The 51,935-nt window shown below is 33.6% G+C and overlaps 1 protein-coding gene across 1 annotated transcript; it reads right to left on the bottom strand.

Moving 5' to 3' along the window:
* Window positions 1–8,181: 8,181 nt before the first annotated feature.
* LOC105338509 (adipokinetic hormone/corazonin-related peptide receptor variant I) lies at window positions 8,182–36,931 on the bottom strand. The gene is made up of 6 exons (XM_011443674.4): window positions 35,870–36,931; window positions 20,241–20,445; window positions 18,070–18,207; window positions 13,620–13,683; window positions 11,250–11,338; window positions 8,182–10,517 (listed from the first exon to the last, which is right to left on the bottom strand). Exons 1-6 carry the CDS (start codon window positions 36,419–36,421, stop codon window positions 10,390–10,392), a joined length of 1,176 nt encoding a protein of 391 aa, XP_011441976.1. The 5' UTR covers window positions 36,422–36,931; the 3' UTR covers window positions 8,182–10,389.
* Window positions 36,932–51,935: the final 15,004 nt, after the last annotated feature.

Raw genomic sequence — 51,935 nt, 5'->3', positions numbered from 1 at the left:
TAACAATGCATAAGATAGGCCAAACTAAATATGTAAAACGTTTTCCATGAAATTCTTATTTCGTAAAGATTCAAGGGCAATTGCGCAAGCTACTGTTTTATGCATTTTTGCGTAAACAGTAATAAAATGTTTGGCTGGGGGAAGATATTGAAGTTTCATCTGTTTTCAAGAGGTTTGAACAATTGTATAATGAGGAGCATGGGTTTACCACAAGAGAGTTACTTGACATGTTTGCTATCGGAATTTCATCATTATCCTTGATAATGAACGCATTAGTGTATATCGTTTTATTTTGGCTAATTGGTTGTGGAGATTGTTATATTTTTTTTCGAACTGACTGTATGTGAAGTTCAAAGAATTTGGTTGGTGTTCGAACATTTTTTAACCCTTTGAGGAATTTATGACTTAGTTTAATGTCTTAATGAAGGTTAACCAAAACCTTTCATTGATTATCTTCAGCAATTAAATACACAGGAAAAGTAGCAAACTATCGATCATCGTGCTGTTTTATTTCCTTTAATCTCATTACTTACACATATGATATCGGTAAGTGGAAAGTGGGGGAGTGTAATAGAGGCATTATCACCAATTTGTCTGTTACTAATCATTTCATTGGTATGACGATTCCAATAGGGATTTATGTGCGCCAATTGTAAGCGCTTGAAATAATTTAACATTACAAAGTCGCGCTTATAATAATTTAACATTACAAAGTCAGAACGACATGACACAGTAAAACTTGGTTATTGCGATCTTTTAGGGACATGTGAATTGATTTCGTTATATTCGTAATTCTTTATATCCATTTTACAAATTCGTGAAGTATTTACAGCGAATTCATAGTAAACGAATTTTTCTACCCCAATACCGGAAGTTTCCCAATATAAAAATAAAATTGTAGATTACTTTATGTCAAAATAGTAATAAGACCAAAAACAAAAACAAACAAATAAATTTAAATTGATTCTATTTCTGTGGAAATGCATCATAACATGTGATCAATTTTGGGAGTTTATTGTTTTTTTTTCAGTCGTGCTTTCAATCTGAATCTATAGCACCACCTTCTGCACAAACTGAACGACAGACGATCCCGTGTCGTGATATGAATCGGTCAAGCCAGCCCACGTTAGCTTTAAAGTTGGGGTCTCAAGGTTTGGTAGCGAAAGCATTGGCTTTTTGTAAAACAAATGGCCCACTGATATGAATATTTTTGGCACGTTTTTCATTGAACTTCTTATGTCGTGCATTGTCCACACTGTCATGTTTCCCGGACCGTTTCTTATTATGCCTCCCTTCGAAGAAGGGAGGGCATATTGCTTTGCTGCTGTCTGTCGGTCGGTCGGTCCACCAACAGTTTCCATTCATTTTCTTCGCAGAGGATGAACATATTGAAATGAAATGTGGTATACGGGTTTATAATGATAATATCTAGGTCAAGTTCGATTTTGGGCACGATCGAGTCATTTTCGACAGAGTTATGGCCCTTGGACGTAGAAAAATTCCAGTTATTTGCTGTTTCCGTTCATTTTCTTCTCAGAAGATGAATATATTGAAATGAAAATTGGTATAGAGGTTTATCATGATAATATCTAGTAGGCCAAATTCGATATTGGGTACGATTGAGCCATTTTCGACAGAGTTATGGTCCCTGGACGTTTGCAGTTTCCGCTCATTTTCTTTGCAAAGGATGAATATATTGAAATGAAATTTGGTATACAGGTTTATCATGAAAATATCTACTAGGTCAAGTTCGAAATTGGGTACGATCGAGCCATTTTCGACAGAGTTATGGCTCTTGGACGTAGAAAAATTCCAGTTATTTGCTGTTTCCGTACGCGTTCATTTTCTTCGGAGAAGATGAACATATTGAAATGAAAATTGGTATAGAGGTTTATCATGATAATATCTTAAGTAGGCCAAATTCGATATTGGGTACGATTGGGCCATTTTCGACAGTTATGGCCCTTGGACGTAGAAAATTCTAGTTATTTGCAGTTTTGCTCATTTTCTTCGTAGAGGATGAACATATTGAATTGAAATTTGGTATATAGGTTTATCATGATAATATCTAGGTCAAGTTTTATATTTTGTACTAATGAGCAATTTTCGACAGAGTTATGGCTCTTGAACGTGGATAAATTCCAAATATTTGCAGTTTCCGCTCATTTTCTTCGCAGAGGATGCTCATTTTGATATGAAATTTAGTATACATGCTTATCTAAATAATATCTAGGTCAAGTTTGATTTTTGGTATGAAAGAGCAATTTTCGACTAAGTTATGCCCCTTGGACTTAGAAAAATTCCAATTATTTGCAGTTTCCGCTCATTTTCTTTGTGGATGTTTCCAAGGGAGGGGGACATAAGTGTGTCACTTACATCTCTTGTTTATTTTTTTTCAGCCTTGTTTTTTGAAATCGTACTCAAAGTGTTTGGCAATATTTCGAATTTCGCTGCGACTATCTTTTTCAGAATTTTCGATTCCTCCACGTATCTTATAATATTAATTTTTGTTTCTAGTGATATATATTGATTGCTTTACGCGTCCGTGACGGGGAAGCCATTGTTCACACAAAGACTGGCATGGGGGAAGCGTACCGTGAATACTCATCATTGTGACGTTTGAGATTTAATCTCAACTGGAAGAAAAAAATACCTGCATAATTATGGAAGGATCCATTAATAGCCAATAGAATTGGAGAGTACAACAAGTTTTAGACAGGTGTTATTCAGGCATTCACTTCTAGCCGCCGCGCGTCAGGAGTTGGACAAAATTTAATAACAAATTATTGATAAGTATCTATATGTAAAATATATATCGTATATGTATATAGGTCTGTTCACAACCTCCCTAGGCCTGCATCCAGCGGCACCTGGCAACAGACACAGGTTTCTAGAGTTCTTATAATAATAAATACCTTTACGCTCAAACTACGCTCATCCACTAATATAAAAAATATCCAGATTATCTGTCTTAAAACGCCCCCTCTACCGCTTCAGGTGTCAATACACATCCCAAAATAGAAAGTCTATGGAGATTTTGCATTGCATCATCCATTAATAAGCCCGGATGATAACGTTGGAAAATAGCGCGAGGGGTCCCGAGTACTTCCGAATGGAGTAAAGGTGTCTTTTTACATTATAAATCTCCGTAAGAAATTGTTTTCGTTCCTGTAAACTTTAATGAGTGAAAAGGGATAATTTGTCAATGGAGTTATCTTGGATATTTTCCATTTCAACGATTTCGACTGCACTTCTTTCACAGGTGTGTGTATTTTTATCAAAAATCACCGAAAAGTGATGGAAGCAATAACTTAAGACAGACCATAGTTTTTTCCTGGCCGGCCCTGATGCATTGTGTAAAGGGAGATATTTTTTATGACTGATATTTATTTCTGATGTAAATCGGTACACTAGTAGTTTTCATATACAAGTATTTATATATGCTAGTTCATCGTGATGTTTTACTGTAAGTTTTTCTATATATATGGCAATATTTAATAAATCAAAGGCGTCCACCGACCACGGGTGGCTATCAGGCATTTTGATGTTAAATTTTGTGTTAGTTTTTTAATGTAAGTTAATATCTTATGTATCCCTTACTAGCCTAAAGTATGCGCTTTTGGAACGCATGTTCAATCAGAATAAGCTTACGGGCAATTTTTTTTTGGAAAGCGGTACCGGTTCAAGCTTACTGACAATTTAAACAGAAAAAATCGCTTTAAACATTGTAAAACTCCTCTTTTTCTTTTTACGTCCGCGGGACATAAACTTCGCTCGCTATATTCGTAAATTCGTTATGTCAGAATTCGTTATATCCGTAATATTTATTAAAGATTTGTTACCATCTTTGCAGGGGACACAAAAAATTCGTTATATCCGCAAATTCGTTATATGTATAAACGATTTACTGTAGTTATTCCTGCAAAACTTAGGTTGTTGCCTTCCATGAATGAATTGTTTATGCGAAACACTATGCATGTTCCCTGTTCAGTAAACAATGTATACTTGTTTACTTCTTAAAACTTTAACAAAATCCACGGTCTTAAAGCTTGTAATAAGTATTTATTTATTACGGGCAGCCAGAAGGCATACATTTAGATATTGTAACTGCGTTCCTGCGGGATAGTTGTCTTTTTTTATATAGCATATCATGCTTATTTTTATGAAGTAAAAGTAAATTTGCATGTAGAAATGTGTTTTATGCCTTTAAAACAATATATCACATATTTTTGTTTTACTTGTAAATATAAGTAGGTCATAGACTGTCGTGTTAGACGCGTTTTTATCGAAACTAGTATAATCTATTCGGAAAATTTCGGAGTTTTTCTTTCTTTTCAAAACAATGTATCGGGATCGGTATACGGGACATACTAAAGACATGAAACACTAAAGACCTGATTGACATGAACTATTATATAGATTATAAATGATATTTTGAATTTCTATGTTCTGCGTCAAATAAAATGACTTTTGTGTGTATTTATTATATTTTCATGTGAAATGTGGTAGAAAGATATCATAAAATGACATCCATATCAATTATTTACTAAAAAATATGAAAGATCTGAAAATTTGAATTGACCTGAAATTTCAGCTGATCTGATTTATTTTTAATTCTTTTGAGAAAGATTTGAAATTACATCTGGGAAAAAATGCTTATTTTGTACTTTAAATTGTGCAGTTTATAACGGATGAGCACGATCTTATATGTACCTTTAAAATAATCCATTTTTCTATTTTATTATGTGGTCCCTTAAAATCATATTAAATGATACATTAAGTTTTAATTCAATACAGTGCAACAAAAAATAAAAATGGTTTAAAATATATAATCTCCATGAAAATAATGATGAGTTGAACTTTGTATTTGAATAATGTACAAATCTATTAAAATTTACCATCAAAATTAGTACTGTATAACAACCAACTCGTTACTTTCTTTTTTGTGGCGTTTTAATGTAAACAACCAATGACAGTGGCGTAGCTAGACCAGAAACGAAGTGCATGCTTAAAATAGTAGTGGGTCTGGGGGCCGCCATGAGGCCCCCAGTGGGTCCAGGACGAAGGCCGCGGAAGCTCATGGATTCTGACGATCTTTAACACTAAAAAACATCGCAGAAATTGGAAGGAATGCTCACTATTTAAACATATTTTTAGGCAGTTAAAATTGTTTTGGTTATAGTTTAGGCATAAAATAAAATTACAAAACTTATTAAAAGCTAAAAGAAGAAAAAAACTTTTGACGTTTGTTTTAGACCCAATCAAAGCTTTTATTCTTAAGTTCATTTTCCCCTAGTTTATGGTAATGAAAATCTCAAAAAATGTGATATGCTATGGGGGAAATTTAAAGTGATGTGTAAAACTAAGTTCAAATGCAAAATAAATCTTTGCTTTATTATGTACATGCATTGTGTTCTGTTTCTTTAAAGCAATATGAGCTGTATTTTTTAGAATTTTATTTTGCTGCAAAAGCCTGCTAGTATGATAAGTCTGCTTGTAACTTAAACTTTTATGATAAATAAGATTTGAAAAAATCATTAGTTTTTGTCAGGAGAGAGATTTCACTTATAAGGAATATATAGCAGATCAATTTTTGTACGGGACGACAATAATTCTATCTTGCCCCAATTAAGGCTTCTTAATGGCTTTTCCCACAAAACAGAGCTAACAGAAATTTCGAAACCACGATATTTTTTGTCATTTTTGTAGAAAATAACATTTTCTTAAAAAAAAAAATTCAAAATGAAAATTGCAGCTCATATTGCTTTAATATAGTACTGTAAGACCACGTTGTGTGTCTATATTTGGTACTTTTATGTTTAGCATTGATTATTTTGTCGATGGAATAACTATAAGTATGGACCTTAATACTTGAATTCTTTGTTTAATTTTTTTCTTTCTTTATTTTTTTACTGAGTTTCTTCCTTTTTTCCCCAAATGATGTGCATGCTCAGGCATATAAGAATACATGGTAGCTATGCCACTGAATGATGATTCATACAACAATCATATTTTTTGCTGCCCATTTGACACTTGCGAAAATTTTGTGTTCTTGTTCTCATTGTGGCAGCAATTCATTAAGTCACACGGACCAGGTCGTGGCATTGTCACGGTATGGTTAATTTTCAGAAGCGAAGTCGTTGCAATTGAAGCAATCCTGTTATTGTTTCCTCAATAGTTATTAAATTTCTCTCCATGAAAATTCCTCATTAAGAAATTGCCTATAAAAGCTTTCAGCCAATCATAAATATACGGAATTGAAGACGGGATTGATTTTCAAATGTCAAAGCATCAAGATGGTGAGGACTTGTTTTAACAATCTGCTTTTTTTAGCATGGATATTTTTCATTAAACGATGTTAATGTGTTATTTTGCAACGCACTAACAATTAACAATATAATTCACCCTAAAGAGTTAACGTTGTACAGTAAAACGTTGAAATGTTTTATAAATTCAGAGGGCACATGATTCCAATCTGTTAATCTCTAAAATATACTGGATCAAAAATCAAGGCCATTATGTGATTCCTTGCTCTTTGATTGGTTGAATTCAAACTTTCTTAAAAAAAAAAGAAGTAAATGCATGTACATGTAGTTGTAAAAACCTGCACGTGACTTTAGAGGTGAATTAAACAGTTGATATTTTTCACTTTAGACCTAAAATACATTGGAAGTTTCCAATATACAGAGATTGGTAATCACCATTCCTGCAATCCAATGACATTTCCCGTTTTTCAATGTGCGTGGTTTTGACTTGCATCAAATTTAATGTCTGTATCAGTCTGTCTCTGAATCATATAATGAAACAATTAATGAACATTTTTTGGTCTATAACCTAGATATTCATGTGCATCAGTAGATATCAATATATATTGTTGTTCAAGCACTAAATATTGATAAAACATGGTTTAGAGCAGCAAAGGAAAAGGTAATGCATATAGTGGGATATGATTCCTTATGCATAAATGATGGTAGGAAAATCATATAAGCATTAAGATGTGCACAGTGATTCCATTTTGTTAGACTTGTGTATTTGTTATTCGTTTGCAAATGTTTTCTAAAAAAAATGTACAAATCACTTATATATTATATTGCTGCTAATGTTGTCGTCTAATGTAAAATTCATGCTAATCCAATAATCCATTTACAACAAAGGGCAGATTACTGTAACTTGAACAACAAACAAGTTCCGTGGCTCGGACCGGAACTCTTCAGTGTGCGATGCATCCTTTTAAGGAAAAGAGTACCAATTCATTTCCCATAGAGCTAAACGTTAGCCTAAACACACCCGGTTATTTTGTTTTTTTATAGACATGTCCTTGGTCTCATTTGAAAGTTCATTCCCAGTACTAGTACTAACAAAAAATCGCTAGAAATATATATGGTCTCATGGCGTTGATACGTTAAACTTAAGCTTGCTTATATAGAACTTGCAGCGATCCGCAGCAAATTCAAGTCTCAAAAATGACCCACCTTTTATTTTAACCCTTCTATTTCTTTATTTTCTGCAGTTCTTCATTTCATTATTGAATTTAAACAGTGATAAATTTACTTTGAAATAATCATTATTGCAGCAATTTATTCAGCCAATCACTTAAGCCATGCCCTTTTCTGTTCGGCTCAGAGGTAAAGGGGTTCGAGCTACCGATGCACCAGTACAATCTTTTTTTCTAATTTGATCTCAAATTGAATAGGCTTATACGTTATTTATTCCATTATATTTATCGTTGCCAAAATCGCAATAACTTCATTATTTCATTAATAAAGTTTGAAGAATAAATACCATTTTTTTTTATGAAAAAAATTTTGAGGTCAAGGATCGGAAAACGTTAAATCATATTTTTTTTTAGCAATATTCTTGGGGATTTCTCTATTATTAGTACTGAAATCAAAGATAAGCGTTACATGAGCTGTTGACAATTTAATAAAACCAGGAATAAATGTTTATTCTCTTTATCACATGTCTCCGCGTATCATTATGATATGATTATTTTGCCAATCATACAAACTGTCTGTACATGATTCTGTTATCGAAATTATACTGTTCATAAAAACACCTTTCCACCAAATATCTTTCTTTTTTAACCTTTTCTGTATTGTAGCTGTATTGTACAACTGTTATCATTGTAATTTCTACAATTAGAACAAACAGATAAAACTTGTGTAGAACTTTATTGTCCATTGCCAATCAACACAAAACATGAATAAACATTAATATTGAGAAAGTGAAGGAATATAAAAATGGAATGTTTTGTATACCGAATTAATTATTATTTAGAAAAGAAATAATGATTTTCAAAACTGACTATCATTATTACAATTTCATCAGATTTGAAGTTTTATATCTCCCTTTTCATATTTTCATAAACTAGTGTATTAAAATCTACAAAACAAAAGTAGCACCCTGTAATAGATGATGAGTCATTAAATTAAGGATGACGTTTAACCAAAACAAAAAAGTAAATAGTAAACAAATCATTCTAGCTAGGGCTATTTTCAGTTTTCAAAAGCTAAGCCATTTTTTCTTAGTAAGTAGCCTTTAAAAATTTCTTGAATTCCGTACCAATGTTACAATGTCAAATCAAGATTTTCGCAATTGTGAAAATTACACTAATGAAAAAACTTTTAAGAAATGTTTGATATTTGCTGTCCATGGATGCTTTTAGGTATTAATAGATTTTTGCATTGTCAGAAAATTATATAAAAAAATTAAAGTAAGCTCAAACCAAATAAATGCACTAATATGTAGATTACAGAAAAAACTGAAGTTTGTTTATTATAATAGAGCTGCCAAACAATATTATTGGGGGGAAATCTGAACAAATTAGTCCAATTAAATTTCTTACGTTTTGCCAAGTCTGATGAAAGAATATTATTAAATGTTATTTTTATATAATTTATTTCATTTATTTACTGTGTGTTTATAGTCTGTCCATATATATTTATGCAGCTATTTGGAGACTTTTTAATAAAAATGTACATATTTGTGATAAAAGTGTTCAATCAAAATCGATGAAAGGAAAATTTCCAAGAAAATATCGAGTGAAAATTCATACGAACTAAAATAGATATCTTACGGAGATTTATAATGGGGAATATTGACATTTTTTCTTCATTCGGAAGTCACACGGAATACCTCGCACAATTTTCCAAAGTTATCATCCGGGTAATTTCATTTCTTTTGTAATGCAAAATCCCCATTGTCTTTTTATTTTTAGCCGTGTTTTGAAATCTGACAAGCTAAAGGGGGTGTTTCAAAGGTGAAATATTGGGATTTTTTCGTATTATTGAATGATTCCAGAAATATATATAAATATCAAATAATTTAAGAAAATATGCAGCAAAAATATCTTGGGACGGACTAAAGAAAAAACTTTACTCATACCATAGTATGATCTCACATCCGGAGTCAACATCGTCTTATATTCTGTATTAGACTAGTTATGCCAAATTCACTTAACTTATAGCGAAATAAAAACATGTACATGTTCTATACGTCCGTGCCCGAAGTGCACTTGAAATTGTAATCCTGTGAAGATCGAATGGAAGAAAACAAAACAACAAAGTTAAGTACAACTTTGGAAAACATTTACGGACAAAAGTACAAAATAAACCAGTGTCAATGAAATCTTACTTTGAGTGTTAACAAATCCCATAAATTGTTATTTTCCTCGAATAAACAAGAATAAATAAAGCTGACGTTTCCCATCAGAGTTAAAGTTGTCATCTGATACGAAGACGGAAATGGGAAAAAGGTCTATTTTCATTACAAACCGCTTCGATATGAAATGGAACATTTCAGTTAATCCTTCTCTTATCAAATTCCATGCCAAAAGGACGTGTCCCTTCAATAAACCCATAACACCTCCCTAGCCTGTAAAGTTTATTGAGAAAACCAGCTCAATTTCTCTACACTTAAATCCGATCATCTTGTGCTGGAACTGCAATGAATGGGATTTTTATTTGCATTTATCTCTATTCTTGTTAAACGACAACACGTTATAGATGTAATCGGGTTTTTGTGACAGATGATTTCTCATTTACTTTCTCTGAAATTATTGTTATTCCAGCTATGAGCGTATTAATAAAAGGCTATCATTAAACATAAAAAATTCATTAATTACTAAGCAAAAGCATCTTATACAGTTATAATAATAAATGGATTATTCGCGATTTATATATATTTAAAAGGTATCATCGTATTTTTTTAAAGAAGCAAAACATTAAAATCACTTTGAATGCGCATCATTGTGAAAAGTAATTTCATATAGACACGTGGAATTGTCTCTTGAACTGACACACGTAGCAATAAAAATTCTCTGTGGTCAAAGGCTTCTTGTGAATATGCATGGGGCAGAGTTCATTCAGTCAATTCGTTTCTCCAGCCTTACTACTTGAAATTGTCTTGTTCACTCGCTGTATTCGGCGTCATTGTGTATATTCCCATTCTGTTCAACCTATCTTTGAACCAGCCTAACCACCTCCTGGCTTCCTTCCTGAACGCAGCCGTGAACATTCCTGTACAAAAATTAATTGCTTTTGAACATATATTTCATCACAGGAGTTATAAAGGATCAAAACTCGGGGACCAAAAGTATTAGCACCGCCCTCTTATTTAAAAAAACCCACCAGTCTGTTAAAACCTACAAATCAACCATATTAATATTTTGCCCCTATTTAGCTGTTGGAAAATGCTTGATATTTAGTAAATATATACTAGTAGTCACGTGTACGTCTTGCAATCATCACAATCGTTCAAATATTCGAAAAAGATTTCTGACATGAATGGTAGATATTTTATAGATAATTCAATAGGCTCAATTTAAAAGATAGGGAAATGTAGAGGGAAAATCGTATAGTAAAAAGAATTCAATGATTTTTCTTATTAAGAAGGAAAAGGAAATTAGATTAGCTAACAATTTTACGTAAGTCTGTTGTTTGCTTTGGTCAAAAATGACACTGACACAAAGAGGCCTGTATTTTATATAATGCATCAATATGATAAGAAAACCGAAAAAACAGAGACATAACAATAGCATTTATTTTTTTTCTGTTCTATTGTTGATCCATCGTACTAATTACAATAAAACTTGTGCATACTAAGTCAACTTACAATGTAACTTCAAAATTTTCTTTGCACTGATTATGTTTCCTTTTTTTACCAAGTTCCATTCACTGGCTTCATTTAATCCTTTTATTATCATTTTCGTGACAAGTGCTGTTCAAGAAATTCTTCCATCTACTACTTACCATAGACAATTGGATCGAGACACGCACTGGAAACAGCAAAAATAAAAAGGCCTCTTTGAACTTTAGTATCGATGTTTTTAGCTGATTCCCTGAAAGAAAGAAAGCAGAATAATTGAAAAAGTGGCACAAAAGTAACATATTTTATAAATATTGATCAAAGTTTTTTTTTTATCAGTATTTTTCTGTTTCTGAAGTTGATCATCATTTTTGATTTTGCAACAAATGTTGCAAAGAACTATATATGATTTGGCCCCTATAATTCGCCATTTTTAAAAGTGTTTCTGGTACAATAAAATTTACATTTTAAAAGAGTTGACGTAAAATGTATTTTTCACCAGATTATTTGATTTATTTGCACTCACTGGCAGTATATGACGTCAGAAGTGACGCTATTTCTAGAATTCAATCAAAATCAGTCAAAAATTGACATTTTTCTTATCTTTTTATGAATGGGAAATATACAGCGCATGCTTGAACAAGAAATTTTTTTGTCACTTATTAGCCTTGGCTAGATACATCTCTGATTACAATATTTTGTTTGTTTAAGCATGTGCTCTATGTTTTCTGAAAGAAAAATTGCTCGAAAACAAGCTGTTTTATGCTAAAAATGCAAAAATGGCGGGAAAAGGTTGTCTTTACGATGTCATATTTCTAAATTGTGGACAGTTGAATCAAAATGAACATTACATTAAGAACATTACATATATATCTGTACAAAGAAAACAAAGAATTACTGTAAAATTATGATGTTCATTTTAGGGGGCCATTATAGGCCCATATCATATATAGTCCGCAGTCAATGATTTGTGCTACAAAGAAAATTGCCTTTAGGATGTCTGGGTAATATGATCAGCATCTCACAGACACTGCTAAATGGCTATTAATGACATCAATTACATGATATTTAGGAAAAAACGTACAGTTTATTGAAAATGAATCAGATTCGGAAAGCCAGATTGTAGACTAATAAATAGACCATCCCTCAGAAAGTCATTCATAATACCGCCCAGGTCTTTCATGGCATATTTTTAAATATTAGGATTTCCGTTGATCAGATATTGAAAACACCTACTCTCTAGTGGCAAGCATTATATTACAATAAAACGACGTAGTTAATTGAAGAGTTAATTATCGATGCTCAGCTGTTTTGGTTTTCATTAATGGTCACATGCAATGATTCCTTTTTTTTTTTTTTTTTAAATTGTCTTTCTCGGAATAAAACTGCTCTCGGCACAATATTGGTCCCGTTGCCATTAATGTTAAGATTATTAAGTACACATTATATCTCATGTGAAAGAAAAGATAGATAACAAAGCTAGTTTCTTTTAAAACATTTTACTCTGCCAGGGCGATAGAAGATGGTGCCCAAAGGAATTGATAAATGTATGGTAATTCTAGACGTGCGCCCAATATGTCGGCCGCTATATAATAAAAGCCAACAGATAAATTGGATAATTACATCGTATATCAATATTGCGTGGACTAAGAATACTTATTGTCAAGAACATTCGGAAAAGTTGGGGAAGTATGTGCAATGCACCTTCATTAATGTTTTGAACAACATTCTTATATTATAAAATAGCTAGGCGCCTTCAAAGTATACTAGAAAGAAAAATTAGATAGTTTCACCTATATCATGTATATTGAGTGTTCTGTAGCCTCTTGTGGCTTTGTATTGGCTTACTGATCAAGTGGGTTTTCATCATTTATCAATCTCTCTGCAGAACAATGGTCGCTTTGTTTTGTATCTTTACTATTCTTTGAGAGTTGTAATCTTGTTTAATTTTTGCCCGTAATAGTTTATTACAGCTAACAATGTAAGTGATGTACTGTACATGTGTTATTTGAATGGTGGTATTTTTTAAGATTAAATACACAACAATGTAAAGATACTTGGTAATTATAATCAGGTGCGTAGCATCGTTTCTGAATGGTAAGGGGGAGGGGGGGGCGTATCCCGAATCTTTACAAGCAAAAAACAAAACAAACATAAGCAGTCTTACAAAATCCTAATCTGTTGAGGAATGCAAAGTTTCTGAAACTTCTATTTTAGTATTAAATTAAAATTCTCCTTTTCCCTTGAATTTTAAATGTCCCAAAACAATTGGGGGGGGGGGGGGGGGTCTTTTTAAAATTTAACTGACTATATGTAAATTCATAAGTAAGAAAAATGTTGGTTGCAATAACCCTTCCCCCATCCACTTCTGTCCCTACGTGCCGTGATATTTACATGTGTAATTAAGAGTGATTGTTTTTACTTTTAATCAAACAATGAGCATCATGTTGACGTGACTTTTTTCATCCTTGCGTTTGATCCAATTTATATTTTAGTAGACAGTGCTAAGTGAATAAAATGAAGATGACACTCACCGGTCTATCCAAAACCAGGACACCATTAAAAAGTATGGAGTCCAACACAAGACGAACACTGTCACTGAAAAAGGAAGTATTTTATTCATTAATAGGCCACGGAGTACGGAACAATTGTAACTACTTCTGTAAACAGGGTTACTTTCGCCCCGTGTTATTTTCGCCCTTCTATACTTTCAAACGGTTTCGCCCCGTATTAAATTCGCCTATACAATTTTTTAAATAGAGACATAATTTTACACTTCGGAATTCGGTGAGTCTTAAATTCGCATACTGACAACAAGGGCGAAAGGGGCGAAAATAAAACGAGGACGAATATTTCCCTGTATACAGTATTTAAAAGATTTGAAAATGAATCATCAATAAACTTCTCTTTAAAATACTTTTCAAAAGCATTTTGATATCTATCCCTAAGGTTAGAGATTAAGATGTTCCCCTTCTCTGTACATATAATGATAAAAATTATCTTCTTAAATTAGCGCCTTTTCTTCGTTTTGTTGAGATAGACAATACATTACTCAAGGACTATTTAGAGATCAACGACCAATTTGCGTTTAATCACAACAGAACATGAAATATTTAATCAAATCATTAAAATATCCAGACGGTTCTCCGTTGGTTTGGAAACATAAGTACAGAGTTACGTTAGAAACGGAGTTAATGTGCATTTAATGATTCTTCGCAATATCGTTCCATTTCATAGGGTATTAATGCACCAGAAGATAAGCCGCTGAGTATTAGTGGTTCGATTTAAACGATTTCTTTACCGAAAATGCCAATATTTTATGAAGTCTGCAGGATTTATGGTCACGTAAGAATTCGACATCAAAACTGATATTAACGACAGATGTCGGCAATCAGTAGAAGTCTACATTTTATTATAACGCTTTTATCTCTATTGCCACCAAGTCGGTGTAATCGACAAATCATTGCGATCAATTAGTAGAGCATCGCATCTGAACTCTTTTCATCATACTGTACTCGTACATCTTAATGATAAAAAATATAGTTTTTCACGAACAAAAAGATTGGCTTCAATTGTAAAACTAGTTGTTTTTTTAATAATGAAACAAAGTTTTAAAAATGGCAATATAGGATAAACTATCTAGCAAAGGAATCAAATACCCACCCCAGCAAACTTAAAATTAGTACGAAGGTCGATTTAATTACATGAAGCTAACAATGGCCATTTATTATTCATGCATTTTCACAGTTCAAGTAGATTGTTGCATGCACAACTTAGATTTCGGTGCTGCGGGAAGACTTTCACGTTATAATGTGAGTGGCCGTAAAGCCTAAACTAAAAGTTTGAGGGTATGAGGCATAAACAAAACATTTTTTTAAAAACTTAATAGATGCAACGAATTCAAGAAGAAAACAAAAAGAGTCTACTAAAACTAATACACTGTTAATTATTACAGATACTTTTAATCACTGGTGTGGAATTGGGACATATCAACATTCTACTAAAAGTGAAAAGAAGGGTTGAAACTCCTCTCCCCCTCCCTCCTCTCTCGCAACTATGACTATGATTTAAATTCATTGCTGCTTCTTTACAACTGACGGAAAATCGAGGTGTTGTAGCTGGATGGTAGAAAGTTACGGTCTGTAATTCTATCAGCAGCGGCGTGAACACGACGTCAGGATCTCTGCCAGGAAGACCTCAACTTGAAGACATCGATAAGCGCTCAAAGACGGCCCGCGGAGTGATCGATTAACGGCCTACGACAAAACGGCGCGGGTTTTTGTTAATAAATCTACTTATGGACAGTCAGTTTTTAGATACGTACGGAGAATGTTTTTATCTAAGGGGAGAAATTAGAATGGTAATACTATTTAAAGAACTAGCCATTTGTGTAATTGGCATCTTGATACGTTTTATTTCCATACTACTTCCTTTAAGGTATTCCACTACACCGAGACTTATACTTTTTAAGACACTACGTTATATCGTCATAGCTCAGTGGTTAAAGTATCAGGCTTGTGAACGCAGGTCATGAGTTCGAATCCACCTGGGGCTTTTGTTTATGTTTACTGAATGAAAGTTTTGAAAATATCATTTTTCAACTAAAATTGCACATTTTGTCGCCTGCATTGTATTTGACATATATACTTCTTATCCATCGTGCTTTCTATCATAATTAAGTAATTTTCTGCTGATTTGAGAAACTTTTTCAAGGTGTAGTGAGGCACCTTAAACCTAAATATAACATGTTGATAGATGTCAGTTTATATACATTTTTGATAGGTCGAGATAGTTTTTATTAGAATTTCACACCTATCGGATTTCATAGTTTAAATGTTTTTTCTTATTCTTAAGTTTTCCCTTCACTTTTCGAAAATTGTGTGCAATTTGATATTCGATGAAATGTCTACTGGCACATCAATTACTTTCATGAATCCGTAAATTCTGTGTTGGTTCATTTGTTGAAATACCGGAGGCTCTCTGAAACCTTTTTACACCCAAAGCACTTGCAGGTGAAAATTTTGCAAAGGTTTCTGACTGTCTACTTCGGTCAAGGTCATTGTAGCATCACATGTTTAAGATCGGTAGTATAATGTTCTTTTTTTTTAATTTCAAAAGTTCAGAGATACATTTTGTGAAGTATAATTTACTGTGTTATACATGTTCACGTACACAGATATGCTTACATGTATTATATTCAGTCAGCATTGAAACGTGTTTACATGTATAATAATATTACCATAAAAAGCATATAAATAAGCTAATAATATAAATAAGATCATATTAATAAAATAAACAAAGATTAAATATCAATTTGTTTAAAGAATTCATTTGACGATGAAACATGCCTCTGAGCGGACCTTACGAGGGAGCCTGCTGTTTTAGATTAATCAAATTGAATTCGTATCGGCTGGTCGACATATCGACAACATATTGGAGAGCAGCTAAAAAGCGTTGCCATAAAAACCACGGCATGCTGCTTGGTATGATCAGTGCCTGCTTTACGTACGAATAAAAGGTGATGGAGTCAGTCTTTGAAATGTCAGAATTGATCAGACTTTTTTTTACCGAACGCGAAACATATTCTCTATTTACCAGACGCAGTATTTATTATTTAATGGTAAGCGCCTTCAACAATGTGTCGGTATCTACATGTGATTTTGATGTACCTTTAATTGCGTGAAGTTCTATTCAAATCTACAAATGGGGTTAAAAGTTCACTCAAATTTAAAAATAAATTCGACATGTTGTAACAGAATTAACAAATATGTTGTCCAAGCATTCTTAAATCTTCTTTTTTATACATGCATGTAAATGTATCTCAGGAAGAATTAGAAATAAAAAGGCTTTATAGTAACCCCTCTTATAAATGATCTCTTACTAGGAGGAAGTATTATTGATATATTCATTTCTAGGTCATTTGCGTCAAAAAGCGACCAGCTGCGAACCATTACATGGCGCTCAGCGTGGTCTCCTGATATGAAAACAATATCAAATATAACTGATCGAGGCAAAATAGCTAATAAGTTAGGGGATAGGCAGGCATATCGGACTGTCCTAACATAATGTACGGTTAAAGATGGTGATCTGGGCGAAAGGATGTCACAGTTTTGAAATAACCACATTTTTGCAATGACGATTGTTTGAGATCATAATGCCAATATCCAATGTTTAAGACATTTATTAAAATATATTGATGTTTAAAAAATATCTAAGGCTTTTTAACCAATCCTCCAGTACTTTATACGTATAAATGTACTGCAACGTATTTGAAGATAAACAAGAAACTGTCTCGACGGAAATGGATTTAAAGTGTCTTGATTCTGGACACAGTATAATCTTTAGAAATTTGATAAAATGAAAGCTCTGTATAAGCAAGTCGGGATAAATTTTAAATTACTATAAATCATCATGACCCTAAAATATATATCGAAAGGGTTGAGGGATTACAAAACAATAAAATGTGTAACTATTTTTTTCCTCCTTTAATCTATTGTAATGTATGAATTCCTCATCCAATATCTTGAATGTTTACATTTTTTTCTTCATACTCCGATGACTTTTTTTTGTGTCTATTTGTCGGTCTATACTGTTAAATCATCCAATTACGTAATGGGTTTTTTTTATTAGTCATTGATTAAAATTTGTCGGTAAATGGTACAATATACCCGTAAAATCAATGAAAAAAACTAATCATCCTACAGTGCAATGTAACTACAGTGTATGATTTACCTATAACAATGTAACTACAGTGTATGATTTACCTATAACAATGTAAGTAGTGTACGATTTACCTATAACAATGTAACTACAGTGTATGATTTACCTATAACAATGTAACTAGTGTACGATTTACCTATAACAATGTAACTATACAGAGTATGATTTACCAATAACAATGTAACTAGTGTACGATTTACCTATAACAATGTAACTACAGTGCATGATTAACCTATAACAATGTAACTACAGTGTATGATTTACCTATAACAAGCGTCATTTTGAGTGTTCTTATGCGGGCCTTTCCGATGATTCCTGCTCTGGTACATGAGATGAGTCCACTTCTGGAGAGAGGATATGTGTGGGAGCGATGAGTATACAGGCCAAACTCACGGCGCTCTTCTGTAAAAAAAAAAACAAACAAAAAAACAACAATGATAGGTGATGAAATATACTTGGAACTGTCTGACGAAAACATTTCTGACCGATATGGCTATTATTGCAGTTATTGTTTCATCTAAAATTAATTTTACTGCAGTGTTTCTTCAGTTGTTCAGCTTCAAAGTACCTTGATTTTCTAGGCCCTTTCCCTTTATCAAACTATAAATGACATCAATGACCTTCCAAAGCTCTTGTATCAAATATAATTGATTTTTACAATATGTAAGGTCCATACTATTTATTTTAGCAGTCCCTAGTTCTTCTTAATTAAGACGGATAATGTATTTTTAGTTAGGTAGTAGAGTTTTAAAATAATTCATGCACATAGCATCAAGTTGGTGAGCGATGCAAATCATATCCACTAATTAATATAAAAGATATTAATATACTCGAAAATTTCTGGCACCATTTTTTTAAAGTCGCGGAACAGAATTAAATAAGTTAATATGGCTGTTCTATATCCCTGACTAAGAGCGGATATAATGGCTTTAAAGCGACGATACACACATACCTCATACAAAAAACCCCACATTAATGTGAATATAAATATTAGCATTCAATGCTAAAGGGTATCTGATATATATATACAATTATTTGTGGCTCACGCCAAATGAAACCAATAATCAAATTATTTATGGTAATTATTACCGGTTATTTCAATTCATGGTAATTATTACCGGCTATTTCAATTCAAATCAATTGTGCGATTAAATGATTTATTTGGAACATGAAAAAGTCTATTTCAAGTGGTAAATAACTGAATCTAGCAGACTGATGCCGATTCTGAGCCTCAACTTTAGATCTACAATAAGCAGCGTTAATGCAGATACATGTAACATATCGCGGCGATGAATTAAGCCCTTTTATGTACTTTGCCAAAAATATAAATCAGTATCCCAGTTAAATCTGTTGAAGTTCTGCGTTCTGCAGTATTAAAACACAGGCTTATTACTCATCAATTTATTACAACTTGCTGAAATGGCATATATACTTTGATGACACTTTCTTGAACATTTGATCGCTAGGTCTTCCCTCTAACCAGACAGAATTGTAACATCTAGATAAATGACCCGTATTCGTGTTTTAATCTAGACTGTTTTTAATAACACTAGAAGACCACACAGATTGAGAGATTTTAAGATTGTATTTGCCATTGGGTTCAATTTCCGCACGCTTGATATCTTTTGCAGGAAATGGTTTTTATGTCGTCTGTACTTTTATACGTACCAATGCATTATAATTTTCCTGCAGTTGACGAAAACACCAAGCTTAATAGTTTATGATAGTTTGTGTCTTTTTGCTCTAAGGCTACTCGAAATATGATTAAAAGTGTAATTTAAGCACATTATAATTATGAATGTAATATTATAGTCTATAATATGATTCTTATGTACTTTGGCCTTTTGTGGAGACGTACATTTGATTCAGCTTTAAAAGAGTTCGAATTGTCACAAGGGAATTTTTTTTTAAATGTCAAAGGAATTATGAATACTCCTATCCAGTGTTATTATTTATAAAACCAAAACCTTAAAAAAACTGCCGAAAATACATTGTATAGTTAAAAAATATTACACTTGCATTTGATTGAAATACAAATCAAATTCAAGCTCGCAATAAGAAATGGGGGTAGCGGGGGCTACCTCTCTGTCTGTCTGTCTGTCTGTCTGTCTCTCTCTCTTTCTCTCTCTCTCTCTCTCTCTCTCTCTCTCTCTCTCTCTCTCTCTCTCTCTCTCTCTCTCTCTCTCTCTCTCTCTCTCTCTCTCCAACACTTTTTTGAGTCACTAAAAGCTTGTTTTATATCTTTTTTACTCTATCTCAAGGGATTGGGAATTTATTGAGATAATTCAGGGGTAGGCCTGGCCTACATTGAAAAACAATGCTTTAGATAATAGTCGAGGGTGTCTTGTTTTGATATAATATACAATAAATAAAAATCACGTTTAAAAAGTGCACTTAGTCAACAAAGTAAACATTTTTACTAATTTGAATAGTACCTTCGTCCCTTCGCGCTGTTTTCGAAACCTTGTAAAGGATGAGAGAGTATGACGTGGTGATGATGACCAATGGCAACAGATAGACGGTGATGACATTGAAGAGATTATAGGCCAGCTCATGCTGCTCTGTGGGGAAGAAGTTGAACGTCACACACTGCTCAAACCACGTGAATAAGGGATGACGCTCAACATGAAAGATGATGCTCTGAAAATTAAATTCAAAAAGTTGTTTGTTTTTTTTTTGCTAATTTCTTCCGCAAAAAAGATAAACAAGATTGTATTGTCTCTTGGGCGCATTGATTAATTATAAATTATGAAGTAGTTTTATATGAAAGCGGAACATTTACACCCAGTCATTATATCTTATAAATTACTGAGCGAGGGTATGTAATCGTACAAACAATAGTAAATGGTCGCGTGACAAAAAAAAATCCATTAAACTTTAAAACAAATACTCTCTTAAACTCCTTTAGGATTTTTTTTTATTCAGAAAAAATTCAAAGGAGGATATTAATTGATGCTTTAAGAGATATTTTTGCATTTAACATTTTCCTTTAAATGTTTTTCGAGCTCCCTGGTAAGCTTATCAAGGCTAATCAAGGCCCAAAAGTTAGCAAAACGGTGAATATCACCAGGAAAATGTTTTTGTTTTACAAAATTAAGATAGAGGAATGAATCTTCAAAGAAACTTTCTATACATCGAGTTTGTTTTTCGTTTAAAAAGAAACCATACATATAAATTATCACAAACTTTTTTGATTACTTATCATAGTTATATGTTGTACATTTTCTCGCTTATCTGTGAACCAAACTGGTGTGATGGTGCAAGATTTTAACCAATATGCATAATAACTGAAGATATAAACAATGAAGCAATACCAACACCGTTTAAGAAATAAATGAACAAAAGACCCTCTCTCACATAAAATCTAAGGATTGACCCAAAAAAGAGACTTAAAATGAAGGGCAAATAAGGTAAAGTCATGGCAGCTCATAAAATTGTGTTAATAAGATTGCAATCCGCATTAAGTATCGCTACATCTGCTCTCAGTTAAAGAGTGGAATAGTTTGACGATATTATACTATCACTAATCACTACCAGAACCGTTGTGTTTCATTGCCAGACTTTAAATAAGACTAAATGAATAGTAATCAACCTCATGTAATTGTTCATTAATTCTTGCCATACATAGGTGTGTATTAACTACGCACGAGTAGGTAAATATTGAAACTATCTGCTTCTGAAAGCTTTTTGAGCTTTGCAGTTGGCAACCACTTCAAGATAAAAAAAAAAACAACCCACCATTAATCAAGAATTCACAAAATTCAGCAAACTTCTTAAAGCTTCACATAATTCTGAACATAGCAAAGAAATTTCCTAATCATATAGATCAATAAAAATTTGCTAGTGAAACCGTGTCGTTCTATCGTTTTTATTTCTAGACTACGGATCTCAAAGGAAGCCTCTTGCGTCGGACTAGCTGTCTGGTCAATCATTTCAATTAACCAAAAATCAGATGGGCTCGGTTCTACAAGTCTAATATGAATCCTTTTAAGATTTAATTATCAAAGATAGATTTTATAAAATACATCATAAAATCGTATCGCAGAGGAGTCGTTATCTTTACATGTAAGTCTGTTTATTAATGGACTGCATCCATTTCATCTTAAGAGGTGGATACTACAATATAAACGTTTTTATGGTTAAAGTGGAGGGATTTTAGTTGGTCTGATAATTTAAATAAAAATACCAGCAATACGTGTATGCCGATATATTACCAAGGCATTGCAGTGCAAGATAGTACTATTATATTTAGTTAAAATTGGTCACGACTGCCAGGAATTTATAAATACCTGTTATTAGTTATGTCTATTTTCAAACTTTGGATAAAGAATGCTAGAAAGAAAGGCTTTGAATAATTTTTATTAAAACACAGGACACAAAAGATATCAATTTGAAAGCTTTTCTATCATAGGAACCATGCGCGGATCTAGAGGGGGGGTCCCGACCCCCCCTGGAAAATGAAAATTTATTAAATTTACATAGTAAAATTATCGCGAATATATGCCTCGCACCCCCCTGGCAAACACAATTATCCTTCGGACCCCCCCCCCCCCCCCTGGAAAAATTTTCTGGATCCGCGCATGGGAACATAGGAAGCGACCGACGACATTTACGTATATACGGAGTATCAATCTTTTCATCCTACACAAGAGTTCTTACAGTTCACTGTCGAAGTTCATTATAATAACAATGGGTTTCATAAAGACAAGAATTAGTTCATTAAGGAACTATGTGTTATAAAGGCTCAATTTGCGACGTCGAAGTAGTTTTTATATCGACGAAAAGCTGTCAGCAAATCAAGTATTATAGTGACAGACGTAAACTTAACTTTATTTTGTTGTCTGTTTAGGATAATGTTTCAGCATATATCGTTAACAAAGTAAAACAAAATATTAACAAATCATACTTTAGAGTATCTTGAGTTTTGGACGATCTTTGCATTTCTGTTTGCATGACAGAGTGTTATATTTTTCTTAAAGAGTTCATTCACTCTGGCTTTTTTTCTAAGAGAACCGAATGTTTGCACGCAACTCGGCGTTTAACCTAGATTGTTGCGTATGCCACTTAGGAGGAAGAAAGAGGCAACATTACCAACAAATAGTAACTAATCAGAACTATTTGATTTTAAAATACAAACGTCTCCTTTAAAGCACTTGTCTGTTTTGCTAACATTGTATTATTGTGTATCTATAAATAGTGGTTATAGCACGCTAGCTACGTGCATCAAGGAGAGGTCAAACCGTGACCAGGGCAGATGTGGAGCTCCAATATGGTGAATTATTTTTCTATATGCCTATACAGAGAATATATATATATATATATAAAACACATTACTTCATTTACAGATAACAGATACATCACACGTAATTCCATTTCATATTTTAGTCCCAATCATATATATATATATATATATATAAAACACATTACTTCATTTACAGATAACAGATACATCACACGTAATTCCATTTCATATTTTAGTCCCAATCATAGCTTTACTTGAAAGATAGAGAAAATTCTACATGAAAAAATTATCTGTTTAAGCCTGGAACATTACAACGGTACTGACACCTGACTGGTTGTGATGATACTTTACAATATTGGATGAAACAGGTTTAATTAAGGCTGTTATGTATATTCTGCCAATGGTCAGAATCTGATTTGTAATATGATACAAGGATCGCGGGATTTTGACGTCTTCGCGGTTCCTCTCGTTAAATACCCGTAATTAGACGTATGTCTTGACATGTAAAGACCTCAATAATGTAAACTACACATACAGACAAGTTTGTTTAATCTGAGCAAGAGATCCGCAATTACCTTAGCATTAACTTGGTTCAAGGTCACTGCATGCAATTAACCAAAAAGCTGTGTTAAAGTTCATGTATAGTATTTGCAAAATATGGCTAAGTGGAGAGTATATAAATACATGCATGCTCTTGATTTTTTTGTGTGCGATCCAATATGTCCTTGACACTTGACCTACAAACATCATTCAAGGACACTGCACATCCATTAATCAAAGCATCATGTGGGTGAAGTATTAGCCAGGTTTGAGCAAAGAAAGAGATTATATGCTCCGGACAAGGAGTGTTCGTATTCTTCTGCTATGTCCTTTCACATTTGACCTTGTAAATTTGTTCAAGGTTACTACAAACCCTTATCTAGGCAAAGTGGAAAGTGTATATTCTCTGAGAAAAGGAATTTTGCCTGGTCCGATATGACCCTGACCCTTGACCTACAAACGTCATCTAAGGTCAGTGCACACCCTTTGTCCAAAGACACTCTGAGTGAAATATCAGCCAAATTAGACCAAGGTGAGAGAAGGACGGACAGATGGGCGGAAAGACGGAAGGACAGACTGATCAATACAGAACGCCTGCAGAGAGAGGCCCTAACGATCTTCATCATTTTTTTTTATAAGTGCCGGTAACCGTTTTCCAACGATCCAAATATATAAATAAAGGTTGTTATCGTCCCTATTTTACAAAAAGTAAGGCTGGGTTGGAGCTTCGATCAGGAAGAACAGAGATTTAAGAGACCAATTATTTTCTGTTATATGAGAATAAACCACAGTTTCACAACAAAATAGCGCATAAATGTATATAATACGACTAAAAATATTTTACTTGAGATGCCATTAAACGACAATAACATATTAATTAATTTTAGTGGAGAACGATAAACTTTGGATAACCAAACTTTCTCCTACATTATAAATAGATATATTAGCCATTCTTTGATAATTTATTATTCGAATGTACTTTTTAAAAACACCCAGATAATACCAGTTTTCATTAGATGTAAATTTCCATACGTTGAAGTACGCTATCATCGTGTAAATGATTACTAATAAAGAGTAAAAGAAACAGAGTGCGATCTATACGTGGACAGTACGCTATTATTGTTTACAATATTTATACTTTTAAATAGTAAAAGAAAGAGAGGGCGATATTTTTCGTATTTAATTTCTTATCGTTTTGCAAAAAGAACAATGCTTTAAACTATTAAGACATTTACTGATGCCGGTGCATCTTTGAGAGAGTTCTGCCGGGATGATAAAAAAATCAGATTTCTTCAAGAACCCAGGTGTATAGAATCATTTGCATATCCCATGGCGGAAAATACATGACTGTAACTAATGAATATTTATACCTTTGCTTAATAATATCACGGACATAGCAAGTTTTATCCCTCGGCATGAAGTAAACAAACCATTGTAGGATCGGTTTTAGGCATAAAAACGTAAAAATGGCGAAAACTTCATTGTTATCAAAACAGAAAAAAATGCAAATAACAAAACTCATTAGTATTGATCTGCCTTAAGAAGGAAATAAAGTTTTGTTGAAAGTCTCAGACCTTGTATTGTCTCCTGAAAATCCCATTTTAAACCCATTACCATTCAATTTCATGGCGATTAATAGAGCACTCCTCACACGTCATGATCACATTTCTTTCATCCACAACAATCGGAATAGTTTATTAGAGTTTAATAGAGACAGAGAAAAAAAAAAATAAATGTTATGAACAATAAATCATACCTTTAGAGTTTATTTGAACTTTTTTTTGTAAAAAAAAAAAAAGCAGTTGTTGAACATTCTGATTTCCTGTTTCGTTGTCGCATCTGGGTTATAACTATTATAGATGATTTAGTGCTCTGTGGCAACGCACTTTGAAAAAATTACGCACTTTGAAAAAATATTTCAAAGTGCGTCAAATTTAGGACCAAATCAACGCACTTTGAAAAAAATTTTCAAAGTGCGTTAAATTTTGGACTAAGTTAACCCACTTTGAAATTTTTTTTCAAAGTGCGTTAAGATGGTACACCAAAATTTTTTAGTATCGACACTCTTAACGCACTTTGAAAAAAATGTATAAATCACAAGTTCTGGAGTTGAATTTCTAATTTGTTGATAGTATGATGATTTGTTAACACTGGTAAATCTTTAATTTACCGTATTTGAGAACGGGGATGGGGTTGGGGTGGGGTGGGGTTATCCAAAGATACCGGTCAATCACCAGTGCATCATGCATTTACTTGATTACAGGAAGAAGGACCCCTACCCCTCATTTTTCCTTCCAAAACATATGATATTCAGCAACTAAAACGCTTTAAAGCGGAAAAAGAAATATGCTCTGTTGTAAATTAAGTACATGGAGTGATATTGAAAAAACGAGATGGCCAAACAATAATTTCTCCATTGGTATGTGAAAGAATCTAATATACGAGTTTTAACATTCTGATTTTGTTTTCTTATCAAATAAATCACTTCAAAATAAAAAGAAATTACATTAACAAACATTAAATTATTATAAACTTAAAATGAGCATTAGGATGTGGGGTTTTTTTTTCTCGCACTGATCTTCCAAAAGATCATATTGTTTTTGATAAACATAACTAATGTATCCTTTTATCATATTATGTTTGTTTACAAGCACATGCAGTAAGCCAGTTTAAATACGTTGTACATTGATCTCCATTATCAATATATCAATATATACAAATCACATTCGTTCTTGTAAGCTCAGTATAGCAAATAAGAAGTAAATTTGCTGCATACTCAAAATAGAAAAATGCAGTTGCTAAGCGATGAAGTTTATGTCATATTTGGATAATTCAAATCTCCCGAATTGTTCTTTGTGTGTAAATTGTCGATATTGTCTTATGAGAAAAAAAATTCTCATCTACAAATTGTTTATCAAGTTAGCTGAGAATGCAACGGGTTCTTTTTTCAAATTAAACTACACAAGGTTAAAACAATCATTTATTGTATATAAATGTATTAATTATTTTGACTAAACCCTGAACAATTTCTTTTTCAAAGTGCGTTAATATCGACGATATCAACGCACTTTGAAAAAAAATATTTTTTTTTCAAAGTGCGTTGACTTGGTCCCAAAATTAACGCACTTTGAAATTTTTTTTCAAAGTGCGTAATTTTTCAAAGTGCGTTGTAACAGTGCTCGGGGTGTTTGCCAGCTCATTTGATTTCCTGCAATCTTCATGCATTTATTTATCCATTTTCATCGGATCAGAATAGTTGACGATGCTTTTGATTTCTTTCTCATCGCTATCTTATCTTCAATTCTATTTTGATATGTAATTGTAGCAAATTGAATTTACGAGCGCAATGTCCAAATATAGTTTACATTGATGAGCCTTTTGCTTATTATCTTTGGACGCAACGTGCATGCAGTTGTTTTGTTCTTTATTGTTTAGATTTTTTAAAACATGACAGTCAAATTTCCCCAATAACAACAACACACATGTGACTAAATTTTAAAAAATTAATGGGGGCTCTCAGTGAATAGAATACCTTGCAACACGTCATTCAACATAAGGTGATGACTAAAATCAAAATGTACCTGAATGTACAGGTCTGTTAGGAAATTAACTCTACTGATATCTCTATTGTGAGTGTGTCCGTCTCTGACAACTCCCTGAAATTTTCCTGAAATATGATTTAATGCAATATTATCAAAACCGATTTGGTTTGACTTTTCCTATAGCGTCACGATCATTTCTGTCAGCTACGTCATGCATAAATTATACACGCCGCCGGTGTGAAAACTATATGATTGGTTAACTCCTATTTTTAGGCCGAATTATCAGTATACGCTTATGCAATGCCAGAGCTGAAGGATTTCTCAGAACAGTTTATTTATTCATTCAAAATCGACTATCCCGTATGTTTAAATTCTGTGCTAAACTCTCTCTCTCTCTCTCTCTCTCTCTCTCTCTCTCTCTCTCTCTGTGTAAACGGGCGTTAAACCATAGCCTCAAGCTACGGTCCAGAGTACGGCGTTATAAAAAATATAATATTTAAAAGTTGCATGTGCTAAGCGTTCATTTCATGTAAATACCGTAAATGTATAATGCACATGTATTACCTACTAACTTGCCAGTCAAAGTGATAGGTATGAATTCCTCGATTTCTACACCTTTCGATCGGCAATCGACAGGCAATAAAAGTATTGAACGATGGTGTGAAAGAACGAGACGGAAGTGGAGAGTGCAAGGGGGTTTGTACATGTGCGCGTCTTCATTAGGCAAGTGTCCGATTCGTTTCTCTGTTGCCCTATCACTTTCGGTGTAAATATATATATACTAAAATATCCACAAACCATTTACTGCAGATTTCTTTATTTTACCTGTCTCTGAACCCCCGATCACCCGCTCCATACATGAACACTGGTTTGTTTACATACATAAAAAATACAGTTCTTGATCCGCTTTCCGAGTACGGTTAAAGGTTGTTTAATAGGAGAAAGTTTGGGGCGGGTAAAGCTACAATTATTAACAGTAGTAAACTAAATGAAGAATTATTTAAATGGATTATTTGCACAAAATGTGGTATTGTATGATGTAAATATTTTAAAAAAATAGTGTTATTTTTACATGCGGCAAATTGCCGTAAAGTTTTTTTGTACATGTAAGTATTGTATGCACTGTAGCTTTATATTTTCTAACCCAAAATTTATACACAGAGCTACAGCTATATATGTTATGTACCGTATGTATTGTTTTATCACAAGTGTACACTTTCGAAAAATAGCCCAATTTCGACAGTCACGAGTACCCATGTGAATTTTTCATTCTCTGATATGTTGTTGTTCTGTCCGTGCATAATTTAGTCTTAGTTAACCAGCAGCCAATCAGCGGTAAGCTGAATCCACCAATAAAAAAACTGTGGTTAAGGTGCGGGTATTGTTTATGTATGACGTAGCTGAAAAAGTTGAACGCGACGCGATCGGAAAAGTCAAACCAAATCGGTTTTAGTAATACATATATGGATCATTATCTTTCCGTGTTGTATTTTTTTAAAAATCGTGCATTATTGTAACGTTTTTACTCGTAACGTCTATCGGTGTATTAGTATTGCTTTCATTCACAATCTGTTCTCGGTTGGAATATATGCAGACAATGTAAGGTTATCGCATGACAAACTTTTTTTTATAAGAACGACTGAAGGATGCCGGATTTCTCGACACAAGCAAAATGAAAAGTTACTTCATTGCCAATTCTTATCAGATTAGATGTTTTAAAATTGCCAAAGTCAGCAAATACTAATTGGAAGCATCACTCCTTAACATGATACGTAATTGCAGTGTTTGTTACATTATTTTCTATAACCCTTTTCGTTAAAGTGGGGGCAAATACAATTAATTGAATAAACGAACATAGCAAGCTAAGTTGCAAATGTTCTTTCCGATGCATTGTCAAACCTGTTAATATATTTTCCTTTTTTACCGATTAAACTACTAAGTTGTTCATAAAACTTTTCAAATTTACAACGACGGTTACGGTAGGCATTTGAGATAAAGTATCTCCTGAAATTTGGTATCTTTGATTTACCTTTTTATCAAGCTATTTTCTTTCTTACATTTCTTTTGCAATCATAAGCATTTGCAAAAATTTTACATGTAGAGATAGTTTGTTTAACATTGTTTTAAAAAGCACATATTTCAACTTCACGTAGATGCAAGCAAAATCTTAATTTTTAACACAATCATTAAATAATCACATTCATTTTATAATGATGATTTCGTGCAATTTTGAGAAGACCCAAACACTAAGTAAATAAATAAAATCTCAAAGACCTGAACAAACGTTAGATCAATCTGAATCAAAATGTTCTCTAGAGGAATTTTTCATTGCAATGTCACATAGATGTCTTCATTGCGTGGACACTGTAGACAGGACCTACGATGTGATAGACGGTATCTAGTAATCTATGGTAGGAAAACAACGAATCGTAGCACAAAAACCTTTTGAATCACGTTGCATGTATTTATTCTTTTAAAGTCAATTTGGATTAAGGCAGGTCTTCAAAAAAGACACACAGTAATTAGAATAAATGATTAACTTAGTCCAGTAGGAATCATGCTATTTATAGTAAAAAAATGTATACAATAATGGGCATCTTCCTTGCACTGCCGTCTATGAAAGCTTAGTAGATACAGTCTATACTCCCGAATTTTACGAATTTAAAACATTTTCAACAAATGATCAAAATTATTACTTTACCCTCGAGCTCTTTAAAGACTCTCTGATTCCGGTTTCATGAATTTGAAATCCTCCTCGCTTATCATAACGAAGTTAATCAACAAATGCATAAGAGAATATATCATTAGTTGTTTTGAGATTAATTGCAAGTGTTCGAAAGCAGACTGAGGATAACCAGTTATATCAACAAATCATTTGAATGAATACGAAGTAAGAAGAATATCAACAAATCATTTGAATGAATACGAAGTAAGAAGAATAAAGATGACCCCCCCCCTTTCACATCTAAAAATTATATTGGAGCTCGAGCTCTGCTGGCTCCCTCACCATTCCTCCTACCCCCGAATCGCCTTCAAACATTCGCATCTCTGTGATTAAGTATCGTTTTGCTATTGTTTTTATTGTTTACAATGCAACACAGGTCTGTTTTAAGTAAACAAAATATCTCCCCACCCCAGTTGTGTCTATCTTACTATGTTGTTCGTGCCCGTATAAAAGCACGTGGTGTTAAAAATAATCCTAATCGACGAAACATCGTTTCGGAAATACATGTATTAATGTGTATATGAAGACCATTTCTCTCTAATTAAAAACCGCGATAGAGGCAAGGTCAAATGCTGGTCAAGACCGAAACGAAATACTAGTAGATATTATACTCGCCGCTATCAAATCTGCCTTCGATATCTTGAATGGTGTGTCTTACTCAAATTTGCGCTAATGTGTCAACATGCTGTGATAACCCGCGTTAGCGGTTTATGTAAAAATTTTCTGCAGTGATTGCTACCTTCATTACCTGCATGAATCATTAAAGAAAGCATTTTATTCTTTATATTTACATCTCTTTTTTTAACAAATTAATAAATTGATCGTTAAAAGTAAAAAACAACAACAAAAAAACTAATGACTAAATTGTTGTTAATGTACATCAGAACGTTGGATAAAAGAAGAAGCCAAATTCTTCTATACGAATTTGATTCTGACATCAGCATGATTATCTCGTGCAGTCCGTGAACTATGAACGTACAATCAATCCCGTAAGAAATAGTAGCATCCAGACAAGGAACAGAAGTATGCCACCATAAAAACTACATAAACAAAATCGTTAAGCTAAATATAATTCTCATTAAAAGCGTGTAGGCCTTTCTCGTTAATTAAAACTGTATTAGTAATTATCGTCATATATGTGTCTTATGAAGATGAGTCTTCCCGCGAAACACAATCGCGTCACCCGGCGACAGAGATGAAAGGTCGCTTGATGATTATGCTCTGGCGCATAGGTAATGGATCGTAGGCAGGTTCGTCAAATTATCCTTGGCATGGCAAATTCCAGAGGAATACAATCTAACAACCCGATAATTGGATGTCTGATGGGTTTTTTCTGTATATGTAATAGAATTGGTGTATGAACTGTTTGGTGCATAACATCGAGCATCTTTTTTGTTAATGGCCACCATTCATTAATAATGATACAATCAAAGTTAAGTTAAATCGTTTAAAGATTATGAAGAATATTTTTTTAAAGAGAGGATAATTGGAATGCTCAATATCGCATAATTAATGTTTTAATACCAGTTTATTTGACCAAATGTGGCTTGAAATTGTTTAATTACTTTGATAATGTTAAAAAAAGTTGTCAATATAGAAAAACAATCTTTAAAATTTACCCTCAGGGATTTTATACCAGTAGAACTGTGAGTTGGCCGGTGTTTTATAGACAAGACTGTGGTCATGGGATTGTGAGCTGTTCTATAAACTAAAGTTCACTTTGAAAATAATATCAAATAATAAATACTATATAAATTGGATCTATGCAATAAGAAACCCTTCATAAGACCTTATTTTTACAAATTTTTTAATAAAAAAAAATCGCATTTGTTAAAATTGAAATCGGATATCGTCTCAAGATTTCTATACGTTTTATTTAACACATTCTTATGCTTTTTTTTTAAATATATGTCCAAGAAGTTGTTCTTACATGCTTACTTTCGCATCCTTAGCAGTGCTGAATGATTTTAAGCATCAATCTCTTGATGCTTAAAAGTATAAGTGTCTTAATAGAATGTTCACCTCCATTGTGAGGTCCCGTGTTGTGGTAGTCAGGTGGCATTGGTTTGTAATGCATCGATAAACAAAGTGGATAAGATCTGATAAGATATTTATTCTCTTGTTTTGAAAACATCTACTCTCCTGTTTTGAAAACACTTCAAGTATTCTTAGCCAACCAGAGTAAAAGAGTCTCGTAGAAATCAAAACAAATTTTCGTATTGTATGTGTTCATGTACACTGTATACAGAACGTCAAGGGGTGCCAAGCATCGAGATAAAACTAGAGATACCTGGAACATTAAGTCATGGAATAAATTGATATCAAGATACAATGATCTAAAACAGAATACAGCATATCTCATCAACAGGTGGCTTGGGGGAAATGAATAAAAAAAAGAGTTATTAAAACGCAAGGGATTACAGTGTATCGCAACTCTTGGCAGCTCCTGACATGACGTAAAGTTTTATTCAAAATAGAAATGTTTGTATTAACATCTTTCAATTTCATTGTCTTGTTTTTTTTCTAAAGCTATTACTCTCTTCATTCATCAGCTTAACTGCAATCTAAATCACTTAACCGGCCCCCATAGCTGCATTCATGTCATTCCATTTTACTTGCGATCCAGTGAGATTTCAACATATGTTGACCTGATGACAAGAAAAAACCCAACCAAACACTATAATAAAACAGCACCAACCCCCATAAAAACAAAATAACCCAACAAAATAAAAGATTACAGTTACTGATAAAACTAACCACCCACGCAAAATAAACATTGGTGTTGAAAGTAAGTGTGGGGAAAGACGTGCTCCTTTGCCTGACACACCTTTGAAACTATGTAATACTAGCTAGTTACAGTGGCTATTCCAAAGCAAAAGTCAGTTGCGACAAAATCAATGTTCTTTTAACGAATTAATTAGATTTAATGGAAGTTTAGCCTCTCAATTTTGGCATTTAAGATATCGTGTTGTCTTGCCTCCGTTTAAGTATCATCCATGTCTTCGGACTATGGGATGTTTGTTGAAAACAACCTGAACGTGTTACGGCTTTAGCAAGTTCGTCAGTTGTCTACAAAGGTTAACCCTCCCTCCCTCCAAATTTGTTAGTTGATTCACCTCTCAGTTGTAAACAATCTTCAGATGATGTCTCAAATGTAGTTAAAATTCGTGTCATGAAACGTCGACTAATTCTGTTGATTTTTCGTGTCAAACTGTCTGTTCTACTATTCACTACTTCGACTGTCACATCAGAAGTGCTCAGTAGTTTGTTAGTTTGTGGGTTTTTTTCTTCTTTATTTAAAACAATATGTAGAAAGTGATATAACAGACGAACCTATGTCGGTTAGTCCTGTACGGTCTGTATTGCAAATATAGCAAACCTGATGTCAAGTCGTAGAACTCTCAAAAATTCTACGCACTGATGTTAGAATGCGCAATTTAATACGTACAGTAAATGTCTTGTTTTGAATTGTGTTTATAATATGATTATGAACGCAAAAAAACCCCATGAAATTCTTCTGCGTTTTCAAAATATGGTGAGATGCGTGAATCCTATATCTTATATAAATGTCGCGGGTTGTGTTAAGGTTCTTTAAGTAAGTCTGTTTTGCAAAAGTTAACAGTGTGACTCTCCTGATTAAAATCCAGTCGGTAGGAACAATGTAATAGAAAACAGGCTGCATGACATATGTAGGCAAGAGAAACTCTGGTTTTACCATTTTTTTTCGCCTATTTTCAGAGTCATTGTGCTGTTCTGACATATGATTCGTAAAAGATTGGCAAAATATGTATTTAAAGTTGACAATTTCAAGTATCTTTAAGTAATTTTTAGCGAGCAATACAGTCAAAATGCCTACTGGCTCCATCATTGTAAAAGCAGCATCGACATTTATCGTCAATAAAGTTTATACGCCTTTGCTATTGGCATATTTGAAAATACATTAAATCAAAAAGTCAGTATGTTTCATGCTTGTTATTTATGATTTTAACATTTGTGCTCATAAAACAGTTGCATAAGTTACACAGAATATACTGGAAACTCACCAGGTTTATTTCTCAAATGCGCATACACGACCTGCTTTGTGGAATATCTCTTCTTTTAAAAATTTCAAGTGCACTTTCCAGCAGCGCGAAGTTATTGCAGAACCCAAAGTCTGACGCACCGAAATGTACTTTCAGGGTCGATACCAGAAACAGCTTTTTACAGAATATTAGTTTTTTCTGTAATTGCATCAACGGACTTCCAAAAGCATTTTGATTCGAAGTGAATTATATTATACTATAAAGGGGTATTCCATAGTATTAAAAGGATTAAAGTTATTGTTTAAAACAACATGAAAAAGCATCTAGCAAATAGTTTTTGAATATATAAAAGATTCTTAGAATGTTAATTTTTCCTTGCCAGTCTCAATACTAGTATCTCGAGTGTAGCATACTCAGTAATAATCGCTATCTTCAACTTGAATTAAGACTACGGTTTTTTTACCGTTTTCAAAAAGAAGCGTGTACTGTTTTAAAGCTAAGATGACTTAGCTCAGACCTTAAGGAAACTTAATAACAGAGCATACGACCTAAGGTCTCGTAATTGTGATCTCCAGTTCTCTATGTAATTGATTAATTTGTCGGAAACGCGTGACGGTTTAACGATAAGATGATGAAGGTCAGTTTATGTTGCTCGTTTCAATTAATGTTAATTACAGAATCCCATGATGATGACCATGGCCTCTTAACGATGTATGATTCAACAAACGATATTTTAATTGCTCTTGAAAAAAAAAACTATTCTGTTACCCGGATATTTTAGAACAATTATAGAATTTTCATAATAGCTCTAACCTTCTTCGACTAGTCATTGCACTGTATTGGATGATGCGTTTCCATTCACTTGACAGATAATTTTGTTTATAGAAAGAAATGTTTTTACCAGGCTATGCAGAACGCAAGCATACAGACTTCAATAACAAATGTAATTCTGGTACGATAGATTCAGAATTAAAATTGAATTAATTGAAGTACACGTAATCTAACCTTGCAAATAAAATGGAGGGGTTCGGCAATTTAATTTGTATTTCACATCAAATAACTATTAGATTATAAAAGTCTTACAATAAATGAAGTGCAGTAAACATGGAAATCATAAGTAAGTGGTTTTTCTCTCGTCTTTTAAAGCAAAAAGACAGGGTTTTTTTTTTTTTTAAAAAGTAATAATGTTTAATGCTTAATTAAATTAAAAAATCACTTTGGTCATTATGAAAAGGAAGTGTTTTAACGTTCTTTTACTATATAGTGATGAATTATGTATACACAAATATATGTACATGTTAACACGAAATTAAATGCAACAAAAAATGCAAATATTTCACTAAAAGATAAAAATCAATTAAAATATGCAAATATTGAAACACGAAAGGAAACTGTTCCATAATTTATCCTTCAATCATATGTATCGCTTATTTGACAAGACAAAAACGATTGCGTGCTTTCGAAAGTGTAAGTGTAGCATTGAATTGCAATATATCTATGTGATTTGAATCTTCAAACTAATTCAGATGCATGTATTCATAGCTGTCAAAAAAGTAGAATAGCGAAAGGCGATGTTTTACTGACACTTTTATTAACTCTTCACTTTGAAGTGTCTTAAAAAGTTTAAATATTTTTTGAAGGGATGTAAAACCCGTCAATCTAGCTATCAAAAACTTGTCCAGCCAGCACAACTAATATGACGCAATACATGTTAGGTGTACTTGGACTTAATAGATGCAGTAACTAATGTTTTCACTCTTTTAGCGTTCATATGCTTTAGACTTTCAATAGTTTACAGAAAAATATACATTTATCCAGTAATGGATAATCAGAATAGGAATGCGATCAAAATGCTAAGAATACATCTCATGTAAAAAGTAATGGAACGGATTAGCCCGAGAGTTCATTATTGGATCCTTTAGAACTGGTTCATTATTAATTAAAATGTCAGATTAAGACGTTGGAATGTAATTAACGAATTGGGCTGGCTTACCTGGGGCAGACTAGCAATGATACTCAGTAACCAGGCCATTGTGAGCATTATTTTTCCTCTTCTGTCTGCATCGTGTATGCTTAAGGGATGAACAATGGAAAAGTAACGGTCCAAGCTAATAGCCACCAACACAAATGAAGACAAATAAAATCCAAGGGCGCGAAAAAACATGAGAATACGGCACGCGGCGTCCCCTGCTTCCCATGCGACTGTAACATGCCATGCAGTCTCCAGTGGTAACATAATAAACGCCACAATCAAATCTGCAATGGACAGGTGCATTATAAAAGTATTCACTCTTGATTTGTACCGCCGACTTTTTAACAAAGTCACCAAAACGGTTAAATTTCCAGATGCTGCAAACAGAAAGAGACAGGCATATGCTATCACAGACATGACATTGTCGTCGTTAAATGTCATTTCCCGAGGAAGACCTTTGTCGGACATATTTCCGCTTCCGGTCCCCACTGTCGTGTTCATTATTTTCATGGTAGTTTCGACCTTCTCCACTTCGGATAAATCCGTGAATTGATAGCTATATGTTAAATTCATTGTAAATCCACAAACATAAAAATCCGGATTGTAACCCTTTGAATTTCACGTATGATTCTTGGAAAATGTAAATACCATCACTATCGTTAAAAATAACGATCAGTTTCTAACGAAACAGATTGAGAATGTTCCGCTTTTTTAGTCTAATTAAATGTTAAAAAAAGCACACTGATTCATCTTCAGATTTCCCTTAACAAATATGAGCCCCTGAAAACATTTTAATATCGCCCTGTGCGTAAAACATCCGATATTTAAAAATAACACTTCAATGAAGATCCACAGTTCTTAGCACAAACTTCGCAAGACCAAACGTCTGTTAGCCAGCTGTGCTAATACCTTCGGCATCTATCCTTTAGTAGTTTTCCCGATATTGATAGAAGTCGCGTGTAGAACTCAAGGCATTGATAGGCTGCTCCGGCGCAATGTTACCGCCTATAGCTGGTGTATACATTTAACTGGAAATGTCTACTGAGGACGGAATTATATATATGATTTCACGTTCTTTAAAAATATTTGTCAGCAAAGTTTTTTTTTGCATGCCTCAAACCGATTACGAATACATGGGTTTATACCTTATTCTTCCGATGAAGCTATAAACATGAGCGAAGACAAAGTTGCAGCATACTCTGAAACCTGGCTTGACGTTATCAATAGCATATGGTTGTATGCGTGGACTTAAAAAGCGGAGTCTAAAGTTCGGTGTGGTCTTAAATTGTCAACGAAGCTTTTGAAATCGTATGATTTTGTGGTTTTCTTTGGTCTTGTTGATTTTATGTGATTTCTGTTGATGTCATTTACAGTTAGAAGTTTTGCTGTCTCAGTGATGAGCTCAAGTCTAAAATTGTATTTGGTTGAGCTGGTGGCATTGATTTACAACAGACTTTGTTCCAGGTAGCTAGGTTTCATGAATATACAAACTTCATACAGCATGCGTGTATTCCGCTGATCCTTTCCTTGTAAGGAGTGATTTTTGCTAATTTGAGTTGAATGAAAAGACGATCCAAGAACATAGTCATAAATTTTCAATGTATTTTATTTCAGTATTTTTGCCATTTTGCGTAACCGCAGATTCTCCATTAATTTACAAACGCAGTAGGGTCCCAAATGCGTTTCCTTGTCCAGAATTGGGCAATGTAAATTAGAGTTGACCATGCGTTGGGGACAGCATTAAACCTCCAGCAGACTGGAGAGTAGGGTTCCGTGTATACAGAACTTCAGCCACAAGTTGTTTCACAAATATCCCCGAAAGGAATACGTGAGTTTGTGAATTCGTGTAGTATTTGTTTGAAAGTATTTCTTGTCTTTTGTGCTGGATCGTGCAATCACAAATTTAGTAAAAATTAAATCAGGCAATGGCAATTCTCGGGCTGTGTAGGTTGCTGATACATAGCGAAAATAGCTGTTTTTTAAAGCCAAAATGTGCAGACTTGTCCCTACGTCGAGACCAAACGAAGACTGACCAAGTTTTCAGGTATGCCCTACGGTGAATGTTTTTTCAATGATGGTTTAAAGATCGCCTCATTACAGATTTATCGCATAAGATTGAAACTTTCAAAGATGGTTTGAAGATCGCCTCGATACGGATTTATCGCATAAGATTGAACTAATACTCTTAAAAACATACATATTACCTGGTTACAGATTTATCGCATAAGATTGAAATAATACTCTTATACATACAAGACTCTCCCTTTTATATACATGTAATACAAAGAGATTAAGAGTGCTGTAAAGCTCCTAGAGAAAATAAAAAGCATTGTCCTTTATAGTACGCTCTCTCGTTGTAAAGAAAGGCCTCGACTCGATGGTCGGTGTAATGAGGCCGACAAAAATCGTTGTTTAGTTTAGTGTGTTCAACCAGTGAAATACGATGTTGATGTGCGTCAACAGTCTGTCCATGAATAAAAAATCTTACACGAAACAAAAAAATAAAAAATAAACAAACAATCAATCATTATTTCCTATTTATTGTTTTTTGGTTCGATAAATAAGATTTTTTCATTGGAAATAAATTTGATTTCGTCGACGACATGCCAGTTTCATAATATAAGAGCGTAAATTCATTCATGTCTTTTAATCAGACAATTTAACAACGTTAACACGCTACTAGTAGAATTTTTTCAGGGTTTTTTTTTGAAAAAAAATAGGAAGTTCGTTTGTCTTCATTACGGCAGTTATGCAACATCGATACAATTTCACACTCTTTACTAATTTAGAGACTAAATTGTCTAAACTTTAATTGCGTTACCGAAAATTTCCCACGAAAGACGTCAGTATCAACGAAATAAATCGACGGCTTAGCACCGATTGAGTTACCTATTCCGAAAAGACCTGCATCCTTCATTGAGTGTCACTATTAGTTGAAGCTGGCAGTGGAAAGTTTCCCTCTTTACTATTTGTGTCACGTCGGTCCCTGAAAGTACATCAGGGGGTTATTACGTTTCCAGAATAATGCTTATTTTTCTCATGAGCTGTAATGGTAAAACTCTCTTGTAGCTTTGGGTGACAGTTTAAAAACCATACAGCATATGTTAATCTTTTGCAAAAATGCGACTCAGAAAATTCCCCTACCGACAAGACCTAAGGAAATATAACTGAAAGAATCGTCTGATGAATGTAAGTAATGCTATTAGTTTCTTATACAAAAAAATCAGCAGGCCATGCTTATCCAGCGGTCCAATGTCAAGATATTCTAAATGCACAAATGATGTAATAAGGCACAACAGGAAATTGCACTCTCACCATATATCCCATATGCGTAGGGAGTACTGCACTAAAACATTCAGACAGCCCCCCCCCCCTCCTCAAAAGCATCCTTCATTTTATCTGTATTGTTTTAATTATTCTTGGAGATTTTTATTTTCCCTCTTATATTTCCCTTAAAATGGTATAAGTTAGGTGAAAAAATTATCAATTGTTAAGATGATCTATTTGTTCCCTTGTAAATGTTAGTATTTTAAAATAATGAAGATAAGTAAATAAATGTATGATTATGTGACAATGAAAAATTCAAAGAATGTACTTTATTCAATTTATGTCCTTGAAGCATCTAGGCACACTTACAGGCTCTTAACAAACTATTTTATCTGCCCAGCTTTAATAATAAGATTGGGTTTTATAAAACTTTTTTTGTTTGTTAGGATTTTTTGGTTTAATCGGCAACTGGTTAATACATACAAAATACTAAATGCAACTTTTTTTTCAATACTAGAATACAAAATTATTATTTAAAGCTGTTCTTCAATTAAAACTTACTCAAACTAACTTCAAAACGGAATTCAGAGTTTGATCTTAACAAATTAAATTAATGTTGATTTTTTTATCAAATAGTTTCATTTAACATGCTGGAAAAGCATGTGATTTTTTCATGTTTTCATATTTCAAATCCTGTTATCATAATCTAATATCATTTGGTGCGTCTCAACATTGATGAATTATTCATGCAATGGAGAATTTCAATAGATTTCAGCAGATTCAATCAATCATTTCCTATTTATCCCATGATAAATATTATGAAGACAATTCTTTATTTCCCCCTTTTCCCCTTCTCTATGCATATATATTAATATTTTTTCTTATAACCATGATCGGGAGTGCTTCTTGAACAACTTGTTTTATATTTATAACATAAAAACAGATTTCCGTTTGATATTTTTTACGTTTATTCCCGGCAGATTTTTTTATCTGTCAAATAGATAAGCTTCAACCTAAAGCTCTCATTCGATCAATGTTTCCTGCATCAAGATATTCAATAGTTTTAATATTTTACAATATTTGTAATGGGATATGTGTAATGGAACATAACCCTTTAATTAATTTCAAATTTCGATCCATAATATCCACAACTGTTCAGGTTAAAAAACGTTTTCGTTTGAAGAATTTTTTTTTTCATTTTACACATTATAATTTGGCACGAAATAATTTAAGATACATTGTAGTTATGTTTACAATAAGGGAGCCGGGCATCAATTTTTGCCTTGATGTGCACTCCAAAACAATACAAGCAGGAATGATGAGCCCTGCGAACAGATGCTTACCTGCTTGATCACCTAGTATAGATTAAAATGTTTAAATAAATACAAAATCAAATAGGACACAGTTGCGCACTATTGGTGAGCCAAATACACACCTGGACAGCTCCCATTCCTGGTAATCTTGTTTACAGCCGTGACGATTGGGATGATGGAATGTTGGATGGACAAATAAATATATCACTGAAATTATAACGAGAAAAAACTCGAGACAGCAGCGGAAACAGGTAAAGCAAAAGTTTAGTACAGTTTTACTACAAAAGAGATTTATACTGGTGTTTCATACTAACGCGGTACTTATTTTTTTCCATAAAAAAGATATACCAAGTAATAAAAGACAACAGCAGAACACCAATTGGCGATTTTTGGTCATGGCTTATTTATTTTACAAAATCTACCAATAGTTTAACAACCGACCTGCCACCCACTTGGTGAGCAGGTATATGGCTGTACAATAAACAAAATCAAGTGTTCAATCAATGTCAATCAATCATGATAATCAATGCAAACAATGTTCAAGCAATCTAATAATCACAATAATGCATGCAATCAATAGTTAATGTCAATTATTGAAAATAGTCAATGTTATCAAATGCATAAACAATAATGTATCATATATGTATATGATTAAAGTGGGTTAATGGCTAGGTTAGGTGGACCCTGGGAACAGTTGACCACCTAATCCCAAGCTTTCAGCAGGCCCTGGGAACAGTTGAGATCTTGAGTTATCAATGGGGAAATGGTCATTGGTGCTGGAACCATCTGTGGTGCTGAAGTGGCAGCCTCAAATTATGCGTTAGGCTGAGGACACTGGAGAATGTTGGGAACCCAGTGGCAGCGCTAGTCAGGATGCTAGTAGTGGCGTTGTCCAAACCCGTTTGAGTTGCGATCATGGGGTCATTGCGAGCCGTCTGAGTTGCGGTCATGGGGTCATTGAGCGATCTCCGTGCAGGCGTCCGTTTCCTTACACATGGAAGCCTGGCGAGAGTGCTACGGGATTTTATATTTGGTATCGTACTACAATGTTGTATAACACACTAAGTTGGCTTTTAATGATTAAGTACACACATATGCGTTTATTGTACTATAGTGCACCTTGTTTGATAAATTGTACTTTTATGAGTGAACCTCATTTAATGTTTATTAGTCCCCTACCGGTTTTCACCGGAGGGAACTATAGCTTTCTTCTGCGTCCGTCAGTCCGTCCGTCTGTCTGTCGGTCTGTCTGTCCCACTTCAGTTTTCCACACTTTTTTCTTTATGCGTTTGAGGAATAATATGAAATTTGCTGAAGAGCTTCCAAATATCAAACTACAGATCAAGTTTACATATTTGTAGCGTCTGGTTGACATATTTTCTGGAAAATTAATTTTTTATATTCCAATTTTTTAATGTTCGGGTTCGATATTCTGCATAACAGTGCATTGTTTTCACAATTTCCACAAACCGGTAGGGGACGTGTATTGCTTATGCAATACTCTCAGAATGCTTGTTTATTAAAGTAACATTCCTGATATTTAATTGTAAAAAGGAGGTATTATTATGCTCCGTCCTAAGATTCCGCCTCCATCGCTTTGCAATTATCTTGGTAATCAATGAATACCTTTGCACAAAACTACAACTATTCACATAATGAAAAGAAAAAAGAGAAAGGAAAATTATCCGGGTTAAAACAGATGAATTTTTGTTTTTTGGTTATTTTTTACTACTTGGTTGACGGGTATTTATTTGGATTAACTATTATCAAGAATAGATAGAAGCGACAACCCGGGACAGGCTATAAAATCCTTAATTTATATTGAGATTTTTAATCAAATATCAATAGTATGGTGCACGTGCACGACCCGCGTGGGAATGTACACATCGTGATTTGAAAATGTCCAAGAATTTGCTGAAATGTGGCTTAAATCGCAAAATAGGTATGAAATGATACGTACAGTAGTTTAACTCATACTTAGCCTGAATGGTATCCTTCGATGACTTAAGATTGTCGGTGATTAGTTGGATTTCTTCTTCAAAATTTTACAGTTGACGCTTATTGTTTCACCAATTGAAATAAAAAGGATGCTGAACCCGATTATATTTGAGTTTACAAACCCGGTTAGTAATAACCGACCAGGATTAAAAACAAAATGAAAGGGTTTAAGATTGGAGCTAATCAAGTCTGCTGCTTCTTGTATAAATGAATTTATCCTTAGGGATAAATTCCATTATCATTTTCACATGTCATAAGTGCTGTACAAAAAGCTTGTATTAGACTAGCTTTTCTGAGGAACATCAATTTCCCAACTTACGTGGTTTATTTTGTGTGTACTATTTTTAAATCAAGGATTTAAGGGTGCTGAACCCGAATACATTTGAGTTTACAAACCCGGTTAAAAATAACCGAACATGATTAAAAACAAAATGAATGGGTTTAAGATTGGAATCAAGCCGCTGCTTCTTGTATAAATGAATTTATCCTTAGGGATAAATTCCATTATCATTTTCACATGTCATTAGTGCTGTTCGAAAAAGTTTGTATTAGACTAGCATTTCTGAGGAACATCAATTTCCTAACTTACGTAGTTTATTTTCTGTGCTATTTTTAAATCACAAGTCTTATTCACCTTCAAAATTAGAGAGTTCCATTGTATCGCGGCATTAGAAATCTGGAAGCCTGGTTCAGTTATAACAAGCAGTTTTTTTTAAAACTGGGTTTTGGAAAAATCCGGTTATTAAAATGGCGGGCGGGCGGCTGCCATATGGTACCCTCATTGTACGGATAACTCCTCCTACGGTTTTCAGGACAAGAAGTTGTTCTTTTGCAGATCAATAGTACATATATTAGAGGTGTGCATATTGCTAGCTATAGGATTTTGATTTCTGATAATTAATGAAAAAAATTCCAGCTTTTGAACTTACTCATTTTTTGGCAAAATGTTGCATATAGGGAACCCTCATTGTACAGATAACTCCTCCTACAGTTTTCCAGATAGGAAATTGTCCTTTTGCAGATCAATTATACATATATCAGAGGTGTGCATATTGCTAGGATTTTGATTTCTGATAATTTATGAAAAAATACCAGATTCTGAACTTAGTCATTTTTAGGCAAATTATTGCATAATTATGGGTACTCCATTTCACGGGATACGGTAGGTAGTGTTTATCAATTCAGGGTTGACATGGATTATGGATACAGTTCACATAAAAGAAAACCAGGTTTGCTGTCACATTGACAGCTTTTCACTTGTTTAAAAATTAAATATGATTCTTCATAAAAGCAAAGTCACTTGAACTTGTTAGGGAATGAAATATACATTGATTTCTATTATGCTTTTCATTAAGTTTTTTTCATCAGATAAATTGTGGACTTTTGAACTTGCTTTCTCTCCGGAAAAAATATTATTTGTGAGAAAAATTTTATTTGCCGATAATATTTGACAACCTTCTTTGCACTGAACTCCTTGTGGAAAATCGCGGAAAAAAGGGAATCCTATTTTTTGGAACATACCGCAATACAACGGAACCCGCGATATAATGAGAAGAGAGTAATACATGGGTTTGGAAGGGAGGGGTGTTTTTTCTTCAAAAAGACAGACGAACTTGAGTATGACGTCACAGATTTGGTTGTGTTTAACTAATATCCGAAAGGCCAAGGCGCCTTATGACACTGATAATACTAAAATCAGGATAAGACCCATATGAAACTTGAAACAAGCTTACCGGCCCTTCGATTCATTGATTTAACCTTAAATGGTTAAATCCTATTATCAGAGATGCCTAAATCATAGGAATAATAAGAATAGCTATACAAACATTACCTCATAATGATTATTTATTGGCGATATATGCCACGGCTGCTTACAATTAGGGAGCCAGGCATTATTTTTTTCCTTCTTGGGCTTCCCCAAACAGTTCAAGTAGGAATGAGTCCTGGAAACAGATTCTTACCTGCTTAATTGCCTATATATAGTATAGATTAAAATGGGGGAAGGGGCTGGTTTTCACAAATATTCTTACGTTATGAGGCGTTTGTGTATCAATGCCGTTTAAGATATAACTATCATTTTTGTCAGTATTCGTAAGACGGACAGCACATTAATGTACATTTGATGTGAACATTACATGTACATACAAGTCAGGAGAATTGGAAGAATTATACTTTGAAACCTTTACAAGTTAGTTATACAAAGCCTGTTCCGTGCCATCTGGGCGGTTAATCTGCGATGGACTGGTGTCCCATCTAGAAAGAGTCAACAACTCTCATCCACTTAGCACCATGGAAACCTGGGATAAGCACCGGCCTTATATACATGTATATGCGTAAGCCGGTACCCAATTTCAGCCGGATGGACTGAGACATGGTAAATAAAGTGCGTTGTCTAAGTGCACAACATCAAGTGACCACAGTGGGGTTTGAAACAGTGACCTTTCGGTTACTGGCCTAACGCCTATGACATGACAAGAGCTTGGATTTTGGGTAGTTGTTTCAATCATCATTGTGACGTAGGCCTGTCTATTTCATTGGTGACCATTCAGTCATAGCTCTCTGAAATCAACACGATCTGTCTGGGTTTTGAGTTAAGACAACGCAATCGGTGTACATGTATACTTCGCTTGAAATCATTTTTAACTTGTTTGGAAGCAAGAAATAGATGATTACATTCTGAAAGTCCAAGGCCTTGTTAAAATGGTTGTAAAATAAAGGCTTCAATTTAACAATTCAATACTTAAATAAGAGCGACACTATTTATTTTTCATACTATTCGTGTAAAAAAAAAACTACCCGATAAAAAGCAAAACATTTGTACACCCACAAACATTCTAAACAAGTGAAAAGCTGTCAATGTGACAGCAAACCGGGTTTTCTTTTATGTGAACTGTATCTATAATCCATGTCAACCCGTATCCAGTGAAGTGGAGTACCCTATATGCAACATTTTGCCAAAAAATGACTAAGTTCAAAAGCTAGTATTTTTTTCATAAATAATCAGAAATCAAAATTCTAGCAATATTCACACCTCTGATATATGTACAATTACTCTGCAAAAGAACAACTTCCTATCTTGAAAACTGTAGGAGGAGTTATCCGTACAATGAGGGTACACTATATGCAATATTTTGCCAAAAAATGAGTTCAAAAGCTGGTATTTTTATGATTAATTATCGGAAATCAAAATCCTAGCAATATGCACACCTCTAATATAAGTACAATTGATCTGCAAAAGAACAACTTCCTATCTTGAAAACTGTAGGAGGAGTTATCCGTTCAATGAGGGTACCCTTTTGGCAGCCGCCCGCCATTTTCACCATTTTAATAACCGGATTTTTCCGTTGGAAAATCCGGTTAAAAATGGCAAACGCTCTTTAAAGTTCAGACAGAGGGCATATATATATATATATGGTCATAAAATCTAAACTAAGTTGATCACACTTATTTAAAATGGCTTGCAATTATACTAGAAGTCGATTGTGTATGATTCATTAACTACGTTTGCTTTATGACACAATTTTGAAATAAACACCTTCTATAATCGAGTTTCCTGAATATTGTCGGGGATGAACCAACAGAGACCGGAATCATATGTTTCGTACTTGTGTCGTTCTCTTCAGTAAATAGATAATCACCCTATCTGCTAATCGGGTCATAGTTCAAGATAGAACCATTTTAACAAAAGCTAAAACTTTGGGTAGTTTTGTCAAATAGCATTGTGACGTAGGCCTGTCTATTTCATTGCTGGACATTCGGCCAAGTCTCTTTGAATTGAACAATATTTGTCTGGCTTTTGAGCTATTACTATGTTTTCGGTGCATATTTCGCTTGAAACCGCGTCATTTTAACTTGTTTTGACGCAAGAAATAGATATGTACAGCCTACTAAATGTCTAAGCTCTTGTTAAAATGGTTCTATGTTAATATTCATTTTCGAAAAACTAAATAATCCTGTGGTCAAGTAATTTGTTATCCATATATTTATATTTCTCGACTTGCGACTTGAACCTCCACACCCCCCCCCCCCCCAAAAAAAAGTCAAGCAATGTTCCCCTTGCTCTTTCCCTTTTACGCGTTTGCGATATATCTTTGTTCACATCATATATCGGGATTTTTCTATTATACGTTAATTTCTTGCTACTTTTAACTTTCAAAAATATTTACATTGCTAATGCCAGGTTCCCACTGTCGTGCGATTTGTCACAAATAGCACAATTGACAAATCGTAGCTGATCGTGGAACTTCGCTGGAGTTTAAGGCTTAGGTACGAGGTGATGCGAGTTGAAATGACCGATGCGCTATGTTGCGATAGGGTATGACAATGATGCGCGATTATCTTACTGATGGAAAGCAATAACGATTTGAGCTACGGTTGGACCAGATGAACAAATTAATATTGCCCGGCTGATAATATTGACACATCGCACATGAACGCAGGGCATCGTGCTGCTGTTTGTCTCCTCCAGTCCAAGATTGATCCAGATCGTCACGATTAGGGAAAACGATTGAATGCGACATGCTGCGCTTTTTATCGATACAATGCGATCTCATACAATGAACACAAATGGTGATCACTTATAATAACAATAAACACGATTGCCACGACAGACCTTTTAAAATCTGGTTAGAATTGATACGATTATTACAATTAAAACCGCGAATCATGATAGTGTTAACGTAGCATAAAGCATCGAATACAGAAATGCATGGAGAAATCGAATGAATCAAACTTTATGACAGCCTTAAATCCTATAATATATTCAATTTAAGGAGTGTTTCAGTCGTGGGTACAATGAATGGGTGCAATTTCTAATCGGACATGGTACGAAGGATTCCTGTATTTAAACCGAATTATTAATAAATTAAACATTATGCAACTTGAACATCAAATGTTCTTCTTATATTTTAAATTTTGAAAGTAAACCATAATTTATTATAGGTATGCTTCAACCTGCACTTAAAAAATTAATTTCTTCTATACGTGTTTTTCTTGAAAATACCCATATATGAAAACAATTACTAACAATTTTCGGAAAAAAAGTGATTTTAAAAGGTTGGGAAATATAATTATTATGATGACTTTCTGTCATTTTAACTTGCGAATATTTTAAAATAATTTGGATCTGCAATCTTTTTTGTTGTTTATTGTTTTGTTTGTTTGTTGTTGTTGGATTTTGTTTGTTTGTTTTTTTGTTTTGTTTTTTTTTGCAGTTGAAGCACTGTGCTGAAAATAAGCATCTTGTGTACAGATGCTAACAAAACCAACTATTATATATCATAATATAAGTGGCATCTTATTCTCTGATTATTAGATATCTTTTTCAATCAAATTTTTCACATGACACTCGCGTGTCATGCCTTAAAGTTGGCTTAAACTGATTTTCAAAACAGTTAGTTATTCTAACGGTAAACAATCCTCTTAGGGAATTAAGACAACGCAGGACTCATGTGGGTCTTTAGACAATTTGCCACAGGCTTGAAATCTTGTATAATATTGATTTCGGTCCAATAAGAAAAGTCAATTAGCATGCACAGAAAAATCATCATAAAGAATAAAAAATTTAATTTCCAGACCAGTGACATTACCATTGCCGGGGACTAGGCTATAAATTGGGGGATTCGTTTAATATCCGCTAGTTTGTTTCAATTATCGTACGAAGAGATATATTTAAAAAACGGAAATGGTACGTGGAATCTAATTTCGGATTCATGAAATTATATACAATGTACTCGAAAAGATTATATTCATGTACATGTACATCGTGAAAGTCATTTATTGTTATATTTAGACGGAATGAATCATTCGCCATTCAACCTTGTATTGTCAGCTTCAAGCAGATTACAAAAATTATTTGAGATAATGAAATAGAAATTTATTTTGCAGTTGAGCATTATTGCCCTACGAAAAATGAAAATTATAAAATGAACAGATGAAGGCATTGATGTCATGCTGCATAACAAAAATGGCGGTCTTTTAGTATAAGTGAAAAATCATAATAAATTCGAGTAAATAAGGTGGCAAGCAAGATTTGTATGTTTCATATCTTTAAAACCTTGTACAGCAATTTTCAAAATACAAGCAGTAAGTAATTAAATGAACAAATTGTAAGTAAAACAAATGTTATTGTTTAAAATGTGAAAAGTTGTAACTGTTGTTAAATACGAATTTTTTTTACTATAAACATATACTTCAACGATCGCAGCATAGATGTAGAACCATTTTAACAAGAGCTTGAACTTTGGGTAAATGTGTCAACAACAATGTGACGTAGGCCTGTCCATTTCATTGCTGGACGCTCAGGCATGGCTCTTTGAAATCAACAAAATTTGTCAGGCTTTTGAGCTAAGACTACGCAATTGGTGCATATTTCGCTTGAAACCGTGTCGTTTTTAACGTGTTTTGAGGCAAGAAATAGATAGCTTCGTCCAACGGAAAGCCCAAGGTCTTGTTAAGATGGTTCTATATACTAGCACAATGGTAGCATTGAATAATTCATATCAGATAGAAAAATCTCATTATGATACATTTTTAAATCAAAACAATTCATATTGATTTTATCGATTTTGATTGTATTTACATATGTTTTAATATAGGAAAACAAATTAGCAGATAGCCCCTTCCCTGCCGATTTCACAGGTAGAAACTCATTTATTGACTAACTATAGATTTACATACCCTGAATTTGTCTGATTTGTTTTGATTCGCATTTAAGCAATTCTATAGCTGTAAAAGAGTATAGTACGGAAAGCGTTTTAACAAATCGATGTTGAAAGTGAATTTTCTTTGCCACATCGAGAGACCCCTGCTATACTTTTATGCCTCAACTCCAGTAGACAATAATATGATAAGATGACTTCCATCACAGACTTTCAGTGAAAGCATAATCCTTACATGCCTGAATATAGTGCAGTTAATAATTTGTTTATATGCCAGGTTTTTTTTAAACGGACAAGATGACCTCTTGATTGGGATTTATTTGTAACATTAACCCCTGATAAGACACCTCCTGGAACAAATTAATTATGATTAATGGCTCGTTATGAAAAACTGCAAAATCATGTGGGATTTCTGGAGATGACATGATTAAGCCAAATGTCTTTTAAGGATTTCATCGCTCAAAATCGAAGATTACACACAATGCAATCATCGACAAAAGCTGTGGCGTAGACAATGATGACCTTGCTACTGTTTTATTTAATCTTGCAATGATATGCACAGGGTTTTCCTTAATTAAACATTGCCTTATAAATTGCAAATCTTCTATTGGCAATTGTTTTCTCTCAGACTAAAATGTCACACTTTTACTGGTTAAAACATGATTGCTGATAGTGTATATATTTCTATATGATTTATATTCGGTAATATGGCCGATGATTCGTCTACTTATCTAGATTATTCATATTGTTTAATAAATAAAGCCGTTCTGTATAAAAAAAAGAATTAATTTAGAGTAGTTGCCCTTTGAAATTATTCTTTGAAATGTAATCGCCTCGCCGTCTATGACATTAACTCAATATATTACATGTAGATTTTGTCAAGCATTAGCAAATTAATTTGTAATAACATCTTGATGCGCTTAATGCCAAGTACATGTAATTGGCATTGGCACGATATATTTCAAGCGATTCAAATTCTTTTGACACAAGAAAATAATTTATCTAAAATGCTTTTCCTAGCATCAGGCTTTAAGACCACCAACATGTAAAATTTTCTGCGTTGGTCACCTCAAGGCCAAAACATCCGGTCGAAATTATAATTATTACAAGTTGCTTAGTATTACAATGTTTTTCATGTATTTTGTTTGTTATTTGTTAACTTCAAATACGTAGGTAGTGGTAACATTTCCTTATCCCTACTAGCTACAAATGTTGTTCTGAAACTGTTGAGATGTTACTAATCTGCTTCTTTCACGTTATGAAAATGAAGCAAAATATTATCAAGATTAAAAAAAATATATATGGGAAAATTTATTTTAGTCGTCGGCAATATTAGCTTATTCCAGGTTGCATACATGTACATAATTAGCCTGGAATATTGGCAGATATGTCGCAATGCCTTTTTTTTTTCTGGCTTCGTATGTCTTAAATACTTAATAAACAAATCAAAACATGAATTGAAAAGTTATTTTTTGTTTTTAGAAGGCAAATTGTGACATACTCCTTCCATGCAACTTCGCGCATTGTGTTGTTGAAAAGTAAAGTGAATGTGAAATGTTTCTAACAGTCATTCTGCACCTAATTTAGAACCGTTGATGTTTGGTCGTGTTTAATACGTACTGGTCAGTTAGTTCAGTTCCTGTCAGTTAGTTCCATTGCTGTTATCCCAGTGAAACAATTTGTCGAAAAATCCAATAAATTCATTAAAGTTCTGAACCTTCTTCCGTGATGATCGTTAAGCAGTTCCTTGAACGAGAAAAAGTTCTCTCGAGATCCTCAACAATTTGATAAATATTCTTTGCGCCGCATTGGCAGTCAAAATTCATTACGACGTCGTAGTCTAATTTCAGAATCTATATTGCCTGGTGAAAAACTACCTTGCATTTCAAAGCAGAAATAAATAAAAACTTGCTCTAAACTAGTCTCTAAAATACAAAATGAATATTGAAAAATATAACTTTATTCACTCGCCATTTTTCAGTTCCTAGTACACATAATCATTCTAGTAAAAAAAAAAGTAGTTATGTATGATTACAACTGAAAGATTTTAAAAATATTGCTCAAACTTTTTTACGGAAACAATCTAAAATCAATAAAGAGATGCGTTTTTCGGAAAATAACTTGTGTACAAGCAGCGTTGACGATAAAATAATCCCCTGGATTGCGACGATGATCTTCAGACATCTAAACAAACTACGTTTAATCTATTTTATGACTATTATTTTCTCAGTTCTCTGTATTATTTTTTTTAATTTTTTTTTTTTTTTTTTTTTGGGGGGGGGGTAAATATTAAGAATTTCCCAGCAAACGTGCTGACTGTATGCACTCTTCGTTTCTCGTCTCATTGCCTTTTTACGGCGTACTCAGTGAGGCTTTGATAGTCTCCCAGTCACGGTCAATGACGAAATACTAGTACACAATTTCTATCGCATCACTTTTGGACAATTAATACCCACATGGGTCTCCGTTTTGAGGCTTGAGTTAGCACTCTCGTCTTTAAAATTCACCAAACACGCCTAAGCACTAAGAATGTGATATTCACAACTTATAACCACCATAATATACAATTACAGATCTAATTAAAATCTCAGAAATATAATATTTATTAAAAAACAACACAACAGGCTAAGGAAGCATACATGGGCCAGAATAACGGATTCTTATTTATTGGCTTCTCTTTCCAGATCCGCATTCTGAACGCTGAGCCTAACCCGGTCACATACAACTCGCATTTGAGATAACTATGGAGGGTAATCGTGTTCAAAAATCCAGACATGTAAACTTGTAAATCCGAATATGCAATCGTGTTGATGTGTGAGCCTGAGCATGAATATGTGTAATTCTGATCGT

This window comes from Magallana gigas, chromosome 6 (assembly GCF_963853765.1).
Source record: "Magallana gigas chromosome 6, xbMagGiga1.1, whole genome shotgun sequence".
NCBI lineage: Eukaryota > Metazoa > Mollusca > Bivalvia > Ostreida > Ostreidae > Magallana > Magallana gigas.
The sequence above is the reverse complement of the archived record's forward strand: the minus strand, read 5'-3'. Positions and strand labels throughout refer to the sequence as shown.

What these genes read in the sequence shown, in the direction of transcription:
- LOC105338509 (XM_011443674.4), bottom strand. Translation starts at nt 36,421, where the DNA reads ATGAATTTAACATATAGCTATCAATTCACGGATTTATCCGAAGTGGAG. An exon ending in TCATTGCTAGTCTGCCCCAG is followed by an intron (nt 20,446 to 35,869) that starts GTAAGCCAGCCC and finishes TTTAATTTTCAG; the next exon opens with AGCATCATCTTTCATGTTGA. An exon ending in AACAGCGCGAAGGGACGAAG is followed by an intron (nt 18,208 to 20,240) that starts GTACTATTCAAA and finishes TTTTTTTTACAG; the next exon opens with AAGAGCGCCGTGAGTTTGGC.